General features: G+C 37.4%; 1 protein-coding gene across 1 annotated transcript; it reads right to left on the bottom strand.

Moving 5' to 3' along the window:
* Window positions 1-20,413: 20,413 nt before the first annotated feature.
* Bpnt2 (3'(2'), 5'-bisphosphate nucleotidase 2) lies at window positions 20,414-47,424 on the bottom strand. Its single transcript, XM_026408485.2, has 5 exons — window positions 46,782-47,424; window positions 38,248-38,410; window positions 36,837-36,932; window positions 27,886-28,047; window positions 20,414-26,332 (listed from the first exon to the last, which is right to left on the bottom strand). Exons 1-5 carry the CDS (start codon window positions 47,166-47,168, stop codon window positions 26,061-26,063), a joined length of 1,080 nt encoding a protein of 359 aa, XP_026264270.1. The 5' UTR covers window positions 47,169-47,424; the 3' UTR covers window positions 20,414-26,060.
* Between the last annotated feature and the right edge of the window lie 24,665 nt (window positions 47,425-72,089).

Below are 72,089 nucleotides of genomic sequence, written 5' to 3'. Positions count from 1 at the left end.
AACACCCACAGACCATAGGCTTGAGTTGCCTCAGTAGAGGTCGGATTGTGGCAGAGAATGGTACTCAGACGAGATTCCCTTCCCTAGTTACCAGGTGTCAATAGAAGTCTCTGAGAACTGGATCACCCTGGGGGAAAGATAAAAGCAGAAAGGGAAGGGGGAAACTCTGTGTGTGATACTGCATAGAGCCTGGTCCTATATCATAAGTCACAGTATTTATTACCTTCAGTTGGAAAGTGAGGGAATAAACAAAAATCCAGACAAATCTATTTATTTGGAGCTACTATAGCAAGGGAGTCGGACACCATCACATGGGTTTTGGCAAAGACTCAAACACAGGCAGGAAGAGAAAACTTTGTAGCAGAAAGAAGGAAAGATTGCAGAGGATCCCTGAGTGGAAGATGTTGGCCAGGGAAAGCTGTAGGTGTGTAATTGAAGTAGGGCCTCCTATGTAATTGGCTAGAGTTGCATATTTGGTTTTCTCTAGTTGTTCCTAAATTGCGAGAGCGAACAAAAATAAAGGAAGATATCAGTTATTATCGAGCCTGGCTATTGGAGCTGAGGGTTACAAAATTTATTGTTTAGCTTTCTATATTGTCATTAGAGACAGCAGTCTGATTTCCTGCAAGTCTGACTCACAGCATTCTGACTTTCTGGGTTGTTTATTGTAGGAAAGGGGCTGGTTTTCTGAGCAAGTTACTTCAGGTTTAGGGCCAAAGTTCGGCTTGCATATATTTTCTTGCTCTTGTATGCATATGTAATCTCTTACAAGTTTAATCTTTTTTTTTCCTCCAGAAAAGGATTAACCAGAAAAGGATGTCCTACATTGAACTCAAATAAAAGTAAATTAACTTTCTTGTACATCAGACTTATGGTTGCAAATTCTAACCCTACGTGTCCATATTATTGATATTCTCTGGCCCTAGTAAGGTTGCCTGGTATATTATGACAGAGGTTCATGAGATGGAGGCTTGGTCCCCAGAGTCGTGATGTTGAGGTAACAGCAAATATTACGGAACTATTCCCTGAGGCTGTTACCTAGATTAATTACATTGGATGAATTGCATCGTCTAAAAGACAGTGCAGTGTCATTATTAAAATGAACCTGTATTCTGAATATGCACTTGCATTCCTCGCCCACATGCTTTTACTTAACCACCATCCATTAACTTGCAGAATGTCTTACCCACTGTCATAGTATTCCACATGGCCTGGCATCTGACCAAGGAACTTGTTTCCTACAAATGAAGCACAGCAATGAGCCTATGTGCACACCACACGGAGTTCACTGCTCTTACCATATCCCCTTCCCCATGAGGCAAATGGCTGGAAGTGGCTTTTTGCAGCCTTCATTCTAGTAACCGTTAAGTGGCAGAACCTTGAGCTTTTGGGACATTTATAGAGCCAAACTGTAACAACCCCCAAGTAAATGGTAGTAAGATGTAGAGGCTATGGAAGGTGATTAGATCATAAGGATCCAATCTGTGCCTTCATGGACGGAATTAATGCCTTCATAAAAGGGCAGGAAGAAGTGTGACTCCCTTCTATCCCTTGTGTCATGTGTGGATACAACAAGAGGCAAAAAGCAAATCTTCCCCAGACCCCAACCTACTGGCTACTTGATCTTGTAATGGAAAAACTCCCTCTAGAATCTGTCTTTAACAGTATTACTCTTCCCTCCTCTTTCTAATCTTTTCCCTAATCTCCTCCCACCCCAATCTTTCAATGACCCATCCCTTTCACATAGTATTCTAGAATTTAAAGAGAGTCCTCTAGAAACTCCCCGTCCTTCTGTCCTTCTTCAGTTCACGTTGTTAGAAATACCAAGTTGTCTGCAAGAAATCTAACACGTTGAAAAGTAGATGGGCAAGGCACACTTCTACTTCTGGCAGAATGGTTAGCTACAGAACCTGGCTAGTAAGTGCACCTTGGGTGAGCAGTCAGCCTGCTTAGATCCCTAAGGCAGTGTGTCCTTCACCCTGATTGGAGGATTCAAGGGTACAGTCTAATGCAATTGGCTAATTTTAAAATGGGGGTGGGCAAAGGGAAGCACTGTAATTAAATTGGCAATTGAATCCAATTAGGGCAGAATATTATATTCTGAAAATGGACCACCAGATTTTCTATTTCTCACAATATGAATTGATTTGCAACAAAAGCAGTGTTTATGTCATGAAAGTACATGGCGGATGAGGGCCCCAGGAGGTTGAGGTCTATTTTCATGCTGGCAGTTTGGGAGGGAGAGGAGAGAAAACTGAGACAGCACCTCAAACCAATGCATGACTTTCCTGCCAACTGTCCCACTGTAAATATTTTCTTCCCCTATCAAAGCCCTTCAGGTCCCTGAGCCCCCTAAGATACAGATTTGAGAAGTTTAGTTAGTCTTCTTTAAAGACAGTTTTGAACAAAGTTATTTTCCTTCACCAATGTCTGTCTCCTGAATTTGGGGCTGAGCAGTGAGTAGCATGGATTTTTTGATCCTGATAACAATCTTGCATTTCTCAACCCCCAGAAGTGTTGACTCAGAGGACCCATCCACAGGACCAAGTGACAACTGGTGAGACCTTACCCTTGCCCAGCAGTTTTCTGTGATCTCAGAGGAAGAATCTCAAGCAAATCACACATAGCAGCAGGCAAGAGTTTATTAGAAAGATAAGAGACTACAGACATGCAGGATAGACAATGGGTAACTTCTGGGAGGTTGGTGTGTGCCTTATAGAATCCAAAATTTTTAAAGATTGAACTTGGAAGCTCCCCCCCTCTGAAATTGGAAGATACAGGTGTCAAACTCATGAAATCTTGCTCTTTTTGACAAGATTAGAAGTTAGAACCTGTAAAATTCCTGGAAGTGAAAACCTGTTTGAAACTTGTGAAACTTCATGTTTTGTTCTAATACATCTCTTTACCTTTCTAAAAGCTCTCTTCCTCCCAGAGCTTTTAGAGATGGAACTTTTGAAATCTTTTAGAGAAGGTTTTCTCCCAACTTCCCCCAAAGCTGGCTTTGGACAAAACCCACTTTCCTACCAAGCTGACCTTGAATGTATCTGGAGTAGAGAGTTATGGCTTAGCTTTCTTCCTTCCAGGGCCAGTATTTAAGCTGCCAGGCTGGGAGTAGTTTCTTTTGTTTTTGCCTGCTTTGATAAAGTTTTGTGTTGTCTCCAGTCCAGTGACCTACGGACTGTGTTTGATGCATGACTGATTTTGCCCTGTAAGTTATCACTGTAAGGGAAGAAGCCAATGAGGGAAATAGAGGAGAAGCAGCTCAACACTAACACAAGTGTGTTCTCCACAGCCCTGCCCCCCTCAAACACACCCCCAACCCCCTGTGGAGGTGGCCCAGTGGAGACTGAGACCTTACAGTGTCAAAGTTGGAGGCAGTGAGAATTATCTGATGTAACCCAGCTGTGGAAGTTCCAGTGTCTCCTTATCACTTCTAGCTCCTCCTCTAGGTCAACCAAAGACCCTTGTTTTGCATCCATTCCTCTTGTGTGACCCGGCCAGGTCTTGGCTGATATTCAGTGTCTTCCTGAACCTATCACAGATAATTTTATAGGGTCTGCTTTACTCTAATCTCTTTTAGTTAATTGTGCATAATATCAGTTTCACATTATTATCATTGAACCTTGTTTTTCTTGTTAAGAACTTTAAAAAACACATGGATGAAACATTTTTTTTACACTCTTGAAAAGTAATAAGCCAAAATAGTTTTATATGATCTAAATGATAAGTCAAAGAATGTGAAATTGACCGGCCTCCCAGGTACCAGGGATTAGGTTTGTGATTAAATTCGACTCCCTGAATGTTGAGCAAAAACTGATCGTGTTTATTATTTGTACATATGGACGACTCAAAGCCTGGCTCAAGAAAAACATGTGAAATACTGGACACTACAGCTGCTTTGCCCTTGTGTCTTTTGCCAGGGAAAAACAAAAATGACCAGCACAGACACATTAAAGGGGCACACTCACAGACCACAGGGGACATGGCATACAAGTGAAAACTGACTCAGGACACTTCAGGGGCTCCTCCCTACATTACACTGAGACCTGATAGCAAGGTGAATAGAAGATGAGGCCACAATGAATATGTCTTCGAGAAAGGAGAAGGTCTGGATATTTGGGTTCCAAGGACCTTGCTCATTTTCTCCACAGGAGCTTGCAGCGTTGGATTGAGGTCCTGGTGGCCCTGATAGATGAAACTCCATGAATTGGGTGGCAGATACACAAATGTATACAATATGAGTTTATGTGTTTAAAATATAAATAAACAAACAATATAAACAACTAATGGTAGTGGTTTCAGTAGTGGGGATAATGAAAGGAAAGGTTGTACTATTGGGAAGATCATCAAAAGTTTACTAATAATATCTAATGTTTTGCCTTTCAACAACCTAAAACCATTAAAAAGCTTCTTCACAGCAAAGGAAACAATCACAAATGTGAAGAGAGAACCTACGGAATGGGAGAAAATCTTTGTGACCTGCACCTCAGATAAAATTAACCTCCAGAGTACATAAAAAACTCAAAAAACTTAACATAAAAAAATACAAAATGAACCAATAAAAAAACCAAATAACCCAATCAATAAATGGGAAGAGGAACTGAACAGGAAGGCACTTCACAGGAGAAGAAATACAATCACTCAACAAATATATGAAAAACTGTTCAACATCTCTAGCAATTCAAGAAATGCAAATTATAACTATACTGCAATTTCATCTCACTCCACTCAGAATGGCAATTAGCAAGAATATAAGTAACAATAAATGTTGATGAGGATGTGGTGCAAAAAGCACACTCATATGTTGCTGATGGGATTGCAAATTCGTGCAATCACTATGGAAAGTAGTATGGAAATTACTCAGAAAACTTGGAATGGAACCACCTTTTGACCCGGTTATCCCACTCCTTGGTTTATACCAAAAGAGCTTAAAATCATCATACTATAGTGATGTAGCCACACAACACATGTTTATAGCAGCTCAATTGACAATAGCTGAACTATGGAACCAGCCTTGGTGCTCTTCAACAGGTTAATGGATAAAGAAATGTGATATATATATATATATATATATAATATTACTCAGTTATAAAGAAATATAAAATTATGGCATTTGCTGGTAAATGGATGAAACCAGAGACTATCGTGCTAAATGAAATAAGCCAATTCCAAAAATCAAAAGCTGAATGTTCTCTCTTATGTGTGGATGCTAACTCACAACAAGGGGTGGAGGTAAGAGAAAAATAGAAGTACTTTGAAATAGACAAAGGGGAATGAAGAGAAGGGAGGGGTGGGAATAGGAAAGACAGTAGAATGAATTGGACATTACTTTCCTGTTTTATTGGTTTCATTTTTTTAAATACATGACAGCAGAATGCATCACAATTCTTATTACACATATAGAACTATTTTTCATACCTCTGTTTGTATATAAAGTATGTTCATATCAATTCATGTCTTCATACATGTACTTTGGATAATGATGTCCATCACATCCCTCCATCATTGCTAACCCCCTGCCCCCTCCCTTCCCCTCCCACCCCTTACTTTCCTATGTTCATATGTGAATATACAACTAATACAATTTCACATCACATACAACCAGAAGAATGGGAACATTATTCTATATATGTATAATATGTCAAAAAACATTCTACTGCCAGGTATAACTAAGAGAACAAATTTAAAAAAAAACTAATTTTGAATGTATGGATTTAGAAAAAGAAATAATCATTATTAAAAATAATGGATTTTCTATTTTAAATATCTAATGACACGGATCTAAAACTGATATTGTTTAACCGTTTATAGAATTTTCCTTCTGTCCAGGGATTTGATGTGTTAAGTGAATTATTCCACAAATTATACTTGCCAAAGAAATTCTGAAATTAAGAACAAGTAAAATTAATTCAGAAGAACCATCATTTGAGTCAGTCTTCACAAACAGAAATATAAATGCACCCTCTGTGTAAATAAAAATAACTGACAATGGGAACAGACATCAAACAGATCAGCAAGCAGTCTTCCTAAAGCAGAGGGGGAAGGCACATTTTCAGGGGAGGACATGGAAACTGGTTACAAAAGGGATCTGTTTTTTATAGGTCTTAATGAGAGTTAATCACAGAAGAATGTTTAATGTCAGTTATTCATTAGAACCTTGGGATGTGTTGGCTGGGAAGCCAGGAAACTAGTTGTGCAGGTTAAAAATCTAACTCAGGAAAATAGCAGTAAAAGCTCCAAACTCCTTCTAACTCAGGAAAACAGTGGTAAGAGCTTGAAACTCTATGAGTCATGAGTTTCTATGAGTTTCAAAAAGTTCAGAGCCTGTTAGGTGCAGGACAGGCTGAATAAGTTGTCTGCAGGGCATGCCAAACAAAGTTAGCTGCAGGATGACCTGGCCACTCAAACCCTCTGTCTGGTTCTTTATCACCTGTTTGCTTCAAGCTCAAAAGCCCAAGCCCCCGCTCAAGGCTGAATGCTTCGCCCCCCTGCTCAAGGCTGAACACTCAACCCACCTTGTGCCAACGAGGCAGCTTGCAGACCCCAGAGATCCCATTAGATGTGGGCTATAAAAACTCCCTCCTGCAGGGCCTGCCCCTCTCTCTTGCTCTCTCTGTCTGTCTTGCTCTCTTGCTCTTGTTCTCTCTTTCTTCTCTTGCTTTCACTCTCCCTTGCTCTCTGTTTCTTCTCTCTCTCTCTCTTTTCTCCTCTGTTGCACTGCTTCAATAAAGGTCTCTTGGTCACTCCAAGTGTTGTGGTCACTTTCCTTTCATTGATGCCAAAACCAGGAAGAGGGTTAAAACCCACTTTTGGGTCCCTCTTCCTTCGGAAGTGCCACTCACTGGACGACCTGAACCCATTTTCTCGACCGCCAGAACTCCATCCACCACCGACCCTCGATTGGTGAGTTTCCCCTTCCTGGAGTCCTAAACCCAATGGTGGTGTCGGGAAGATTTGACCGTTGATTGTCCGGCAAACCTCTTCACCCACCTGCGGGAGGAAAACACCCCACCACAGCCTTCAAGGCCACGGTGACCCTCAGGGACTCCTTCCTTGGGCAGATTCGACTCTTGAGTTCAAAATTATTCCCCTTCCCCTTCCCCTTCCCAGCTGGTAGTTTCCCAGCAGAGGCTTTGTAGGTCTCGCTCCAAGGACTGTGTAACCTCCAGGGACACACAACAGAGAACTGAACAGCACAGTCCACCCAGACCTTCACGGTCTCGGTGGCTCTCATAGAGTCCTAGTCCTCGCACCTTTAAGACTCAGCCGCTAGAGAGACACTACCCTCCCCTTCCTCTCTCTTGCCCTGCCTCTCTCTTTCCCCTCTTTCCGGCCTTGGGAGTCTCCAGCCTCTCCAGGAGGGGTCCCTAAAAGCCTTGGCCAAGGTCTCCCACAGCTGGGGCTCTGGCCAGGACAAGAGCTTCGACTGTCAGGATCCGGTGATGACCAATCTCTGCAGCTCGATCCTGCCACTATGGCACTCCTGATTTTTGGCTCTAGTGGGGACGCCCCTTTTGCCAATAAATCAGTTTCTTCCTTCTCTCTTATATTATCTTTGCAACTCCTTCCCTCTCCCCTTACATGGCGTCTCCTTCCTTCTCCCCATACTAAGTTTGTATTCTCTTCCCTTCTCCTTATACTACGTTGGCGACATGGGTAATGTGTCCTCTCTGCCGATGTACTCTCCCCTACCATGCCTCTTGGATAACCTCAAAACCCTCTCCTTGACACCAGACAGCAAACCCCCAAAATTGATCATATATAGCACCCAGGATTGGCCAACTTATTCCCTAGACAACCAAAATAAATGGCCCCCTTTTGGGTCCCTGGATCCCTCCATTCTAAGGGATCTCTACAATTACTGTGAGCATTCGAAAAAATGGGTAGAGATCGCTTATGTCCAGGCTTTATTCTTGCTCGGATCCAATCCTGCTCTCTGCACCTCTTGCAAACCTCTACAAATTCTTCTAGCTTGCAAACCAACCTCCACAACCACCGATCCCCAATCTTCTCCTCCTCCGGACTCATCCACTACTTTTGACCCTGCTGATGAACCTCTACCCTATCACCCGGCTCCAATAGGTCCTCACCCTCAACCTTCTGCCCCAGCCTCTCCACCATCTCCCCTGCCTCAACAACCTGCTTTCTCCCCTCCAATTACTAGATCAAAAACCCACACCACCACCCTTTCTCAAACCATTGCCCCCTTGCTGAGGTAGCAGGTACTGAAGTTATTCCTCCACCCACTCACTCCCCTCTTCTCCTGTCAGCACCCACACTGGGTCCCACCAGGTCCTCTTGCCAGCTAACCCAAAGCTCAAACTAACTGAGGAGGGCCCTTGGACCCCTATCCAAAATCTGGTGAAAATGGCCTTTAAAGTTTCTTTGTCGTCACTGAAAACAAGGTTACTAAGAATTAAAGTCCCTTACAGGCTTTTTGGGATATTCACTTCCATCTTCCCCTCTGCTCTACCTGTTCTACTGCTCAAGTTTTCATTGCTAGGGAAAATCCCAAACCTCTTTCCCATTATTCTTTCACATCTCCTTCCTCCTTCTCCAAAGAGCTTTGCAACTCTGGGCCACATAACATCCTGACCAGGGAGATTAATGAGACCACTGGAGAATGAAAAGCCAATCCATGCACTTACTGTGAATAGGAGGGTCATTGGAGACAGGAGACATCCCTGATGCTTCCAAAGGAAGCCACATGGTCAACAAGACGTGGACCCATCCTAGCGCAAATGGCACCCCAAAGGTGGCCAAGCTTTTAGACACTCCCCCTGGTATTATGTCTCCCACCTTAAAAAGGCACCTGTTCCAAATGTCAAGTCCTGGACTTCCACCACGCCCACTAAACTCAAGATTGTTTGCCAACTCTCTTCTTCTTTTACTACGGATGGTGCTTTAACATCCAAGTGACTTGGCACCAGGATGACACCACCCATTTTCAATTTATGGGTCAAGGTAATTGCCTTCCACTAGCTGCAATCAAGCTGTCAACCTTAAGATTACTGGATTCCACCAAGCCACCTTCAATACTTTCTAGAGTCTCTACCACAAGACCAATGGCTGATACCAAAGATCTCCTCCGCTCAGAAATGGTTTGATGCCGTTGACAAATTGTGCCTTCAAGGAACTTTTACGAACTTTACCCCTACCAAAGTAGCTGTCTCTAGCCACTGGATGTTACTTCTGGCTGCCCTGGTGTTCTCAGACCTGTCCCCCCAACATTCCTCCACTTTCCCTTCTAGGTCCCATGTCGCCCACCATTAAGCAGGAAATAGCAAGAGGACTTTACACCGTCCCATCCCCATGTCACTTAGAAAAACAAAAAGGGAAGAATGTTAGGTGCAGGACAGACTGAAAAAGTTGTCTACAGGGCATGCCAAACAACGTTAGCTGCAGGATGACCTGGCCACTTATACCCTCTGTCTGGTTCTTTATCACCTGTTCACTTCAAGCTCAAAAGCCCAACCCCCCGCTCAAGGCTGAATGCTTTGCCCCCCTGCTCAAGGCTGAACACTCAACCTACTGCTCAAGGCTGAACACTTAACTCCCTTGTGTGCCAACAAGGCAGCTTGCAGACCCAGAGATCCCATTAGATTTGGGCTATAAAACTGCCTCCTGCCGAGCCTGCCCCTCTCTCTTGCTCTCTCTATCTCTCTCTCTTGCTCTTGCTCTCTCTTTTTTATCTTGCTTTTGCTCTCCCTTGCTCTCTGTTTCTTCTCTCTCTCTTTTTTCTCCTCTGTTGCACTGCTGCAATAAAGTTCTCTTGGTCACTCCAAGTATTGTGGTCACTTTCCTTTCAGAGCCTATTTGTTTGTCTTCTCCAACCAAAACCATCATCACTGGGAAAGGAAAAGCCCAAAGCCCATGGCCCCTTGTTTTCCTTCCCTCTGGATCACACTGTCTTCCTTTTCTCCTCCGGGGGCCTTTACTTGGAGAATGTTATTTTCCATATCCTTCACCCTGGGTCACTCATGTTGTACTATCATCTTTAGTATTTTTTTTAAATAACTACCAACTTGTGTGTGTGTGTGTGTGTGTGTGTTTCTGCATGCACTCATGCACACGACACAATGATCAAACCAAAAGCTTTGTGCATATTAAGCGTGCACTCTACTACTGAGCTACTCATGGCCGTTTACCAACTTTTGACCTAGATGATGGTATTTCTTTGACAGATTCATGTCATCTAGCTTTCTTGTTTTCTTCCACAAATAACATTGTTTATCATCAACTTTTTTAAGAAATAAAAGTTTAGTTTTAGTTCTCATTAAATATGTACTTTTTTAGTTCTTTGTTACCATCTTATAACATTTAGAAATTAAAAGTCATTAATTTTCTCCGTGTAATAAATATTAAAATCACAATGGGAAGAGCATTCAGACTACTTTATGCTCTTGATGTTAAACTGTTCAGCTGTTATTTACCATAAATATTTAAAGTCTTGTAATTTCCCACTTTTCCTACAGACCTGGCAGGGTGGCAATCTGGCTGCTTGTAGTTTAAGAGTTTATATCAAGGGCCAAGGCACAGTGGGGGTGAGGAGAGCACAGCAGGTAGGTGCAGGGACAACTTCCTCACCCTGCTCAAGATCAGGAGGGTAGTATTTCCAGCCCTCTAATCAAGAGCACTTTGTTTGTTCATCAAGTGCTCTACTTGTAGAACTTTTTCTGATAGGAAGGCATTAGTTAGTTGTGTTTTTCCTGGAGGAAAAAAGTCTGGAAAAGAGAGTGGGTTATTCCAAGGGCTAAACATTCCTGTCCCTGGCAATTCATAGGTTGAAAGCTTAATCCCAATGTGATAGTGTTTGGAGGGAAAGCATCTGAGAGGTAACTAGGTCCTGTGGGTGGAGTCCTCAGGAATGGGATTAGTGCTCTTGTAAGAGGAGCCCAGAGAGCTGGTTAGCTTTCTTTCCTCCATGAGAAGGCCCAGCTGTGTCTAAACCAGGAAGAGGACCCCACCAATGACCATGACTCTCGGAGTGACCAAGATATCTTTATTGCTGTGGCGTTTGATTAACAGGGACCCTGCTGGCACCCTGGTCTGAGACTTCCAATCTCCACAACTGTGGGAAATAAATGTCTTTTGTTTGAGACATCCAGTCTATGGTATTTCATTACAGCAGCCTGAGCTAATTAAGACAGGTGATCGCTTCTTTTTCAGACTTAATATTAGGGAATTTTATTTACTGCACATCCAACTTACATACTACAAGAAAAGACAGGCAGAAACTGTAAACACAAGTTAGAAGGCTATCAAAAACATTCTGGTTTATCTGCACACAACTCTTAAATGCCTCACTGAATTTTTAAAAGCCTAGGGCAAATACTTTACTGAATGAGATACCTAGATGGCACACAATAATTATAATTGCTCTGAGCAAATGGGGACATAGGGCATACATAATTCTACCTATAAATAAATTTTTATTATTCTCTTTAAATTTTATACTCACTGATATAGATTATGATTTTGTATAACTACTGATCACTTTTCTTACACGTTTAAATCAAATTAACTTGTATGACCTCTGAAGATGTATGTGAAATGATAACATTCCAATCCTGGAGTTAGGCTGCAGTGGATTTAACCAGATATTAAAGGGCCTTTAATCCCATTCTGTAGACCGCATAGGAACATCCATATCTCTTCCAAGTAGACAACCGGCTGGCACCAAATACAAAAGGATTGTTGTCCTTCCGGAAAGTAAGGAGATAAAGCTCTTCCTTTTTTGACAATAGGAAACTGAAAATGGATCCTAAAGAATGAAAAGTCAGAAGGGAACCTTCAAAGAGAAACAAAAGACTGAAGACTGAGCAAAGAAAAGGAAACCCATCTCAGTATCCATGAGGAGCAGTCAATGGTATTCAGTTGGAGAAAGGCAACTGTCTTTGGTATCTCATAAAAGCTCTGGGTGTCAGTTCTGGAATTTGACTACTTACGTTCTGAGATCGTATGGATGTTTTCCAGTTAAATATGAGGCACAAATTCAGGAAACCATGCATAGTAATTCTCTCCTTTGTGAGACTGGACCATGTGGGGCTCACTGATAAGGCTCATTGGAATCAGAAAACAAAAATTTAAAACTATTTACAATAGCTAATGAAAGGAAAGTGACCATGACACTCAGAGGGACCAAGAGATTTTTACTGCAGTGCTGTCTGATTAACAGGGAAGGAAGAGAAGAGAAGAGAGAGAGAGAGAGAGAGAGAGAGAGAGAGAGAGAGAGAGAGTGTTCTAACAGAAAAGAGTTTTTATAGCCAAAATCTAATGGGGTCTCTTGGTCTGCAAGCTGCCTTGTTGGTGTACAGTGATTGCATCATACAGTAGTTGCTTAGTGTGTCATCTTCTGCCCTCAGGCACACTGGGCAGGGGCCAGATATGGGTTTCCTGTGTGTTCAGTCTTGAATGGGGTTGAGTGTTCAGCTTTGAGGAAACAAGTGAAAAGGAACCAGACAGGTGGGGGTCGAGTGTTCAGCCCACCCTGCAGCTAATATTTATTCAGCCTGTCCTGCAGTTAACAGTTAACCTCGATGGACAATCTTATGCCTTTTGATTAGTCTTATGGGGAAACCAAATGATCCTCATCTTGTAGATATGTAAGGCAGGTAGGGTAAATAATATGTATAAAGTCTCTGAACTAAACGTGATTCTGTCTCATCTGACTCTGGTGTATGTGTTCACCACTGTAATACACTGCCTCAAAGAAGAAAAATCTCTCTGGGCTCTTATAGCTGCCATAAAGATTTGCTGTTATTTTAATAGTGTTCTTCAAGACATGGAATAATTAATTACAGTTAGAATCCCACCCAATAGCTCTCCTAGTAGCAGTTCATAGTCAAACCACACTACCTACAGCTTGTGAAGTTCTTTGTTTCATGAGGATGTCCTTGGAAATTTATTGTTGTCTTCATAAAGTTCTGAACGGAATCACTTCTGGTTATTGCTATGTATCAATACCTCAATGGCATCTGCCCCATGTGAACATTTGGTTGCAGATCCCATGCTCCAGGAGGAGTGGACAGCAAGCAGTTTAGCTGACAGAAGGGCAAGTGCATGACACATTGGTGGGCACAGGACACAGTTAGCATATGCCGCTCTTTGTCTCTCAGTCCAGAAGTTACCATATCTTTACTTTTTGCCAATTTTATTTCAGTAGAATTTTACTTCCCTTCAACATCCTTTCATGGGTCCAGTGCATCCCAGCCTTTGTTAATTTCTTTCTCCATTTAAATGAAGAATTGTTTCCACCAAATAGTAGACCAATAACCCCCTTGACATATGCAGAGGGGACTGTTTCGCTGACTTCAATAACTAACAAGCTGCTGGGGTCATTAAACCTGTCTCTGTGTAAACTGGAATGAAAAATTGTACTCTTCCTGGGCAAAAATAAATTGATTTTTACTTTTTTTGTGGCTGGGAATACTTTTTATTGTCTTCACAAATGACAGAGCTCAAGTTCTAACTTGACTGCTATTCTCCTATTATTACCATACAAATAGCTTTCAAATTCATTGTATAACTCAAGATTATGCAACTAATAAAAATAGAGATTCATCTTCAAGAAACAAGTGTAGGGTCTAAAATTTTTTACATTCTAATGACGGAATAGTTTAAATTATGTGCATTATAATAAACCTGACATTTTGGTTAAATGGCATATGTTTAGCCTCAAATTGCATATTACTTCTCAAAATAGTGATCATCAAGTTTTATTCATTATAACTCTTCCAATTATAAAGATCCTTAAAGGAAAAATGTAGCGGAAAAACTGCTGTATTTGAGAACCATGCTTTATTTTCTCTTTGTTTTGTGATGGTTCTTAACAAGCAAGTGACAAAGATTGTTCTCTTAACAGGATGATTAAAAATCAGTTAAATATTATGTCCTCCAGAGGATGTGTACACTGTTGAAAATTAATTAAATTTTTATTAAAGTAGATTTTCATTGTTAAACCTGCTCACTTCTTGAAACCAAAAGCTACTGTCCATGGAATGAATCCGAAAAATAATGTTTTTATTAGAAGAAAAGCATGAACCAATAGAAAAGATACAGAAGTGGCAGATTAGATAGAATTATCAGACAACACTTTAAAATGAACATTTTTAATTTATTCAAAGAGTTAAAGAAAAACATGTAAAATGAAGAAGCAAATGGAAACCAAACATTGTAACAATTTAGAGCTAAAAGTCATACCAGAATGAAGAATTCCTTGGATAAATATTACAATAGATTTGATACTGAAAGACCAAAACAAGGCAATAGAAATAAACCTCAAAACATGACAATAAAAACTATCAAAATTGAATCAATAGGAGAAAAAAAAATTAAAATCGTGAGCAGAACCACTATGGTCTTTGGGGTATTATTAAGCAATATAACTTAAAAGTATCTATAATATCAGAAAAAGAGGAGGAAGAAGGAGGGTTAAATATTATTCAAAGAAGATGAGCACACAATTTTCATATTTGTTAAAAAATATGCATACTACAGCCACATTAATGTTTATATCAGCTCAATTTACAATAGCTAAGTTATGGAACCAACATAGGTGCCCTGCAGAAGATGAATGGGTAGAAAAAAATGTGGAATATATACACAATGGAATATCACTTGGCCATAAAGAAAAATAAAATTATGGCATTTGTGGTAAATGGATGAAATTGGAGACTATCATCCTAAGCAAAATAAGCCAATCCCCCAAAACCAAAGGCTGAATGTTCTCTCTGATGTGTGGATGCTAACACACATTGGGGTGGGAGGGCAGAGAATAGAAATTTATTGGATCAGACAAATGGGAATGAAGGGAAGGGAGGGAGGATGGGACTAAGAAAGACTATAGAATGAATGGGACATATTCCAATGTTCATATGTGAACACATGACCAGTATAATTCTACACCTTGTACAACCACGAGAATGGGTAGTTATATTCCATGTATGTAATATAACAGTAATATGATAGTACATTCTACTATCATGCATAACAAAAAAAATTAAAAATTAAAAAATATGCATAGTACCACAAATTCAAGTTCAACAAGTTCCAAACAAGAGAAGAACATACAAGATCACACCGAGGGACATTGTGTTAGGTGGCTTTTTGTCACTGTGACCAAAATACCCAACAAGAACAACTTAGAGTAGGAAAGTTTTGGTTCATGGATTCAGAGGTTTAGTCCATAGTTGCTGACTCCACTGCTGTGGGCCCAAGATGAGACAGAACATCATGGTAGAAGGGTAAAGCAGAAGAAAACTACTCTCCTCTTGGGAACTGGAAAGCATCTGTGAGAGAGAAGTAGGAGACAAGGGACAAGATACAATCCCCAACGGCATGTCCCAGTGACCTTCCTCTAGTCACTCCCCACCTGCCTACAGTTACTACCCAAATAATCCATTCAAATTATTAATATATCAAAGGGATCAACTCACTGATTAGATTATGGCTGTCATAATCCAATCATTTTACATGTGAATATTCCTGCATTAACATAGTAGCTTTGGGGTAATATCTCATTTCCAAAACATAGCATTACACCTCAGTTCCCAAAAGTTCATGCTCATCTCACAATGAAAATGCATGTATTCCTCTTTCCCGGAGTCCCTATAATCTTAATAGTCATAGCATTGCCCAAAAGAACAAGTCCAAAGTCTCCTTTGAGACTCAACCCAGAGACATCCACTCTGGGTTGTGAGCTCCTGTGAAAATGGAACACAAGTTATATATATATATATATATATATATATATATATATCTCCAATATAAAATGGCAAAGTTTATACATTTCAAATCAAAAAGAGAGGAGTAGGGACAAAAAAAGAAAGGATGGGACCAAAGCCACACTGAAATCCAGGTGGAAAAACATTAGGTCCTGTAACCCCACAAACAGCATCTGGGCACACATTGGTGAGATGTGAGCTCTGAAGGACTTGGGGAGCTCCATTTCTTTGGCTTTGCTGTTTAAAAAGCTTATGGCTTCTCTCTTAACTTGGCTTTCTCCACAGGCCGTTGTTTTCCTCAGCAGACAAGTTCATGTTACTGGAGTCTCTTAATTCTGGGAGTCTCCATTTCAACTTTGGCTTCACCTTCACAGCTTCAGGTATTGTCCTCTAAGGGGAAGCCTTCAGAAATTTCAGTGCTGCTACCTTTGCCTGCTCCCAGGTCAACCTTTGAAATCTCAGCAAAGCCTTCATGAACTTCTAACTCCAACATCCTGCATTTCTGCAGAACCAGCACCATATGAACAATGCCAAGACCTGCCACCATCTTGAGTAGTAGTAGCCAGGCCTCCTGGAATGATAGCTGTAGCAGCCTCTGAGGGTCTGGGTGACTCAGCTTGGTGAAACAACTTCCTGGGCTCCACTGGCCTCTTTTCAAGGGAATTTACATCCTTGAGCCTGTGGTGGGTGTGATTTTTCAAATTCTTCAAATGTGCTCAAGGCATCTCGGTGTAAAACACCTAGTAGCTCTAGTAGCTGTGATCTCTTCACCAACCACACATTCCTTGACTCCAGTTTTTAGATGCACTTTTCTGGCCAAACTGAAAGTTTTGAAAATCATTTTGCTCCTGATTCTCATAGTAAACCTGGATGAAAACTGCCAGTTATATCCATGCCACCTCCTCAATGTTGTGCTTCCTAGAAATTTCCTCCACCAGATTAATTTGTCTGTAACCTTTAAGTTTGGCTTCTCACAACATTTCAGGACATGGACAAGAAAAATATAGACAAGTTCTTTGCTAAAATGTAACAGAATGGCTTCTAGTTCAATTCCTAGTCGTATTCTCACTCCCCTCTTAAACCTCAATAGAACAGATTTTACTGTTTGGATTCCTATCAGCACTCTGCTCTTCTAAACTCCACTCAGAATGGCCCATTAAGTTCTGCTTACAACCTTGTGAGATTTCTTCAGTCTGCATCTACAAACTTTTTCAAACTCTTCTCAAACCAGTTCAAAGGCTTCTAAACCACAAGACTAGGTCAATCACTGAAAAGACCCCACTTATTGGTAGCAATTTCTGTGTTAGTCAGCTTTTTGTTGCTGTGACCAAAATACCTGACAAGAACAATTTAGAGAAGCAAAAGATTATTTGGGGTCACAGTCTCAGAGGTTCAGTTCATGGTTTGCAGATCCCATTGCTCTGGGCCCAAGATGAAAAAGTTGCACATCTCATGGTGGCCGGAAAACAGAATAAGAAAAAGGGAGGAGCTAGGGTGACAAGATCTAATCCCCAAGGGATGACCCAGTGACCTAACTTCCTCCATCAAATTAGCTAATGGCTTTCATAATCTAATCATTTACCTCCGAGTATTCAAGCATTAACAGAGGAGCTACCTAATATCCAAACCATAACGGATATCATAATTAACTTGATGAAATTTCATGATAAACAGAGCATAGAGTAACCAGGTATGTTACATACAGGTGATTGGAGCTAAATTGCTTTATTATTGATGACTTTCTATCAGAAAAATGTGAGTCAGAAATCAGTAGGAAGGAACAAAATATAAATGAGCTAATATAAATGACACATCTGACAAAAAAGTTTGTCATGAATATATCCAGAACAGTAATATAATACATGAGGAACACACATAGTTCATAAACAAAACACAAATGAAAAGCATATAATAAATGCTAAACTTATTTATCATGTAAATACTGAAATGAAGTTATATTTCGTCCAACAAATAGTTGTCTTTTAAAAAGTACTTTTTGTGAAAATAAGTATAAGTGTGCACACACTTTCATTCGTGGTAAAAGCATAAATGTACAACATTCTGTGGTATTTGTAATGGTTTTAAATATTATATAAATATATATTTGTACGGGTTTTAAAAATATATGTATATATATATGATATACATATATACAGACATACACAAAAAGTGTTGAAAAATGTAGTAAACCTTATGTCTTTAATAATGGACATACACAGCTTATCTAGAATAATCACTAGATTATTATGGTATGCATAATAGCCAAAATAAAACTTAGAAATTCCCTTATTTATGATAGAATACTGTTCAATAATTATGATATTTATTTGTATACTCACTTATCACAGAATAGGCTAAATTAATAGAATAAGATATATTATGATAGGAAACATGAGCGTACATATGCAAAGAGTTAAATTAGAAGAGCATACACTAGTGTACAATAAAGAATTAACCTTGACCAGGAAGGACTGGCTCTTGACCAACTCTAGGAGGTAACCTCCAACCCTTAGAATGTCCTGATAGAGTATCCTTATTTACCTTGGGTCACACTGAATATTTGATTCACAATGTGAATTATGGTGAGGACTCTTGGTCTCATGATATCAACTTGACCTGCGGAAGGGCTGGAGACTAAGGTCAGTTATGTAAATGATCAGTCAACCTTATATGACTCCAGTAAAAAAATTGGACATCAAGGTTTGGGTGCACTTCCCTGGTTGGCAGTACTCCATGAATGTTGGCATACAGGGTTGATGGGAGAAGTGGTATCTCCATGCCGCCACTAGGAGAAAGTAATTGGAAGCTTGTGCCTGAATTCTTGGACTCCACCCTATAAATCTTTTCCCTTTGTTGATCTTACTCCAAATCCTTTTGCTGAAATAAATAAAAACCAGGAGTTATTGCTGAGTTCTATGAATCCTTCTAGTGAACTATTAAACATAGGGTGTTCTGTAGACTCCCCAAACTTGTGTCTAACTCTGTGATATCTGAATGTGTGACATTCTGCAATTTTGACTTATCTACAATTTGTGATGGGCATATATTACTGATTAAATAAGAATGCATGCATTGCTTACTTTACAGATATGCATTATTTGTTAAAATAGTTTAAGAAAATAATTACATGGGTGATCATTATTATGTCATTTGTAATAATTACAATGGAAAATAAACTAAATATACAACAGGATGATAAAAGTAAATCATGTGCATCTGTGAAGTTGAATATGGCAACTATGTTGGAATTTATGTTATAAAATCGATGGACATGAGAATAAGGAAAAAATATTTTGTCAATTGGAAAAAACTAAGTAAAAGTATTCATATTTCTATTGCAAAAATATGCACACAAAATCTTTATTTCCATAGGAGCATACAGGAGAAACACACATAAAAAATGTGAATCATGGTTATTTTTGAGAAGTAGAAGTAGGATGGTTTTAAATTTTTTTCCTGTTCATCTTATTTGTATTTTACTCATTTTCTTTTTGAGCATGCATTGTTTATAAATAGGAAGAAAACTTAATTAAAATGAAAACTGTTTCCACTCTTGCTTCCAAAATAAATTTTAAAATTTCTTAACTTATTAAATGATCCTAAAATTGTTCAGTGAAATGGAAAGAGACCCATTCAAGAGACATTTGGTAGGTATAATTAAATTCTTAGTAGAAGCACGGTGAAAACAGGGAGGCAGCTGATGAAAGTTGATAAAAATATCTCCGAGTTTTTTAGTCTGGGAGACTACTTTGCATACGGATTTCTGTAGCTAAGGAGATTACCAGAGGTTGGGTAGTAAAATATAATTACTTAGATTTGAACATGATGAAGTTGGGAAGAATGCAGGATAGTCACCTTAAGATACATATTTTAAAATATGGGTTTAAGGTATAGGAGAAATTTAAAGCAGGGAGATATAAACTTAGGGTCATTGGCACATATGTGATAGTTAAAAATTGCCCTGGGAAATTATGCTGAAGAGAGTATTCAGAATGGAATTCCTGGAAATACAAACACTGACTGGATAGATAGCAGAGTACCCCAAAACAAAATAAAACAAAGAAGTAGCTTCAAAGGGAGGGGAAGGTAACAAAACAGAAGAAAATGAACTCACTGAAATAGAAGGGGAAAGGCAGTTTCCAGGAAGAATTTATCAACCAGAGTGACTCAAGGGAGGTAGGGTTTGTCACTTGGCAATTTGGGAAGTCAGTTGTTCACCTATGTAAGATCTCTAAATGGGATTTTTCCTCCCCCTTCATGGCATTCAAGTAGGGTTAAAATAGGAATGTAAAAAAATTGTACCACTGTTAGCTATCCTGATGCACATAATCTGACTCCTTACCTATTTGCACACTTCACACTCTTCTCAAATTACTTATTATCCACCATGCTCTTCTCTATCCCTTTTACTGTCTTGTCTTCCTTGATCTGGACTCTCCTGCAGGTGCCACGTGCTTTTACATAATCCATGACAAAACTGTTTCAATGCAAGAGACTATATTCTTTTATTTTGGTAAGAGCAAAGCAGCAAATGATGCTGTTAACTTATGTTTGCCTTAAGGAACAGAAAATCATTTCTCCCCTACATCAGGACATATGAAAAGAACAGCAACAGAATCACCAAAAGAAAGTCATGGAGGTGATCTGTAACAGTCCATGAAATTAAAAATGTACTTTCCAAAAAGATGACTAGTAACCAGGGTAGTGGTAAGGATCTCACAATATCGTGAATGTACTTAATGACACTCAATTGCACACCTGAAAGCAGTTAAAATGGAACATTATTATGTTCTCATATAAAAAAGTAAGTAAGCAAATGCAGCACACCAATTCTTTCAGACATGACCAATTTATTCAGAGAATTCAAATTTCATTTGGCAAAGTATATCCAGGGACAGAGTTTGGGATCATTATGTCATTGGAAGCAATCACATTTTCTACAGTTAATTGACCATGGGATAGTATCTGGAGAAAATGCAAAACTTTAAAAAATAATTTAAGTGTGTGTGTAGTGATAATCATAGTATTTGTAAAGAAAACAAACCACTAACCAGCTTATACAACTGAGGCATGAAGCATGCTAATGCTAGCGGTAACCCTTTAGTTAATTTGGTTCAAAACATACTAAGCACCTATTAATTGTGCAAGCTACTGGGCTATCTGGGAGTTGAAGTAAAACCACAACACAATCCCTAAGTTTACTGTTAAATTGTTATAGGCGAGGTATAAAAAAACTGCGGTAAAGCCATGGAGGGAGGAGAGTTTTATTTCCTGTAAAGGTTGAAGCTGAAACCCACTTAAATTTGGTGGTGTGAGGCGGTCAGAGCACGCTAAGAAAATTGTTGGCCCAGCATGTCTACACATGTGTGAAAGAGGAAGGAGTTTACAAAGGTAAAGTATTTTCATTTTAATTTTTTTCATCATTGTTGACCCATTTTTAAGAAACAGAGTAACAGAAATGAGGATGACAAGAAATCAGTTTGGAAAGGCGGGGATACAGGAAACAGTCATAACTTCAGTGTAAATCCAAACCCTGGGTATGTACGTGTAGTTGCTCAAGTTAATGTCAAAAGAAAGAAGCAAGCCCAGACAGCGCTATTGTTCATCCTGAAGAAGCGGAACCCCTGAAGAACAGGGATTCTTCCATGAGACTAAAAGAATGGGCTTTGGCTACACTAGGAAAGGACAGTAAGGATATACAAAAATTAAGTCCATAAATGTTCCCTCCTTAACACTACGTGAATGGTGACAAAGGTAAGATAATTTGGGAAGATAAAATCTTTTCATGGGTTAACTGATCTCATGATGACTTATGCTTTCCTATTTAAAAAAAATTCTGAATAAAAATTCACTATGTGTATTGCACTGCAAAAAGAATTTTAATGGAACATATTAATCAAACACTAGTTTCTCCTTTTGCAATGTACACAAATTACATTAATTATAATACTTTAGAGAACTCTCACAAACAAAATATATAACATTGTGTTAGTATATTCATGATCCTTAACATCTACAAGTTTGGTCTGTTTAACTGAAAGGAAAATATTTTTCAAAAAAACTAATTCACTACTCAACTTCCAAAATAAAGAAATGCTTTGCCAATGGTAAATTCGAAAGCATATACCTGGCGGGCTTTGATGAGATAAAAATAGACAATTTACATAACCAGCATCTCATAAAACCAAAATCTACTTCTTAAGTATAGAGTTTGATTCTTCTTGCTCTCTCAATAATGGCTGATCAAAATTAGAAACCGGTCCCCCTTAGGAAGTATTTATTACGCTATAAAACATACAATATCAATTGACATTAATAAATGATGGAGAAGCTACCATGAATATATAACTATTTATTTGTTAACCAAAATGATTCTAGAGAACTAGGAGAACAGATGTATTAGCACATGGAAATGGTTTATTTAAAAGTAAATCTGTAAAAATGTGATCTACCCTGGTCTTTATTAAATTAAAAATCAAAAGATGAAATATCATTTCAGACCTATATACATCAAGATGCCAGTTCTTATAAAATGTATTTAGTTGTAAATGCTAGATTATGTAAAAATAATTTTATATCAATTTTATTTAATTTCAATGAATTTCCCCCAACTCTAATATTAAAAACATTAATTAAAAGAACTTAAATTTTAATGGCAAAAAATTCCTATTTTTCCCATCTACTAAAAAAAAAGATTTTGTTTTCCCTTATTAACATACAATGCCCTATTATTAAGGCACAACTTTTTTTAGAACAAAACTGAAATCACAGATGAGGTTTATTTTACACAACAGTTATATAAGACACACTTCTGTAATGTATATAATTAAATACAGTTTAAATTTAATCAAGATCTAAAGTTAAGTCACATTTCTATCTAGGAACAATCAATACATAATCACAATAGGCAGTTGCATCTAGAAGAATCCAAAACAGTTCCTGTTTTGACCTATCACATTGTCTCAGGGAGTCCATCTTCAAAGGTGTTACTCAAGAGAGGAAAAGCTGATTATTTTCTGTAGTGTACCCCACTTTTCTTTACTTACACTTGGACTATCAGATATAGTTTCACAGTCTGAGTGAAATCCTATTTTTGAAATTAACATAAGAGACTTGAGCAGAGTTGCTGACTGTAGCATTCAGGGCAGATGTATGCTCTGCATCTCCTTCAGCTGCCCTTCCCCTCATTTTCCATCTCTCTTCCTACCCTATTTTCAGCTATTGTTCCTGTTCCACCTCCTCTGACACAATTTGCAAAATACCCAAAGGGAGCACCCAGCAAACAGAAATAATTTACACAACTGTTACTTAAAACACACAAACCAAAATGTTGCTGTTACTTCATTAGACACCATAAATAATTCACCTGCATATACTGATTTAAAATTAGAAACAAACACTAAAATTGGGGGAACAGAAAATTATATACTAAAGACAAACATGACCATCTTGTAGGCCCTTGTAAACTCAACTGAAATGGGGAATACAAGTATGGTAACCAACAGAAAAAGCAGGTTTCCTTAAGAAGGCTTATCTATCCCATTTTCTCATATCTTTTGTTGACATTCCTGAGAGATGGGTTGGAAGAAACGCTTTGTAAAGACTTTTGTAAGACTTGACAGCATGAAAGTTTGTAGCTTTGAAAGTGATTTTCATTTACACTTTTTGTGCAGTTTGAGAAGTAATGGTTACCTAGGCCAGGATTAACTCCCTCACTGGGAACTTGACCAGAGCCTCAGTTTTACCAAATATTTTAGCAGCCAATCTGGAGAAAAAGGGGTACATAAAAGAAAATTTGGAAAATGAGCATGGGAGTATGTATCCTGGCTAAGGAAGAGAAGCAGACATAAGAACATTAATGGGCAAGGCAAACAGGTAATAAGGTAGAGATGAAGAGGGGCAGAGGAGAGGGCCAGCCAGTGAATACTAACATCACCACTTCTACTGATATGATATATAAAACTCAGCCTTAAGGGAAAACTATCCTCAATGTAAGGGCAAAGATGAAGGAAAGAGAAGACCCGGAGTTGGGCAGGTAAGAGTCACTAAAAGGAAACTACTTGTTTTGCTATGTTTTAGAAATGATATTGTATGCCTCACTCATGAAAGTAATTTATTAGTATGTCTGGGCATAATAATGCCTCATATAAATAAATATAAATACTGTTGCTTGTAATGTATATTGGCTCTTAGAAATAAAATTTAAAAAATGAATTTTCTATAAAAGTACTTAAAAATCCTTAGTAACTAGACTATATCCAACAAATTATAAAAATAATGTATTTAACTCTCAGCCAATACCTTAATTTTGCACACAACACACATCCTTCACATCCTAGCTATGTAGATTAATGGAATTAAAAATAAAACTAAAGCAATCATGCTTGCTAATGTGAACTAGTTTTCATTAAGTTATGAAGTTTCCACATAATATTTTTTAAAACCACCAATTAAATTCAATTTCCTATTTGCCAGTCATTTCCCTGACATATTAAAGAAATGCTTATACCACAGGATTCTGGTAATGGCATATGCCTTTACCATCTCTCTGGAGAACAAAGAATTTCCTTATCTTACATGAAGTAAACAGATGAGGTTTCTGATATTCCTTTGCAAGTTCTGAAGTCCTATTTAAATTCAAGTGTTCCGACCACCACAACTTTGAATTTTCACTGAACAAAAAGCCTACTTAATGGATTTGTGACTAGTAGTTATAGATACTGAATGGAAACATCACACACTAGATTCAGTTCACTTAAAAGGAATCAAAGGGCTCTGTACAGTGTACTATGCAAACCTAAAGTATGAACATTCTACCAGTTTAGAATGTACATTCTATGGTTCAATTTACCTCCAAGATAGGAAAATAAATAGGAAACTTTTTTTTTTTTAAGACTAAATTGTTAAAAAGAAGAAGAAGAAGAAAGCAAGCATGAAAAATCCCTCTCCTTATCATTGCTATGGAATATAAAGGCATTGAAGCCACATGAAATAATTGTGATTCTTTACATAAATTGTCTGGATATCACGCTGAGAGAACCCACATATCCCAATGAAAGATTGCTCATAAAGCAAGGCTGTAGTTTGGCAACAAAATAAATGTCACAACTTTTTTCCCCAACCATATTCTGCTGCCTGAATAGAAGAAAAATTTCATCAAAAGGTAACTTTAACTTTCATTACTGCAATTTGAAGGGAATATAGAGTAACTCAAAAGTTACTAGTATGAGAATTTGGTTAGGTTAGGTAATAATTTATTAATAGAAAAAGCAACCATGGCAAAATCAACTGTACTCATTCTTGACAATGAATCCCTTTACATAAACCTGGCAAAAATTTTAAAACTCACTAAAACAAAGTTCCTGAAAATAAGAAAAACTAATTTAATCCATGTAATACCAAATAACTTTCCATTATAACAGAATCATTTATATTCTTAGTGTCTTACAGCATTATTTTATCCCTAATGAGATAATGTATCAAAATAATAATGCTAACCCTAAAACCCCAAGCCAAACCTTACAAGTTAAAGACTAAATACCAGTCGGGAGGAAAAGGATGGAATCATGCATCTTTCACAGGGAAAATGAAAATCAACAGCAAGATGGCAGAAATGTTGAACCCATGGGTGTACACATACACACTTTTCTTTATAAAAAACAAAACAAACCACACACACAGAATATTACAATTAGAATGCAAACCATCATATATCTATATTTTCTACTAGCTGGTGAACCTGTTATTAAAATTTTAAAGAAAAAAATCAATTTAAGCTTTTTCTATTTTCATCATAGAAATATTCAGTAACAGATGAACAGAGCATTTGTTGCATATTAATGAATGTGTAGCTTTTGTGCTTTCCATCCAAATCAGGAGTAAAAATCCCCAGTTATTATATTTTCAGTAAGATAATAATTGTAAAGTTATATTAAACACCTACACAAAAATCAATCCTTCCTTCAACCCAATTCTGTGTGAAAGTATTAACAAATAGTGAAGATTCATGATGCTGTGTGAAAATGGTTGACTTATAACAATGTAGACTCAGCTATAGATTTTAATTCACAAATATATATATGCGCCTTGTGTATGACAACTGTACGAAAATAGTCTCAAAAATAAAGACAATACTTGAGACACGAAGCAACCCATTTTCCCTGATTCTGCATCCTATTACAGGGAAAATAAGTCCTTGATGCTTCATAAATACTTAAAAAGGTTCAAGATGGCCTTAACCATGCATAGTCTCCACCAGTCCTTTGAAGCTTCCAGCATTTCAGGCATAACCATGTCAGCTCTGGAAGAGCAGTTGCACTCTGTAATCAGTGATGCTTACTTATGTCCTGTCTTTTCAAGATCTGGGAGTTTTCTAACCAGAGCCTGGTGGTTCATTTTGATACTAGCAAGGAGTCCCCCTTCAATTCCATCTGACCCAGTGTAACTGATTTCTTCACCACTCAGAGTGGTCATATGCCCTCCAAGGGCTTTTAAGATGGCATTGCCAGCACATATATCCCACTTTTTGATGTATGTCACATGGATATATAGATCAGCTTTTTCTTGAGTCTTATCAGGCACATCCAAGAGTGCTAAAACTTTGTAACCTAAAAGATAAACACAGAATTTAAGTTATTGTTTAAAAGATTTTAAGAAAGTAGTGTATATTTTTGATTAAGTGCACTGTTGAAAAGAATAGAACAGGGTATACAGAACATGACTATACTGTGTTTTCAACTGCTCAAGTCTAAAATTATTTCCAAATAAAAAATATTTTCCCAAGTAAGAGTACAAACATTAAACTCTACAGAGGAACAAAATACTACAAAATAACTTACTAAGCTAGTCTCATGTATAACCAAAAAACATCCCTATACTTTGAAATTTTAAATCTTTATGCTTGTTTTCTATGGAATGACACATTCAATATTCCATTTTCTATGGAATGACATATTATACTATAGCTAAACACTTATACATTTCAGTTAAACATCAAGGCAGACCTGATTTCAGGGAACAAAAAGTAACATTTCTACCCTAAATCCTTTGTTTAATGAGGCCAAATTTAAAGAAGAAAAAATAAATAAAACAAATGCAGAAAAAAACACATCTAGAATCTAGTTTATCTTATTCTTACTAGGTATATTTTGGACATTACATTTCCTAATCAGCCTAAAAGAGAGGCTGAAAGTAAATTTATTAAAGAAATCAGTTACATGCATTTGGCAAATTAAAACCATTAGGCTTAATAGTTAAAAAGAATCATTTCTCTCTTTATTAATTTGCTGAAAAGGTATTCCAACACAAATATTATCTGACAACAATTTGCTATTTACCTGAATTAAAATATTTCTGATATGTTAAGTGGTACTCATAATGAAAGTCATCTAATAGTCCCTTGAGCCAAATCCAAATTGTGGTCTGGTTTTGTACACATCTCAAAACAATTTTTAAAAAATATTTTTAAAGGTGGCTTTAAAAAAATACACATGTAGCTCCTAAGTTTTGAAATGTAACTATCTGGCCCTTTTCAGAAAACGTAGGCTGACCTCTGCTCTATACTCACATAACAGTACGGAATACACTGCAAGCTGGATGGCACTCTCATCCCACACAAGCAAGTTAAAAAGTTTAGGGCTGTTAAAATTGATTCAGGGGGCCGGGATTGTGGCTCAGCGGTAGAGCGCTTGCCTAGCATGGGCGGGACCCGGGTTCGATCCTCAGCATCACATAAAAATAAAAAGGCATTGTGTTGTGTCCATCTACACCTAAAAAAAATAAATATTAAAAAAAAAAATTGACTCTGGGATTGATGTTTCTAACAATACTTAGGACGAAGCATCTGAAGACCTTGATATTTTCTCCTTTCCTGTTTAATCAACAGAATAATTATTTTGAAGTCAGATCATACAAAAAGCAACCACTGATGGCACATCACTGGTGGGAAGATGCTCATTTAGTATTTGAGGAAGAGAAGCTATTATGGGATTATTTCTTCTAGACAAGACCAATGTCACTAAAGTCTACCCTAGAGATTACCAAGTAGGAAACTGAGCCTACCCTAAAAGTATACTGTTCCTTCTCATTTTGTTTCCCAGTATAGGACATAGAATTGCCCAATCTAGGAGTAGTCTTGGGAATCACAGGAGGGGGAACATACCAGCACCACCAGCTGGGATGATTGCAGTCTGGTTTCCAAATGTCTGAAGAGCAACCTGTTTTACCATCCCTGAATGGGAGCGAGACACGATGATCTTAGGGGTCTTTTCACTGTAAGAAGAGCGGGCTTTCACATTTGAGCCACCATCTACCATTGCCCAAGCTGAAAAGCAAATACAATACCCATTAATAGTACTGAAACTTTAAAACCAAAAGATATATCCTTTGGAATTCAAAGTACCAGGTAACTGAAAAACATCCTATTCTATAAAATTACTTGTAGTCCCTCCGGCCCCCAACAGAATGCCTTCTTTTTCTAAGTACAAAAGTAATAGGTTTATTTGTCTTTTATGACAAAATAATCATGTACTAAGACAAAGTTAAAAGGGGGGGGCATGTAATCCCGCAGTCACAGATAATGGATATTAAATATCTGGCCTAAGAATCCATGTGGTCCTGTGGGATACTGGCTGATCCTCTACTGGAACTGAACTGCAACTCAACGTCCCTCTGCATGCATTCTGCTTTCTTTCCCTCCCTTTATAAATTTGATCCTAACACATTACCTATTAAATATTCTGCATGTTAATCTCCATCTTAAGTCTGATTTTTGGGAAGCCCGCCCTGTGACAAAAATACAACTTCCTTGGATAATTCAAATTTTAAAATTCAGTTTTCTCCTAAAACATCTCTACTTCTGATATATTCTTGGATTAATTTATGTGCATATTGATTCATTCTCCTAAGTAGCTTTGTAAACAAAAATGGTTGAAGAGGTAACTGAGTCAAGTTTATGTCTATTTTATCAGGGTATATAAAAAGAAAAAGGCTTTGGTAGTGCATGCCTGTAATCCCAATGGCTCAGGAGGCTGAGGCAGGAGGACCATAAGTTCAAAGCCAGCTCAGTAACTTAGCTAGGCTACAAGTAACTTAGATAGACCCTGTCTTAAGAAATAAGGGGTGAAGATGTGGCCCAGTGGTTGAGCACCGATGGGTTCAATCTCTGGTACCAAAAAAAAAAAAAAAAAAGAAAAAAAGATTTAGATTTCAAAAAAGAACAAAATTTTAAAAGAGAAAGGGGGGCCCCAGAGATTGCTTGAGATGTTTTTATTGGTTTGGAAGTTTTTTTTCACTATCAAACTATGCATGATAACAAACTTACTGATAATTATCCAAGTAGATTGTTGTTTTAGCATTTACTCCCTGTGGGACAAAATATAGTCCATTATGGCTAGTAATGTAAATAGGTGCATTACCAGCTTATTCCTAGCTACACAAAAAATAAAAGTAAAAAACATAACTAGTGGAATCTACATTTCCGAGTTTCACAATGATGATAAGCAGTCTCCTCGACTCTTCTCACACTTCCTTCAAAGAAACATACACAGGAACAAGGACAGCAAATACACCCATAATCTACAAGTACAAAGTTAAGGAAACAGAGGAGAACTACAAACATGCATGTATGAGAAAGCTGGGAAATAAAGACCAATGATCAACAGAATAAGCCCTGGAATGTGGGGATGCGTAGGAGCTTCACAGAGGTGTTAAGAGGCTGGAGAATTTTCAGTGGTAGAAGAACTCAGGTTAATATGTGCCAGAAGTCCTTCTCAGAAAGAAAAGTTCCCATTTGAAATGAGAATTAGGGGCTGGGGATGTGGCTCAAGCGGTAGCGGGCTCGCCTGGCATGCGTGAGTGAGGCCTGGGTTCGATCCTCAGCACCACATACCAACAAAGATGATGTGTCCACCGAGAACTAAAAAATAAATATTAAAAAAATTCTCTCTCTCTCTCTCTCTCTCCTCTCTCACTCTCTCTTAAAAAAAAAAAAAAAAAAAAAAAAGAAAAGAAATGGGAATTAATGAAAGCAGGCCTAAAACAATAAAGCACTAAGAAAAGCCTTGGAGAAGACACAGGACTAGGCATGTAGTCCTGAGAATACCCTGGGAGGAAGGAGAAAATGATGACATAAGGTATCTTTTGGGATTTGAAAGATGGTAGCTAAAGCTAAGGAGGGAAGGGGTTGAAGATAGGTCTTCCTGAAACAAAATCAAGCAAGAAAAAAATAAGTCTGAAAGCAATTTCAAGAGTGCCTATGAAGTCTTCTTCATGTTATCAGAAAAGAAAGCTCCTGTACTAAAAATCACCCAAATTCCTGTCCTGTCACCTTTCTTCCATCAGTACCAAGGTACCTGTCCCAAATATAAATGAGAAAGAAACTGCAATGTCCACTGAAAAATATAGAAAATGCAGATTAAAATATTTCAGATGGCTTGAAAATTTCCATAGAGGAAAGTTATACAACCATCTAAGGACATGCCAAGGACGTCTGGAGCCACCTGAAGGTAGACGAGGAAGGCAAGGAATTTCCCCTCTACTCTACCAAAAGAGAATGCTTCTGCTAATTTCTTGTTATTAAACTTCTGGCCTCCTGAACTAGGACAGATTAAGTTTCTGTCATTTCAGACCACCCTGTTTGTAATAATTTCCTACGACAGCCCTAAGACACTATGTAGGTAGTGTATACAGGGCAAACCAAAAACTGTAAAAATAGTAGAGTCTTTCAGGTATCAAGGCTATAGAGAAAGTTCTTAAAACATATTTAGTAATATTATACCCTTGAGCTAGCTCTTTAGAAGTAATCTATAAGAGGACAAGATTCAGCCAACCAAGGCATGACTAAGAAATTCTTAGCAGAAGCACTCTTGGCTGTCACTGGATAAATGTTAGCTATGGCTCTGAGGACACCAAAGATGGTTATAAGACGAAAGAGTAAAGGTCCATAAATGTCATCTCATAATTGATTGCTGACAGTTTCCCAGAGTTTAAAAGTAACTCGAAGAAAGATGGGATAGTGGGGATTGGTGGCACAAGCCTATAATCCCAGCTATTTAAGAATCGGAGGCAGGAGGATCATAAAACCCAGGCCTGGGTAACAGTAAAACCTAGACAAAAAAAAAGAAAAGAAAAGAAATGAATGACTATGACTAAAATAGGATGGCAGTCAAGATGCTCAAATAAGCCTGTTTAATTTTTGCTTACAGTTGAAAATTTATAGATAATATCTACAGAAAAAGATCATATAATAGTATATGAAGAAAAAGGGATATAAAAATGGTACCCTAATAAAAAGTGAGAAAAAAAACACACTCAGCTTAAAAATAATAACTGAAGCTGTTTGAATCATACTGACTATACGAAAATTCATGAGATAAAAAGGCTATTTTCAAAAAACAGAAAGTGTTTTCTTCCCTAAAATATATTTCTCCAAATGAAGATGGTTTCTACCCAAATTCTTTAGTTTAAAACTATAAATAAAGGAAAAAAGTTAAACATTTATCCTCCCTTTTTAGAAGAAAATACATTTCAGGAAATGGAAAAAGTTCTCAATAACACGTGTAGAAAAAACAACAGAATTAGAAAATCTCTTTGGTAACACCCTTAATAGATCTTCAAATTATTAAGAGCTCTAGTTATGACCACTTTAACCATCTGAGCATCATTAATATTGAGACAAAGGTACACTACATGTCATATACTATGATACAGAAGTAAATGAAGCAAAAACACAATATTCTTGACAAAAAATGTATAACCAATCCAATGAAGGCTTCAGGTCTAATGTGCACTTTGTATGAAAAAGATAATGTAAAAATAAAGAAGTTCAATGTACCCTTAGGAAACAATGAGATACATCTAAAAGGATATTTTATAGGAGAAATGATTTGGTCTTCTCAACAAGTCAATGTCTTTGCAGTAACAGGACCTGAAGGTTGCCTAGATTAAGAGGACTAAATAACCCAACGAGTAAAGGTAGTGTTTGTCACTTGACTAGATCTTGGTTTGAAGTAAGCAGCTATAAAATCCACTTTGGGGAACAACTAGTGAAATGTGAATACTGGAGATTCTGAAAGAATAATTGTTAATTTTATTATGGCAAAGTAGAAAAATGTCCTTAATTTTTAGAGATGCAAACTGAAATATATAGGGGTAAAATGTTATAATTCTTGTAATAGTTTTCAAAGAACACAAGTCAACCCCCCCCCCAAAAAAAACAACCCCAAAACCCAGCAAATACATGTGTTATAACTGGTGAATCTAGATGATGTATATGAGTATTTACTTTAATCTTACATTTGAAATTATTCATAATAAAAGCAAAAACTGTGGAAGGGAAAAAAATTCAAAAATCCTCTGAATTCTTTTTTATAAATATTTGAAAAGTTTTACTAAGTGAACTTACAATGAGGTATCTCTAGAGGTCAGTATTGTAAAAGAAAATAAAACAGCACATCTCAGCAGATACTATCAGAATAATTTATACAAGAATTAATAAATCAATATTTTGAAAAATGTACTTCAAATTACATAAACTCAATTGCATTCATCTGTAGTACTTATATGGACACATTTCAAAAAGATAGTAGATAAATGTAAATTACTGATAAGGAGGCAAAATTGCAGCTACAGAATGTTAATTTTATTCGTTTGGTTATGCTAAAAGACCTGGTAGGAAATAAAAAGTTGTTCATACTTTTCTACACAAACTTCTGATAACTTATTTTTAATAACTACAATTTCCACTACACTAATATACTTACACCTTCATTTAAGTATTCAAGTATTTCTCTTTTAAGAATTCCAAACTCAAGGAATTAATTATAATTAAGTCTGATAAGATTTTTGATCAACCCTACTTATAGCATAATACAGAGCTGAATTTATGTAAACATACAGTATTTTACAATTGGTATAAGTTGTAAAGTATTGCCAAAACTCTGGGTCTGAAAATAACATTCCAAAAGGAGGGCCTAGGCAAAGCAAGTTTCCATCGAGGAATGGAAGGTCAACACACACATACTTATGGGTGTTATGATTCTTTCAGAGTGTTTGCTAACTCGCAAGCACTTTCATGTTCTAGCACACTGGGTAAGTCAGCCCCATTACATTACTAACTTACAGAGACACTTTTTGAATCAACTTTAACTATGATAAACTTCTGCCTTCTTTATTTTAAACTGGGTAAGACAGTAAGGGGGATACATATTATTATAAAGATTTTTGAAAATGGACATTTTATTAACCCTAATATGAAAATCCCAGCCCTAAAAATACTAAATAATTGCAAGATCCTAATAAGGGGTATTATTTCTTACAGGAATACTCTGAACTATTCCCCTGGTATACGTAGATCTGGAAACCAAGGCCCAAGAATGTGACTCTATTTGCTTATAAATTTCCTTTGTTTACTTTATTAAGGTTCAAAATTCTCTTTGGAGTAGCAGGTTCTGTTTATAATTAATGGTACAATGTGACATTCAGTCAATGTTATGAAACACAGAGTTAATGAACAAGCCTTCAAATACATAGTATATTTGGGATATTTTTGTCCTCTTTTGCCCTTTTTTCTTGCTTAGAAAGACTATCACAGTAAATGGGAGACCCACCTTTCTGTGTATGCAAATAAAAAGCCACCTTCAAACAAAAAAAGTGAAGAGAAGAGTCAGGTCCTTGACATTAGTGAACCACCCCTATTTTTTTTAGCCTTCCTCTTTGGTGATAAATAGAAACACCCTCACTTGTTGAACCACTGTAATTAGATTTACTTCTGTGTAGCTAAATGCAATCCTAATTCAACTGAGGGACAGGTGCCAAAAGAATGAGGAGATTTCAAAGACTCAAGTTCTGTACTTAATCTTTAAATGCCTATTTCTTTTATTAATTTAAAAAGTTACTATAATTCCCATTTTATATTTCTTCCAGTTAAAAGAAGGCTGTAAGAACTTTATAAACTAAAAATACTAAATATTAATTTTTTATTTTTGTGGTACTGGGAATTCAAACCCAGTGCCTTATGCATGTTGGGAAAGCACTTTACCACTGAGCTATATCTCTAGACCTGAAAATATAATATAATTGCAAGATATTAGTAAGAAATGGTTAGCTATTACAAGAACACTTTGAACTACATGGTTTTAATGACAGGGGATACTAAAGCCCATTTTCTCATCTATAATAAAAAAGTTAATAAAACAAAATTATTCCTTATCACACAAACTTATCAAAAAGTTTAAATGAAATAACATTAAATATCCTACAAATCAGTAAACACTACATAAATTTTAAGAATTATGAGGTTGTTATTATGAAAGCACTGTAACAGAATTATTTGCAAGACTTTGCCAATAATTTAGCTGGATGACCTTGTGGAATACACTGAATTTTAAAAGTCTTATTTTCTCATCTGTAAGTGTGAGTACTAATTTAAATAATTGTGTCCCTCTCTTACATACTAGACTGAGTGTTGAGTATTACTATGTTGTACTCAGATCCACTTTCCCCATTTTCCTTGAGGTATGGAATCCCTGGATATTAGTGTGGCTGGCCACAGAAAATAAAGACAATAATTCTTAGCCCTTTTTTGCAAATGGCTCTAACTATGCTTTTGATCAATGGGACATGAACATTGTGAGTGGGATGTGGGAAGTAAGCATGAAACCTATAGGTAAAACTCTCAGTTAGAAATAACCTCCATTTTTACCCTCTCTTCTGATGGCATATCAATGAAGTAGTGAGTCATCCTCAGTCATGCTGAGAAGCACAACAAGTGTTAGGGGAGCAAAGCAGCAGGAGGGATAGGCCTGGTGCCTGCTATCTGGGAGCTACCATGGCAGCCCTGACTGTTTATGTACCAGCTGTCAGAGAACAGAAATAAACTATTTGTCCAAGCTCCTATATTTTTGTGTACATGATAACAGCCTAAATTAACAGTTTAACTTATCTTAACTAACTCAGTAAAGACGTGAAAGTAAAGCCCATTTTCTCATCTATAAAAAAAAACCATAAAGCAATTAGATAATCTTAAACTAATCTTAAACTGTCAATTTAAAGAACCATCTGAATTATGAAAAAGAGATGAAGGTCAGATGGCATAAAGCAGACAAGATTTTGAAATGCAAATATGTTTAGCCTGTTTCAGAGCAGCTAGAATTTGGGATCCATAATTATTTGACAAAGCAAATAAATAACTTTAATGAAAAATTTGACTATTTCTCCCTATTTGGCAGTCCTTTTGTGCAGTGGTGACACAGTAAGACATACTGGAAATCGCTGGAATAAATGACTACTCTATGGGACACTTAGTGAATTAGTTTTCTAGGGCCATCTTAACAAATTACCACAAATTAAGTGACTTGCAGCAAAATAAATCTATCATCTCATAGTTCTGAAGGCCCAAAGTCTGAAGTCAAGATGCTGGCAGTGTTAGCTCTTTCTGGAGGCTCAAAGGGAGAAACCAATCCATGACTCTTTCTAAGCTTTTGTTGGCTGCTGGTAAGCCTTGGCTCATTCAAAGCTTCCCTGAAATCTGTCTCCACCTTCACACTGTCATCCGAGATAATGTCTGTGTCTTTTTGTTTCTTAGGAGGAAATGACACTCATTAGTTTAAGATCCTACCCTAAGTATCTCATCTTGATACTTAACTTTTTAGGTTGTTATAGGTGGAACTGTGTCCTCCACAGAGATAGGAGGAAGCCAGAACACCAGCACTGAAGAATCTTTTAGAAAGAGAGTCAAATCTGACACAAATTAGGTAAAATGAGATCAATGAGGTATAAGGTAGGCCCTTAATCCAATACGACTGGTTTCCTTACAAGAAAAGGTAAAGGACAGACACAAAGGGAGAATGCCAGGTGATAATGGAGGCAGAATTTGGCACGATGTGTTTACACATTAAGGAACATCAAGCACTACTGGTAAGCTACCAGTAGCTAAAAGAAAAACAAGAAAAGACAGCCCCTTATAGGCATCAGGAAGAGAATGGCTCTACCAACACTTTGAGATAACAGTGAGAGATAACATTACTATTGTTTTAACACAGAGTTGGTGGTTTTTAATTGTAGCAACCCTAGGAAACTAGTACAGGGGTAGACATAAATTTGAGGAGGACATTATGTAGTCCACTATACCTGATCATTAAGACTGTTTTCAGTACTGGTAAAGTGGACATCATCATCACTAAGAACCTGTCATCTTAAAGAAGGGTGGAACCAAACAGCCATATTCTTTGCCCTATGTATTTGATGGGATCTACCAATTAAAAGAATGAAAAATCCCCTCAGGCTGTTAGTAATGCTGCTTATGCCAAGTGTTTCCCTTCCAACTATAACCACAATCTATACCATTACTGTTACCTAGAAGACTAACTAGAGTTAGCCTCTCTGGATAAGTACAATGGAATGTCTCCAGTGATACCAAAATATCATCTATGTATCCACTGGCAATGGCAAGGCTATAGATAAGTCAATCCTAGCTGAATATCAAGCTCCCTGTCAAGGCCTGCCATACCCTGACACAATCATCACTGATCTAACCTGCCATCTGTATGAAGCTAAAAGCATAAATCAAGAAGTAGGGGGAAACAAAGGAGTTATGAAGGAGTTATGAAGATGTCCAGAGCTCTTCAAGGATTGGCCTAATTCCTAATAACCTCAGAGTGACACTCCTCCATTCTGGATGCTGAGGTGCACTGCCCTTAAACCACCACAATATCAAGCTCCCAATATGTCAACAGATTTGGGTAGGGCAACTCTACAGTAGACCTCAGAATCTACAATGTAAAAGTCCTGATTCACCACTAGCAACAGTAATAGAGAAACAGAGAGGACACCACAGCTGTTGGGAAGAATCTATGTCCGATGGGATCCCTCAACCCACTAAGAATCTCTCATTTTGAGTCAACAGTGTCCATCCACTAAAGATAGTTTAGAAAACCATGTTTTTTAAATATTATCAGTGCTAACCATAAAACCCCCATGGTATCTAATGAAGGGGTATGTCAAGATAGGGGGCAGATTTCAATAATTATTGAGATACAGATGAGATGTGAATGGAATATTTACTATACATAGTCTGATTACATTAACTCTTGAAAGCTCTTGCATATTTCATACCTGTATATTCCGAAAATGGCTTATGTATAACTCCTAGCACAGGTTTGCCATTTACAGCCACACACACCATAGTAGTGACATACTTTCGAAGATCCTCTGTGAGAAAAAACACACACACAATTGTCTTAATACTGTGCATAAATTCAGGATACAAGATTACACTTTTTTTCATCAAAAATTTATGTACATGAAATGTCTTTCAAAGATAATAACCCCCTCATACAAACAGAGTTCAGGGATGAAGGCCAACTATAGAGAGCAGCTAAGAGTTCTAGTTCTAAAAGCAGATTACCTAGGTTAATCTCCCAATCCATGATTTTATTAGTTGCATGTCATGGGAAAAATTACTTAAATTTAGTTTTTTTATTTGCATAATACAGATGATAATTACCCATCTTCAGCATAAATTAAGTTTTTAAAAAGTTAAAATATACTTAAATAAATCAAAAGTTAAATAACTTAATTTTAGGATTAATTTAAAAGTCAAGTTAGGCATTTAAAAACAGTCCCTGTGCAAGAGATGTGCTCACTGTTATCATTATTATATTATTAGATCAGTTCAGTTTAGAAAAAACTGTAAACAAACTCCTCAATATTCTACATTTCTATTATGTATTCATGCAAAGTACTGTTTTATAGTTTCAGTCATTTTATTTATTTATATCTATCTATCATCTTCTTCCTGTTCTTCAAAGAGTTATCTATTAAGTGCCTCTTATGGTTCAAGTTTATTGCATAGGCACTAGAACACAAAGGTAAAAAAGTAGAAACCCCTACATTCAGGTAGCTTACCGTTTACCAAAACAAAAAGATAAATAACTAACTTTGACATATATACCAAGAAGAGAGAGGAAAAGAAGAAATTAGTATATCTAGGTAAGAAGCCCTGAGAAAAGATCCACTGCAATGAAACCTGAGCTAGGACGAGGTAAGAAAAAGGAAAACTGGGTGGAAGGGAGGATCACATATTTCAGTTTTGCTTTTTTCTTGCTTTCTGGGTACCTAGGATTAACTATTTTTAATTACAAGGTCAGATTTATATGCAATAAAACCTACATTCCAAATATCTTAAGTAACTATTATATTCTGGCTAAATAAATTTTCTCAATAATAGGTATTCAGTAGAAACTATTTTGCTGCTATTGTTTAAAATGTTCAGAATCAGTGAGTCACTAATTCTAAGTGAGGTGTCAGCTAGTGGGTACGGCTACAATATGGCATTTGGGGTAAATAAAAATAAAAAGGTTAAAAATTCAGTACAAATGTGTCATAAATGCTACATTAACCTAATTTTCTTATCTTAAAATCTAATTGTTAGTTATTGGATTTGCATATTATACATCACCTGCCTTGATTCTGATTCTATAATATAAAATGACAATCTAAAGTTTCAGGTCAATTTTAAAATCACCTGTGTATTCCTGTGTAGCATCAAGTGGGTCAATCCAGACAGTAACACTTTCTGCAGGTACCTCTTTTGGTGTAGTTATTTCCTTAAGAATATCCTCAGGAATCTTATGATCCCATAAGATAACCTCCTTATCATTTGCATCCACATGTTCCTCAGTATTTATCTGCACCAAAAATAGTTGACAATTAAAAAAATGAAAAAAATATTATTTAAAGAAACACAAGAATCTAATATTAAAATTTAGCTTGTTGGTTAATCAAAATAAAAAACTCAAATGTACACAAACATGAAACTAAACATCACACAAATAGCTACTTACAGCTTAATGATTTATAAAAACCAGTAGTTCAAAATATGAAAACAGATAATATTTTGAAACAATGAACACAAGCAACTATAGTTAGAGGCAAAGAGAGAGAAAAGTGAAATGTAGTTAAAAAAAGAATATGCCTTAAAAAATAGAGAATGGTGAATGCTAAGAGATAAAAAGTCCTAGAAAAGTGATAATCTAAAACATATCTTTAACCTATAAAAAAAGGAAACCTTGAAATTATGAAACACATAATAAACTAGTATATTACAAAACCTAAATAAGCTGAAATAAGCAATCAAAAGGGATACAAAAATCATCAGTCTTCTTTAAGCTACACATCAATAATGTACAACAAAGGATAAGGAGGTAAAGTCAAGATTTTCAACTTTTTATATATTAGGGAACAAAGTTAAAACATAAAATAAATGTGACTTACCATATAGATATATAAGGGTGTAGAGTAAGGCTGTGTGGTGGTGCGCATATATGTATACATATGTATATATAAGCACATATATATCTTTAGAGCTATTTTTCATAAATCATTGTACATATGAAATACTATATATAAGTATTCTATTAAGAAAAGAATACATTATAGATTCTATAAAGCTGAGATTTCTCAATGTTGGTACCACTGACAGCTTGGACTGGATAATTCTTTTTTGTGGGGCTATTTTTTGAATTTTAAGACGTTTAATAGCATCTCTGGCTAAACACCAGCAGAATCCACTAGATATTAGCAGCACCATCCCTCAGTTCTGAAAACAAAAAATGTTTCCAGGCACTGCCAGATTATGTCTGTGTCCTGTACTATATATAGAAGCACTGCTTTAAATGGTAAGCTTATTAATGCATATTTAAATACAATCTCATTTACAAACTATTTAAAAATGTTTTAGAACTGCATTTACTTTTGGAAATTGGGATTTTATCAATAAAGCAAATCTAATAATTATATTTTAGGAATTAAGTTAATAAAAACTGTTAGCCTTATTTGAATTACTAGCTCAATCAGTTTTCTTCTATCAAATCATATGTACACACAAGAAAAATATCCCCCAAATATGGATTTTAATTAGGAACTACCATCCTGAGCAGGACAGAAAGCTGGGTCCTTTTAAAGAGTAGGTCATCATATTTATATTGCCATGATGTCAACCTAGATCCCTTGTTACACTGACAGAGTGATTTTTAGCATAGAAAATACATGAATAAAAAGTCACCAATGGGATAAAATCCCTACAACTCTCAGTGATTTCTGGAAGACTTCGAAAGTTTCCAAACTATCACAGAAGAGATTAACATCCAGAAACATCAAGCCACTTAAATCATAAATTATTTCTTAGTACAGAACAGTTAACATCCAACTCATCCATTCAGTTCTATATTTATTAATTCAGCAAAAGTTTATTGATTGCCATCTGTATGCCTGACAGAGTTACTTAGAAATAAAATAGTAATCAATGATGGGACAAGAATCTCTGTCCTTATAAAACTCAGGTTCTAATGGAAATATACAAGACACATAAACAAAACATGTACTATAACATGTAGTATGCTAGGTGGTGAAAAGGAGGAAAAAATAAAGCAGAGAAAGGAGGTATGTTATTAGACAGTAGAAGGGGTCTAGGATTACTCATAACAATCAAAAATTGGTGTGGTAATACATGCCTATAATCCCAGTGGCTTGGGAAGCTGAGACAGGAGGATTTTGAGTTCAAAGCCAGCCTCAGCAACTTAGTGAGGCTCTGTCTCTAAATTTAAAAAAATGGGGGCCAGGGGTTAGGGATGTAGTTTAGTTGTTAAGCATCCCTGGGTTCAATCCCTAGTATTCCCACAAAAAATGTCAAAAATTGGAAGCTGCATCTTATTTATCAATTGATTAATGGATAAACACTGTGATATATTCAGAAAAAAAAGGTATTCAGCTATTAAGAGGATGAATGGGAACGAGGTATTGATTCATGCTAGAGCACAGATGAACTCCTCTGCTTTGTGAAAGAAGGCAAAAGATCATATACTATATGATTCCATTAATATAAAATGTCCAGAATAGGTACATCTGCAGACATAGAAATAAATTAGTAGTTGCCTGGATAATAAAAATTAATAGTAAAAGGGCATAGGGATACCAATAAGGTGGTAAAAATGTTCTAAAACTGTTAATAAGGATAGTTGCACAACTTGGCAAATCTACTAAAAATTAATGGATTATACACTGTATTGGCAAATTATATGATATGTAAGTTATGTTGCAATAAAGTTGTTTGGGAAAAAAAAAAAAAAAACAAGGTAGCTAGGAAAGTCCTTATTGGAAAGGCAGTATTTAAATGAAGACCTAAAAGGAGCCTGGCAAACATCTAGGGAAAGTGCATTCCGGATCAAGGAATAACAAATACAAAGACCCTAAGACTGGAGTATGTCTGGCACGTTTCCGGGACAGCAAGTAGGCAAGCATGGTTAGGGCAGAGTCAGTCAAGGAGAAAGGCACCGGATGGACATGAGGTCAGAAAGTAATGGAAGCCAGATGGTTCAAGATGTTGCAGACCACAACCAAGCCAGCTGCCTTCCACCATAACCTCTATTAACAATGTTCAGAGGGTCCCAAATAACAGTTAAGATAAAGGGGATAAGAGAAAGGAACAAACAAAACCATAATGAATTTTGTTATGACTGAGCACTGAGAAAATACAAAAGAACTTGAAGATAAACTATAGGAATAATAACAGAATATAGAAAGTTGCTAGATGTAAGACATATACCATAAACTGCCCTTAGCTATATTAGAAATAAATATTTAATCAAAAAAGAAAGCCATTTAAACTAATAACAGAAATAAAGTATGTATATAAAAAGGAATCCCATTTTGATGAATAGAAAGACTTTAAAAAAACAGTAAAGATGTCAATCTCCCATCAGTAAACTATAGATTTAATGCAACTCCAAACAAAATCCCTATAGGATTTTAACTTCTTCAAAATTGGACAAGCCATTTCTGAAATTTACCTGGCAGAGAAAAAAAAAAAAAAAAAAAAAAAAGCCAGGAAAAGTCATGTTCTAAAGAGAGGGAAAAACAAAAGAATAGTACGGTATTGTGACTTTCCCTACCAGCCATCAAGACTTACTTTATGATGGAATAATTAAGACAGTGTAGCACTGATAAAGCATTTTGCTTCAGACCCCATGGTCTTAATAATAAGGCTAGGCTAGGTGAATGAATGCAGCAATAACATCAGAAGAAAAGGAATAAACTTATAATAAACAAACAAACTTGACCACTGTAGTTTACAAAAATGTCAAGTCTGACTAGCATCTACTGAGCTTTATGATTTATGAGTAAGATTTCTATTTAGAATTTAAGTCAGCTTCTCCATATATACTCAACTGAATATGAGTTAATATATTAACAAACTTTATTTGAGGTGATCTCATTGAGAATTAAGTTAGGGATTAACAACTGCAGCGAGAAAACAAGTTTGTGAGCATAATTACCCAATCTGTTTTTGCACAACTGCTTCTAATAACATGCAGTACCACTACATGCCCCCAATTTAATAAATCCACTACCCATCATTATAAATGACCTTATATACAGTTGCTAAGGTCAAAATGTGGAAATCTTCCTTATTCCTCTTTCACATTCCACATCTGAGCAGTTAGTCCTGAAAATATTGCCTCCCAATTCTAAGAATGCGTCATCATGTCTACCAAGAAAATGCTAGTTTAAGCCACTAGGATCTTTTCCTTGGATTTCTGTTATACTCATCAATTGTTCTTGCCTCCTATAGTGTACTCATTCATCATTCATTCATTCAACAACTATTTAATGACTAACATATTTTAAAGTGTTCTGAGCATTAAAATACAATGAAAAAAACAAAATCACTACCATTATAAAGCTTCCCTTCTCAACCAAGCAATTTGCTATCTTCCCAAATCAGATCATGCCACTCCCAGTTAAAAATCTTCTAATGGTTCTCATAATGCAGAGATAAAACCCAAATTCCTTACCACCATCTACAAACTCCTACATGATCTGACTATAGCAACTACTACGCAGTATCTCCTTTCACTCTATTTAGAACACTCCAGACTTAGTAGTCTTCTTATGGTCCCTTCTTTGTACTTGCTATACTCTTTCTCAGTTCAAATGATACCAGCTCAAAGTGGCCTTCCCTGAGTACAACGACTAGAGTAGGACCCCAAGACAATCTTCAGACTCATAAAGGCAACTGCCTCCTTAGCATCTCCCTTGGCACATCAAAGGCACCTCTAATTAAACCTCTAAGACCAATCTGAAATGGCACTCATAATATGCTCCTCTTTTTACCATCAACAAAACATCAATTGTGAAAAGTACAGGAATCATTTTTAATATACCCTTAAAAATTCTTTCACATCATTTTATATTTACCTTCTCTACAACCACAACCCAATTCAAAACATATCATCTCTTACCATAAAAAGTCTAAAATCAACCTCTCTGTCCTCCTTTCACTTCCCTCCAAACTACTCTCCAAGTATCTAATCTGAGTCCTTCCATTCATTCAAAACATTGCAGTTAAGAGTACACTTTTGTTACCACCGCTCCCAATTCTGCTTATGCTCATGACTCTGGAATACCTGAACTGATTCGCAGACTATTTTATTAACCTCAGTAAACCCAAGATTATTTTCTAGCTGGGCAATCTTTGGCAAATTATTTAGCTTCTCCAAACCCCAATATCTTTAGGTACAGAAGGATGCAACCCTACTTAACTTCCTATGTTGTTCTGCAGGTAAATTAATTATGACACTAAAAAGTTTAATTAAGGGCTTGCTATTTGCTAAAGGCTAAATAAATTTTAGGTAGCATAACTTTTCCATTGGCTTAACTCTGGGCTTCATCTCTTGGACACTCTATACTAACAGTCTTATAACTAGGCTCATTCACCTCCAAATGCCCAAAGCCCACAGGATAGCATATTGTAAGCCATAAGAATAGGAGGTCTTCTTTTAGTACTATAATACTAAAGATGTGGTCTAAACTCCTTTGAGTCTAGAATATGATCTACCTAACATGCATCAAACTCATCAGATTAACTGAATTTGTAGCACTAAAACCTATTGGGCTTGATAATTTGAACTAGTTTTCTTTGCCTATAGTACCTATATCTGTATCAAATACTAGTTATTTTGATATTACAGAAGAGGAAACTATGGCCCCCAAAAGCTATATGACTAGATAAGATCACCTGTTCTAGTGGCTAGACATGATAGCAAAGCAAGTGTTCTCTGAGCACTTCTCAGACTTTTTCAGGGAGTATTTCTATTAAAAGAGACCCATTTAACTCCCATCCTATAGGTCAAGTTGAGAAAGACTGAAGACAAAAGGAAATTTAGCAGTCCTGGGCCAAACTTAAGTTTGCTGAGACAGCACATGTCTGTGGAATATGATCTGTCAACTTGGGTATCAACTGATAAATTGGGCAAGATAATTCTTTGTTATGCAGGTCTGTCTTGAGCACCTTTGGATATTTACCCTCTACTCATCTAATGCCAGTAGTATTCCACCCTGGTTGTGAAAAACCAAAGTATCTCCAGACATTGCCAAATGTCCCTTGAAAGATAAACATGCCAAGTTGAGCACTCTAGAAAAACTCCTGATATTCTTTTACTGAGGAGGGATCCTTACATAGGCAAGTTCAGGTCTCAACCCAAGGGCACTTAACACTGACTCATATTGACAGTCTTTTTAATTCTTTAAAAACAACAACAAAAACAGGGTCTTGCTAAGTTGCTTAGGTTGGCTTTGAACTTTCTATCCTTCTACTTCAACGTTCCAAGGTGCTGGAATTACAGGCATGTACCACTATGCCTCCCTAATCCACCAGGATTTTTAAAAAAGAGTACTTGTGGCTTTTCCATGGTCATTTTCCATCAGGAAGTAAACTGAAAAGGAATGTGATCTAAGTTTCTTACCAAAAAAATTTGAGGTGAGACTTTAATACCAACCAGTCATTTAAAACTGGTTGGTATTTAAGACTGCTTTGGGATAATGGGGAAGGGGAGAGACAAGAGTGGAAAAAAAATGCCAGTGCTGAGTTTATCTTCTACATGGATAGAACATTTGGCCTCTAGACTAATAAAACAGGGGTAAAAGGAGATGGCTCTACATGACACAATCCCTACTTTGGCTGTATAAATGAACACAACCTCCTCTATTCCTCCAGTTGACACACAACATGAACCCTAAAGATGTACAGGCAAACATTCAAATAGTCACAAGAAGACAAAAAGTTACTTTGTAAGGCAGAGACTTTTTAGTTTTTGTGTTTATGCCACTCACTGCCTTTAGCAGCTATTCTATTTTTTGTTAATAAGTGATAATATGAGTAAACCCAAACACACACATATAGATGTATGTTTTCAACATATAAAACACTTTTAACTATCTTTTTAAAAAATTTTCAACTGTGTTTGCTTATATTTTACTATTACCGCCTTAAAGCTTGTATAGTTGTACTTTTTTTTTTTCCCTCAGGAAGTCACACTAAGTTTTAAGTAGCCTCTTAAATGTCTGGCTACAATGAAGAGTTAAGACAGTTCATGTAGGCTGTGGAATGGAGTGTCATAAGCCTCAGATTTCCCATCTTGTAAAGTGGGCATAAAAAATTTTATTTCTCAAAGTTGCTGTGAGAACCAAATGAAGTCCTCCTGTGTGGTCAGTATCTAGGCACCTGGAATACAATGAGTAAGTGGTTATTGTTAGTAATGTTATAACTATCATATATCAACTTCTCTGAAAATCTTGTTTTAGAGAAATACAGGTGTTTTAGAGAAGACAGATACTTCACAAGCACATCTTACATCTAAATCCAAACAAAGTAAGTATTATATATGATGATAAAGCAGAATAGGGCAAAAGAAAAAGTGGAAAAATGCATTATTTTGTTTTAGTAGACATTTGAAAAAAATTCTACTAATGTCTCTTTTATATCTGGTATCCAGCAACTCATAACATGAAATCCAATGTTTCATGTGGGGAAAAAATGGAAGAAAAAGAAAGGAAGAGAGGTAGGAGAAAGAGAGGATAAAGAAAATCAAAGCACAAATATGATACCATGGAAGGAGTTACATAAGATACATAACTCTACATAACTATCTCAAGAACAACAGCAAAAGTTTAGATACCTTCCAAGACAGCCTGGGTTTAATTACAACTGTTTTATCTAATCAAACTTCACTGGAAATATTTTTTTCTTCCTAGTAATCAAAGTCAACTGTTAAATGAGACATACATTTAAAAGATATTGCTACACTACATTCAGTTCTTCTGGAATTACAATAAATTCAAAAAAGTTTTACAGTATATTCAACTCAACAGCTCCACTGAACTGATGAATTCCAAAAGTATTAATCACAAATCCAGAATGTCTGGATTTCCTGAAGAAAATGTCAACTCCTTCAGAAACCTACCTGAAGACAAGGTAAATGCTATTCAATTCTAAATTTTCTGGCATAATTAGAGATCTTTAATCAAGTGTAGGTAGGATAGAGAGCTACAGAGCTAAAATGAAGTTGCCTGGAAGCCTATTTCAAAATACTTCCTTGAAGGGCCTCTAAATTACTAGCCATTAAGAGATCCTGGGGTGTGGGGGGGGGAAGCTACGTAATTTAGGAGCATGCCCTGCCCCTTCATGCCCTGCGGAACTAACAGCTCTGCAGCAGACTTTTATAGTTTTTGAATTTTAGTTGGCTACTGGCCTGAAGGCCAGAAAACGTGTAATCTACAGCCATGACCCTTCCAATAATGAAATCAAGTGTGAATAGGGGTTTGAGGGATTCTAGTCCAATTCTTTTATGTTACAGAAGAGCTTGAAGCATCGTTGTTATTTACCTTCTCAGCCTTTTTGTATCAGAGCCTTCTCAGAACCCAAGTCTCCTGATCCCTGGTACACTTCACTACACAATCCAGGGAAGGACCAGAGGGCATGGGTTCTGAGTTAAACTACCTGGAACCTTTCCCAGCTCTTCCAAGAACTGTTTGCATGACCTTGTGCATCTTAACTTCTGCCTCTCAATTTTCCCATCTGCAAAATGGAAATCAGGGGCTCCCACGACCTGGGACTGTTGGGAGTCCACAGGCTGCAAAACGTTTCCAGGATCCCAGGCTCCCTGGCCAGGTGGCCCCGCCGCCCATGGGCTCCCACCGAGCCCAGCGCTCCAGGTAACGGACCTGCACGCTGGGGAAGGCAGTCTTGAGCAAGTAGAACATCTTGCGGTTGGAGAGCACGTCGCCGCTGGTCATCTTGTCCTCTGCTCCCTCGCGTGTCTTCCCCTTGGACTTCTCATGGAGGACGTTGCTCTCACGGACGCGCCTCACCTCGTCGCCGCCGCGGACTGCCGCCAGCACGGACACTGCCAGCATTTCGCGCAAGTCCACCGTGCCCGCATCGGCCACGGCTACGGGCCCCGCCGCGCCGCCGCCCAGCTCGCCACCGAGGCCAAAGAGGCTGAAGCGGCCGGCCAGGAAGCCGGAATAGAGGTGGTAGAGCACGCCGAGCCCCAGCAGGCAGAACACTGCCACCCCCAGCGGGGACAGGCGGATGCCCATGGGGGCCATGGCGCGGGAGGCCGGGCGCTTGGGGTGTCGGCCTTTACAGGCCTCCCCGCTCCCGACGCCGTCGTGCTCCGGGCCAAGGGCCGCTCGGGCTACACCGGCGCCCGCTCCCCGGCGCCCGCGCGCCCCATGGCTCCCTTCCCCGAAAGGCTGAGCCGCGCCGTGAAGATCACGGTGTCCGCCCCACGCGTCCCACTTTCCCGGAACCTCTACCGGCCCACAGGTCGGACTTCCACGTTCGCCAGCCGCCGATAGGTGAAAGGGGAGCGTGGGTGTGTATCCGGGTTACGCGGGGGGCGGGGCGGGGGCGAGGGGCGGGGCGAGGAAGGCCCTTCCCTCCAGGCAGGGGGTCTGCTCTCGCGCCAAAAGGCTCTAGAATGGGCCTCCTTTATGGCTCTGGTGGTGTTTGGGTTTTCGAAAAACTCCAGGAGGCGGAAAGCTGCTTTCTATGCAGGAAAGGGTGCTGAGAACCGAAAGGATGTTTAAGTGAAATCTCTCTTTGTGCCACTAACTTTGGCCGCAGTAAAGCCACACTGACATGTAATCTTCCCATCGCTGCCGGGTTTTTGAGGAAGGGAGGAAAAAACGACAAGCCATTTCAAAACAGACCTTTGTGAGCCTTTTTGGCCGGTGCGTGTGGACACAGTCTGTAGCTTGAAATAGAATCTGCAAGGATCTTCCAGGGACTGGGCGGGCGGTGGGGGAGGAATTTTACTTGGCCCTTTATTCTGCAGGCCTCCTTGTGATCTGAACTTTCTGTATGTAAAGTGTAGAGTTTTCCTTTGCCATTACCAGCCAGAATAAATCATTCTTTAAGAAGCTGAAAAATATACCTCGATCTGGGGCTTTCAGAATGAAGGAATACACAAGAGGTTTCTCTGGCTTTCAAGTATACTTCAGCTCTGCAGCCTTCCCAGAGATTGGTAACAGAGAGCAATTGATTGACAAGGTGCACTTGATTTAAAGATTGTTAGAAGATGTCAGTGGATCTAGGATACATAATCTTTGAGTCAATGAAGATCCTCCAGGTGTACTATAGAGACAAATTTAACAGAAATAACTGCCTCTACCAAGCTATTATTCTTGGCAATAAAAATAGTGGACACTTATTAAATTTTAGTGTTAGAATAAATATTAGTAAGTTTATATTTAATCTTTAATGTGCATAGTAAATGTACAGTATCCCTCTTAAATGATAGAATATTTTTATTAAATCAACTTAAAATGCAGCCCATTTTACTGTTCATAGTAAAAGGCATTGGTTTTAATATTACACACCTTAAAAACTACTAGTATACAGACCTTCTGACACATCCATTGCTAAGCAAGTATTGTAGAACCTGACCTGTACTGCTTCCTTAGAGGTCAGGGCTTCTCTAGAATTTGCATATGGTTATACAGATACAATAGACACTGATTATTAATTGCTTGATTTTCCTGCCATCTATCTGTAACTAATTTAAAAATGAGCACAGCACAAAGTCCAAATATGAATCAATGAAAGGGACCCACCGCACAATTAAACAAAATTGCTTTCCAAAGAAATCTGAAAGTGAAGACCACAGAGTAATTATGGATACCCATTCCAGGGATGAAGATAAAGATCAAAGTTGAGATATAAATGATTGAGTTCAGCAGAACCACCTCAAAACTACACTATGAGATCAACAAAACAAGTTGAGTTGAGTAGTGGTCATGGGAGTACTAAAAGTATCACTGGGAAATCTGACCAAGGATTGTCTAAACAATGTTTTCCAAAGACATTGGAAAAGAACTTAAGGCAACATTCACTGCAGCATTATGCTTAATATCATAATCTCCCTCAGACAAGTTTGGGCACATTTTCTGCTGCAGGAAAGTTGTCCAACACTTGAGAGAAAAAGTGCTAAAGCATATATATATATATATATATATATATATATATATATATATATATATATTAAAGTGCTATTAAAGATCATAGCTCTAAGAGGTACTGTAGTTCTCTGGTGATAATTGATAATAAGCAATAAATATTGGGGATCTAACATTTAATTATTAAGAGAAACTATAACAAGAATAAAGTGTTTAACTAATTACATTTAGATTTTTATTTATTCATTTTTTGTGGTGCTAGAGATCAAACTGAGGGCTTTCAGCCTTGAACATGCTAGGCAAGATTCCACCAGTGAGCTACAACCCAAGCCCAGATACTGTTTTATAATCCTCATAGGAGCTGGATACAATAGCGTAGGTCTGTAATCCCTGCTACATGGGAGACTGAGGCAGGAGGATCATAAGTTTGAGATCAGCCTGGGCAACTTATCAAGACCCTGTCTCAAAAAAAAGTAAAAGAGCTGAGGCTGTAACTCAGGGTAATACTCCAACTTCCTGGTCTAATCCCCAGTAAATTAAAAAAAAAATCTTCACAGGAATTTGATTGAACAACATATACTCTTTTAGAATGAGAAGTGTGAAAAATTAAATTAATATGTTTGTGATCTTGAGACAAACTGTTTTTATTTTAAAGAAATTTTTTCTTGTGTGTTGAGGAAGATGAATATTACCAAATATTTTCTGTATATGAATCCTAGTAGCAAGAAGAATTGGCATTTAGTAGAAACTTCTCTAATGTACTTCCACTTACCTGACTTGCCAGACCCATGCTCTTCACATTTTTATAAAGCCACTCACTGGTATTCAGAGAGTCTCTGGTCTCACATCTAGTAATGTCCCTACTACTGGAGCACTCCTACAAATTGAGCTTTATATGACTCTCAAGAATCAGTTTTGTATATTTCCAATCCCATTTGCCATGGGGTTATTATTATAAATGCATATTAAATAACACATGGAGCATAATAAAATATTCAAAATAAATATGAAGCTGAAAGCTTCAAATAACTTGCTGAAGGAATTGGAGCAAAAAGTGTGGTTGATTGGGAGGAAAGAGATCATAAAAATTGTAACAGATGCTGAAATTGCATTCTTTCTTGAGACTCTTCAACCTTTCAATTCACTTTAAAGAATGCAAAATGGGTCATCTTAAAGGATGCATTACATACTTATGCTTGATACAAAAAAGACAACTTGAAACTGCAACTAGTGATTATACTCCAAGATTAGGCAATGCCTGATATAAAATGTAGACAGGAATATATATTGACATCTTTAAAGTTCAAATGTTTAAGATCTCTAGTTTTTTATGTAGTTCCCCATTTTGAGTTATCTCAATTGACTGGCCCCAGTCTTGATTCCATCAAAGGACCTCTTCTAAATGTCTATATATTGCTGCCTTTCCTATAAATGTCACCTTTCCTTAGAGTTTCCATTATATGTAAAATTTTAAAAGATACCTATTTATAAACTATTATTAACATCTTAAAGGGCATTTTGGTTTGTCTAAATCACTTCTGACTCCAAAATTTACCCTGGAAAAAACTTTTTAAAAATTAACTTCTGGGCCAGGCCTGGTGGCTCACACCTATAATTCCAGCAGCTTGGGAGGTTGAGGCAGGAGAATCACAAGTCCAAAGCCAGCCTTAGCAACTTAGCAAGGCCCTAAGCAACTTAGCAAGTCCACATCTCGAAATAAAAAATAAATAAATAAAAAGGGTTGGTGATGTAGCTCAGTGGTAAAGTGCCCCTGGGTTCGATCCCTGGGACCAAAAAAAGAAAAAAAAAACTTCTGTCAGATGAATTGTATTTTTTGTTTTCCTTTAAACATTACATTGTAGGAAGACAATGAAAGGTGGTCAGTGGAAGGTTGAGGCTAATTGAACCCTCATTAAAGGTGGTTCTAATATGTTTTGGAAAAAGAAAACAAAAGAATAAATTGATGGCATTTTTTTCATGCTTAAATTATAGAACTTCCAAGAAGAATGCTATTTGTATCTTATTCCTTTAAGTGATTTTATCTTACTGAAATACTGATTCTGTTTTTAATAGATGCAGTGATATAGTATTTGGTTCTGCCATTGAAGTTCTCTCTTTGGCATATATTACCATCTAATTCTGAAACAGTGACTTTCATGTGTTAAGATGTGAACAGTCTGTTTCTAAAACAATCTACATCCATTGTTAAAATTGTTTTCCTACAGGATTTAGAAATACAATAAATTTAAACAGGTAACTTTTTCAATTAATGTAAAATAATTGTGTTGCCATTACAGCATTCTATTATGACCCTGATCTCAGCAATACTAGCAATGAATTCTTATTAAATAAAAATAGTGTTGTAGATATATACAAAAGAAAACCAGATATATTTTCAACCCTTTGAAATTAATCACTCTAATCCACATGCACATGAAGCCAGATAAGTATTTTACATATTGTTATATCCTTTGATCTAACTCAGATCCTTTGCATATAGAAATAACTCAGTAAATATTTATGAAACTGGGCTTTTAAAAACTTTAAAACTATTTAAAAACTTTATTAAAAACTATTTTAATGAAATTGTGTGTATGTGTAAAATGAATATGCATTTGCTTTGGAGCTATTAAGATGTCAATTTATTAACTTTTGTGCACGCTCTTCATTAAATTCTGTGCTTGGCAAAGCTGTAATTCAGTCAGTGAGGTCAATTTTCCCACATTTAAAAAAAATTTTCTGGTTGCTAAGAATTTGTGTTACATATTTTGTTCACTACCTGAAACCTGAGGTAAAATTATCTTTTTAAAATTCAATTTAGCTTTAAAAAGATAAGATTAAAATATATGCTTTATGCAATTATGCTCATGACTTATAATGCAGGAGAGCCTCAACATAATACATATTGCTATTACATAGATTTGGATAGAATGCAAGTCAAGTTTGGCATCTCAAAAGTAAGAACTCAATATAGTCTTTATACCATAGCCAATGTTTCCCAAACTTTTTGCCAATGAAAAAGATTTTTTTAAGCTTAATTTGTATAAATAGCAAAGAAAAGCTTCATTGAATATTTAAAATGCTTACTCTTACTACAATGAATGTCCCTTGTATGTTTTAAAACCCTCCAAATTGATTTCCTGATCCTGTTAACAGGTCACTGCTTGAGACAGTGCTCTGTGAGTGTATTGTGTTTCTGTGTATGCAAGAAAGACGGGCTCCCTTTCCAAGGATGTTATCTTTTCAGGGGTGTTTGTACAGCAAAAAGCTTTGAGAGACAGAGATGATGTCTCCCTCCAGAGCAAAGGGCATGTTGGATTCGCTTACATTATGAGACAGATAATGGCTCCTTGTAGGGCGAAGGGTCTCTAAGTTCAATGTTCCTCTCCTGAAATGGATCCCCATTGTAGGTGTGGGATTTGAAACCCTCTTAATGCCACCCTGTGGAAATCAAGGCTGAGAGACAAGTGCAAACACTGACCCTTTGAAAGGCACAGCTTGGCTCTGATCCTAGTCTCCTCCCTCTGTCCTCAGCCAGCACCACTAAGTCTGGCAGTCTCACTTATTAGCATCTTGGGTAAAATCTCAGACCTTCCCAGCTCTTGAAAGTCATACACCACACATTTTGGAAAATACTTCTTTAGTCTATATTCAAAGCTTTAATCTTGTCCCCGTTGAGAGTTCATTATGCGTTCAAGTTGAAAAGAAAAGAAAAAAGAACTTTCAAAATGAAGAATAATTACATGAAAGAGGACATATTTTTTTACAACAAAAATCCAGACTTTATTCAGAAATGACTTAGAATTTTTATAACTCTAACTTTGAAGAAAAAAATGAACCATAGGAAAAGACAAAATGTTCCATATATCATGTTCTCTCTCTCTCTCTCTCTCTCTCTCTCTCTCTCTCTCTCTCTCTCTCTCTCTCGTACTAAGGATTTAACCCAGGGACACTTTACCACTGAGCTAAATCCCCAACATTATTTTGAGACAGGGTCTTGCTAAGTTTCTTAAGGCCTCTCTAAATTGCTGAGGTTGCCCTCAAACTTGTGTTCCTCTTGGCTCAGCCTCCCAAGTCATTGGAATTAGGTGTGTGCCACCATGTCCCACTCAATGTTGGGATGCCCACAAATTGACCTGAAAAGGATCAATAACAAAGACAGTCCTTGCAATAGCAAAAATCCATTATTTTGCTGGCCTATGCCTATAATCTCAACAGCTAGAGAGGCTGAGGTAGGAGGATAGTGAGTACAAGGCCAGCCTCAGCAACTTAGAAGGCTGTAAGCAACTGTTTTTTAGTCAACTATTTCACTGCTGTGACTAAAGGATCCAATCAGAACAATTTTAGGGAATAAAAGTTTTTTGAGGGCTCATGGTTTCAGAGATCTTAGTCCATAGAAGGCCACTCTATTCCTTAGGGATCAAGGTGAGACTGAACATAGTGACTGAATAGTGTGGCAGAGGAAAGCAGCTCACATGATGATCCAGAAGCAGAGAGAGAGCTGTCTACTTTCCAGATACAAATATATACCCCAAAGCTACACCCTCAATTCTCACTTCCTCCAGCTACTCCTTAGCACTTCAGTTACCACTCAGTTAATCTCTATCAGAAAGTTAATTCACTGATTGGGTTAAGACTCCCACAACCCAATCATTTCTCTTCTGGACCTTCTTCATTGTCTCACACGTGAGCTCTTGGGAGACATCTCACATCCAAACTATAACAGCAACTTAGTGAGACTATGTCTCTAAATAAAATATAAAAGGTGCTAGGGATGTGGCTCAACGGTTGAGTGCCCAATTCCTGGTACCCCCCCAAAAAAAAGATTATTTTGCATTTATAATTTTAAAGAAAATTCTAATCAGAATTGAATATATTAAGGCATATCTCAAGTCAATTAAGTCCTAAAGCCAAATTTCACAATTATTTTTAATCTTAGTTCCAAAGCAAATAGAAAATACATACAGTTTTCTATTAATATCCATGGGGGAATGATTTAGGACCTCCTATGGATGCCTAACCCCACTAGTGCTTAAGTTCCTTAAATAAAATGGAATAGTATTTGTAATCACCTAACCATATCCTCCTGAATATTTTAATGACTCAAAATACTCATAATACCTATGCAGTATAATTGCTATGTAAATAGATGTTACAATACATTGTCCAGAGACTAGTGAAAGACAAAGTGTCTGTACATGTTCGGTATAGATGTGGTAAGACCTGACTTCTTAGTACACAAATGAGATGCAACGTGAATAATGTTCAGACAAGTGCTGAAAATAGACTAAAGGGCTATGAAATGGCAGTGTGCCTGCAAATGACCATATTTCTGTGGATCATCAACAGTTTCTTGAAACTTTCTGGAATATTTTTTTCTAAATATTTTCAATCCAAGGCTGGTTAAATCCCAGAATTCATGGATATAAAGGACAAACTATTGTGCTACAGCATCAACTTGTCAATATTGTGTTACGTTACAGAGTCTTACTGAATACACTATCATTTTAGCAGAACTAAGCTTCTTACACCTCTCTCTTCAAACAGGAGCCTCATTCAGACATAGAAAGCCTCCTGCCCGCCCCTGTGGTTTCTATGGTTAGAAACGACAAGGCACACCCAGATTGCTTTAGGTGTTGGACATTTTTGCAAGAATTTCTTGGGAACCCCAGGAGCACACTCAGCAATTACAGAGTCATTCTGTGTCCCAGTGCTTCTAAAACTGTAACTTTCAGCAGATCATGAATCACTTCAAGAATGACTCACAGGCGTGTAGAGTACAAAGCAGCTCCACTGATCAACTCCCCCCCCCCCGCCCCAGCCCTGGATCATGTTCACATCAGCATAAAGAGCTCTGGTTGGGTCACTCTTACAGGATGTCTTTCACACCCAGTTCTTTCAGTATTCACATACACTTATTTACACAGGTGTCTTGGGATCTGACTGAGTCGGTTCAGCCAAGGTAGCAGGATTACTTTCATTTGAATTCATGCAGGGGAAAAGCTGTAGCAACTCAAAGAAAAACAATTACCTGATGTGGTTGTCCTCTGCAGAGAGCTATGGGTGGATGAGGCCATAGTTGCCCAACTGTGTGAGTCAGCTGTCTGTCTCTGTGACAAAATACCTGAGAAAATCAACTTAAAGGAGGAAATGTTTATTTTGGTTCATGATTACTTGGCCCTGATGCTTTGGGCCTGTGGTAAGACAAATCAACATGACAAGGAGCATGTGGTGGAACAAAGCTACTCAACTCATGGCATCTGGGAAGCAAAAAGAGAGAGAGAGGGGGAAGGGGCTGTGGTGCCCTTCAAGGGCATGCCCCCATTCACCTAATTTCCTCCAATTAGGTCCCATCCCCAATAGTTTCTACTACTACCAATAGTATCATCAGTTGGAGACCAAATCTTCAATACACGAGATTTGGGAGGATATTTAAGATCCAAAACATTATGCCATCATTAAAGTCCCTTAGATAATATCTTAACATCCTTGTGAAAAAAGCCACCAACACCTGCTAAGTGAAAATCAAACTGGAAAATTTAGAGATTGGAGCACTTGAGAGAGAATTTAGTTTCAACACTTGATTTGATAGGTAGTAAACTGAGTTCTGCAAAGAGTAAACCCCATCAAGAATCCTGGTCTCCTGCTTCCTATTGGGCCTGAGTGCCACCAAATTCCCAGGTCTGGATGTTATACCCGTCCTTAGGACAGCACAAGAGTGTTAGCCCTTCCAATGAGATTCTGTTTTTTCAGCCACTGCCACAAAGTCTGCTCCATGACAACAGTGAGGTATCCTCTCTCTGGCTCTCTTTCTTTTTGTAAATTCAGTTGAATCACTTCAGATTTGAATCACTTTAGGTCATATTCAGATTGCTTTTTAAATTTTTCTCACTTCTTGAATGATATCGCTTAATTTTAAATTATTTTCCCATTTCTACTTTATCAATCACTTATTACCATGAACAACCTTGACAAACAAATTCATGCCTTATACTGTTCATGATTTTCAAGACTGGTTTTAGATATCACAATCTCCACAAAGCTTCCCTGGTCACAAGACTGGGCTTCATTCTCTTTGCACTCCTGGAATAAACATTGTTCATAGCATGGAACACCTTACATCTTCACCCGAATACCTGGATTTCTTCCCACTAGACAGTGAGCAACTTATTTTGTTTAAGTATCCCAGAATGCAATGCACGATTTGGAAGGGTGCTATGTGTGCCTTTTAATTGGTGTGTATGAGGCCAACTTCAGTGAAAAATGGTCATATCCAAGATAGGGTTCCATGGCTGAGACTAAAGAGAGAAAAAAATACAAAAGAGAAGTAGTTTGCTTTTCCTTGACTGGCCCAGGGTTTTTAATAATGTTTGTTTTAGTTGCTAAAGCTATTTTCTGCATGTGCTCTCCTTTGCCTGGTTTTGCCTAGCCAAATCTAAGTGGGCCTTCAAGCCCGGTGAATTTGGCTTCCTTTCTACTCCATCCTACTCTTAGAAGCCCCCTTTTGCCGCAGTCCGGCTGCAGCAAAATAACGGGGGGGGGGGGGGGTGGCGAATAACTTGTGCACGTTGATACAGCAGGAATCAGCAGGAATGGGAGCCGTTTATTGTAGGACAACAGAGCTATTTATACATTTTGCACAGCTTATCTTAATTAGCATAAACTAGATACATCAGTCAACCAATAAGGAATCTCCACACTTAATGGCTCACTTTTGTTACTTCTCAAACCACTCCCTCTGGCATTTTGCCAGGCACCATCCAAACTTGTTTACAAACTCTAACATTTCTCTGGCAAAATACCAGGTGTTATTTTTGACTTATTTACAGACCTTAACACCCTTTCTGGATTTCTATTATGCTCATAATCTTTATCTCTCTCATTTAGCATGGCATTATGTTCTTAATAATTTACCCTTGACATTTGAAACACTCCATCCACACCATCTAGTCTCATGCAATCAAAGGAAGGCAGTCCAGGGCTGGGTGTAGCTCAGTGGTAGAGGTCTAGCATGTTGAAGGTCCTGTATTTGATTCCCAAGATTGGAAAAACAAAACAACAACAAGAAAATTAAGCCAAACCCTGGTGTTCTCAAAGAAACACACAGTCAAGGAATCAAAAAGATTTTTTTTCCCTCAAAATTTCTTTTTTTAACTTGCCTTTCTCATACACTCTGAAAGCTACACAGTTCTCTTCTGTATACTTTCTATAGAAACTCGGTGCCTATCAGTGCCCCCACACTGTTCCTGGCTGAGAGAGTCCCTTCCCTGAGAACATGGAGATGGATCACACTGTTCTGACCCAGTGGCTGTCGGAATGGCTAAAAGGCAGAGGTCTCCTGTGTCTGTATACCCCCAGACTATCTAGCATGGTTGGACAAGCTGCCTTCTCCAGCCCTTCTCTGCACACTCTTCTCTTTCAGGACACTTGCTTTTGGCCTCTGGGCCACACTGTCTTGTGATCTGTCAAGAAATTACATATGACCAGGGGCAACATCATCTCTCACTGTCCCCCTTAAGAGCTCTAGCCTTGGATGCAACTCCCACATCCCTGTTTGCTTGTGGCTTATTTGACCAGTCTAACTATTAGACTGTGCCAGTTGGCACAGGTATTGCTGTTGACTTTATATGTCTTAAATAAAGGTCATTTATTTTATTTACCATAATAACTAGTTCTGAAAGGTGTGTAGTCTTTGTAATTTCCTTAGTACCTGGCAAAAAACTGGATAGGTGTAACTGTTGATTGATATGATTGATTATATGATGCCTTGTGTGAGAGAGGGGGGAGGGAGGAGAAGGAAGGAAGGAAGAAAGAGGTGCCTAGCTCTATTAATTGTATGAAATGGAATCTTACATTTAGTTTTCTCTTTGTGTAAGAGTTCTGACTGAGACCCCCAAGCTAAGAACAGAATTTTGAAGAGTCCACACATTCTCAAGAGAGAATATAGACATTTCGTGCCTCTAGATCATTATCAGGTCTCAAAAAAACCTGATCAATCACCCCCTCCCACCTACACAGAGTAGGCACATGATCAGAGGAGATGGGTAAATATAGGTTTCTTTAAAGGAACTTTCTGAATATTATTTTGGCCACCGCCATCCCTTCATCTCTGACTCTGACAGAATGAGAAGGGTTTGAATGGAGCCTCCAAAGGCAAAACATTTAAAAAACAACAGCAACAACAAAACTATGTGCCTTTTGGTGCAGAGGCACACACAATAGAAAAGTCTTAAGATAGGAGGTAGGGGGCTGGGGATGTGGCTCAAGCGGTAGAGCGCTCGCCTGGCATGCGTGCGGCCCGGGTTCGATCCTCAGCACCACATACCAACAAAGATGCTGTGTCTGCCGAGAACTAAAAAATAAATATTAAAAATTCTCTCTCTCTCTCTCTCTCTCTCTCTCTCCTCTCTCACTCTCTCTTTAAAAAAAAAAAAAAAAGATAGGAGGTAGGCAGATGAGATGTGGTAGAACAAAGCCAAGAACCAGGTCTCCATGGAGTGGCCTCAATTCAAATTAGTTGGGGGAGATGGTGGAACAAAAGCCAGGTTTTCTGCCCTGGACAAAGTGGCTGCGGAGAAGTAGACAGGTGAGTGCTCTCTGAAGTAGCACAGTCCACTAGGACTGCCTGCCAGACCAAGGTGAGTGCGACAGAGGGCCTCTGGAAGACAAAGCTTCCAGGGTGGGGTCTAGAGCAGACCACTCTCTCCAGAAACGTGGGATGGAAGTTCCCCAGCAAGGGGAGCAAAGGTGGAATGTCTCCAGAGAATCCACAAAAATTCCCCAAGAGAGAAAGCCAGAATTTGGGCTTCCGCTGTCCATAGGGCAGAAGAACCACCCCACAACAACACCATCTAAACCCTTCTATGTACCAGTTCTCTTCCTTTCTTTGCCTGGAGTTAATGATGAGAGAATGAAGACCCAATTCATACCTCCCCTCCTGCACTGTAGGCTTCTAGGTCTGAGGCCAGCCTGAATGATAAAATAAATGTAAGAAGTGCTACAATGGAGACACATTTTGTATTTTGTCCACATACTTAAGTAGATATTTGGCAGTATGTATTTGAAACACACTTCTCAATTTTAAAATATTGGAGAGATATTCCATGTTCATGGATAGGAAGGGACAATAAAGTCCATATGTCCCTTTTCCCCAACTTGATCTACAGATTCATTGTAATCCCCAGCGAAATCCCAGCAAGTGATTTTGTGAATATCAATAAATTAAAGCTTATAGGGAGAGGTGAAAGACCCAGAATAGTCAACACAATACTAGGGGAGAATAACCATGTGTGGGGATTGCTACAACCTGATTTAAAGACTTACTGTATAGCTAAATTAACCAAGATATTATAGTGTTGGTAAAAGAATGGAAAAGTACATCAATTGAACAGAACAGAGCACACAGAAATGGACCTACAGAAATAAAATCAAAGATCTTTGACAGAGAAGCAAAGGCAGTATAATGGATCAAAGATAGTCTTTTCAACAAATGGTGCTAGAATAACTGGATATTGGCATTTAAAAAAAAAAAAAGAAAGCAGACACAGACTCTACACTCTACAAAAATTAATTCAGAACTAGAAGTAAAAAACAAAACTATAAAACTCCTTGAAGATAACATGGGAGAAAACCTAATTGACCTTGGATTTGGAGATGAGTTTTTAAACATAAACCCAAAGGCATGATCCATGATAGAGGGATATAATTAAAATTAAACAATTCTGTTTTGTAAAAGATGGTGTTGTGAGGAAATAATACGCAAATCACAGACTGGGAAAAACATTTCCAAAAATATATCTAATGTTGGACGGTTGTCTGAAATATACAAAGAATTCTCAAAACACAGCAATAAGAATTTAAATTTAAAAACAAGCCAAAGACCTTGAAAAACACCTCACCAAAGAAGTTGTACAGGTGGCAAATAAACATGTTTCATACCACATGTCATCAGGGAAATGGAAGTTACAACAATGACTAATCATTACACAGCAAGTAGAATGGCAAAAATCCAAGACACTGACAAGCACAAAATGGTGGTGAGGATGTGAAACAGCAGAAACTCTCATTCACTATGGGTGGGGATGCAAAAATGGTACAGCCACTTTGAAAGTTTCTTACAAAATTAAATATAATTTCCCCGAAAAATCCAAAGGAGGAAAAAAAAAAGTGGAAGAATAGAGGAAGAAAGAAAACTATAGGAAGGCAAGAATCATGTTGAACACTGTGGGCTCAACTGATGGCTGGGGCCTCAATAGTTACTACAGAAATATTCTCAGTAGGCCAATTTAGCATGGTGATAATTGAAGACAGGATTTATATAATCTTTGCCAAAGTCAATTAATATTTTGAAAGTCTGGTTTTGCCATTTTTAAACATAACTGCTTCAGTGAGTCCAACTATTTCTCCTCAACATTGGATGAGACTTTGAGAAGAACTTCATGAAAGAGAGTGTGATATTGGTGGCTGTGATGAGAGAGGGCAAAGTGGGAAAAAGAGCCAGTGAACATGACAGATCTAGACCTGCAGTGAGAAGTGTGTGTATATATATATATACACACACACATATATGTAAACATATATATAAACATATATATACACACATATATGTATAGTAAATATATATACACATATTTGTATACATATATTTGTAAATATATTTATATATGTCTGTGTATATATGTATATGTATGTATATATGTATATGTAGTAATGAAGAACATTCAAGGCCTTTTTCTTTTGGGTAGTTCACTACTAATCATAAGAATAGAAAACACAAAAGGAAAATAGTGAGAATATAAGAGGAATGAAAGTAAGTAACATTCCCAGAACCACTGAAGTAAAAATCCCAACTGGCAGGTAAACTTACTGTGTCAAGACTTCAATGTCCCTGTCATCATCTTTTCACTTATTGGGACAAATAAACTTCTCCATTTTTTCAGTTGATTTTTCTATTTTCGAATGTGTCCATCCTCAGTGTAGCAACATTCACTTGGTACCATATCTGCTCTAGTAAATTGGCCTCTGGTAACACTAGTACTCACCACGCTATGGATGGGCAGATCATCCTCAGAAATCAACACTAATGAAAAGAGGGGCGGATATCAGGGGCTCCTGAGCTTGAACAATGGCTTCTTTCAGAGTCACTGAAAGAAGTGTCAGAAGTGTCCTTTAAATAAAATAGTGTCAAATCACATAAGACTTTCATGGTAGTTGATTTGTGCAGAAGCCTTCAAGGTTGTGGTGGTGGAAGTTGTTTGCATGCATTCTCTGGATAACTATAACAACTGACTTTGGAAAGTTCTAGAGCATCACACTTTTGACTTGGATCTAAGTGCTGTGTACTTCTGAGGTTCATCTTGATCTCTGCGCTAGGAATCATGTCCCTTTCCCTTTTCCTTATATTTCCCTTTTTACTCACAATGCAATTTCTTTCTTAATACTCAAGTGCATATGATCTAGGCCACCAATTCTGAAATTCAAAATTTTTAACTCTCACTACTCAATTAACATTTCGTTAAGAAATTTACTTCTAATTTGCACATCATCCATTGGGGAAAAAAAGCATATTTAAAAATATCTGATTAAGGGCTGGGATTGTGGCTCAGTGGTAGAGCACTTGCCTAGCATGTGTGAGGTACTGGGTTCAATTCTCAGCAACATATGTGGGGATAGGAAAGATAGTAGAATAAAACAGACATTATTATTACTGTGGGTATATATGTGACTGCATGACCAATATGATTCTGCAACCTGGACACTCAGAAAAATTAGAAATTATATCCCATCTGATTCAAATGTATGATATATCAAAGTCATTGTACTGTCATGTATAACTAATTAAAACAAATTTAAAAATTTAAAAAAATTGTAAAAAAATCAATAAAAATAAATTAATAAAAAATAAAGTTCCATTTACAATTTAAAAAATTAATATATTTGATTAAAATCTTTGCCCACACAATGAGACAAAAATAAGTAAATAAAGGCCTATAAGTTTAAGAGCTGAAAAGAATGTGTCAATAATAAAAGGTTAATTTAAAAAAAAAAAAAAGAATTTTTTTTTTTTTTGGTAGAAAATTTCCCAAGGCAGGAAAGAAAAGAGGCAGTGGGAGAAGACAGAATTAGGAGTAGATTCCAGTTCTGCTACTTGCTAGAACTAAGAACTTGGGACAAACTGCTCAGTCTCTTGGAGTCTCAATGTTCTAACTTGGAATTCCTAGATAACAGTTGGGTTTTCTCTAGGATTAACAAGATGGTTGATACAAAGCATTTAGCACAATGTTTGGCTGTTAAATGTTCAATGCTATTGCCCCTTATCTTGAAGTTAGTACTGTGCCTCTTATCTTAAAGTCAGTAAAACCCGCCTTATTGGTAGTTCTCCAAAAGATAAAAGGTTGTCTCTCTTGTCAGCTGACCTCACTGGACCATTGGACCTATGAGTCAGAATTCAGGTTCTACCACTGGCTGTCTGACCCCGGGTAAGATACTGAACCTTCCATGTCTAGTAATGAACACACACACACACACACACACACACACACACACACACACACATGCACACAGGCACACATGGAACATTAAACAATTTCCAAAGGGTCCTTTAGAAAGAGGGATTGTAATCCAACTCATGGAATGAATGATGGAAGGAAAATATCTACCTTGGTTAATTGTCCCCATGAACAGTCTGCACTTGGGTTTTCCCTCCTAGTGCCTCCCGGGTAGCTACCTTATTGCCCTCAGAAAGGGATCATCTTAAACCTCTTCCGCTCACCTTTTGCCTCTCTGGCCAACACTTTCGATTGGGCCTCTGTGTAACACATGCTCTCCTTCTTCCTTACTTACATATTTCTGTTTTTGTGGAAAAGAGTAGATAAATGTCTTGAATGTTATGGTGCATGAGTTATCTAAATAATTGTGATAATCCTGTTTCATATTTCCTTGGGCTTCTTTGAAGCCAGAGAATAGTCATGTAACCTAGTTTTGGCTAATGATACTGAAGAAGAGATCATTGCACAACAAACACAAGGTTGAGAGCCAACATCTTCAGGACAACAAAAAGAAAGAGAGCAATTCCTGGGACCTTTTGTTATTACTAACAATAGGAACACTGAACACAAGTTTATAATTTCATTGGAGTTTTTTTTTCTTTTTAGACTATATCACATGCAGATCACAGAGCCAAATTACTGTGTTCTAAAGTCATATTATACAAATTTTCTGTGTCATTAAATTTGACACAATTATGTCCACTTGTTTATTTTTTGTCTTTATTTTGTGTTTCCCACCCCATTGTGTCTGAAGTGTGAATGCAGAGGAAGACTAATGTTTCTGCTTAACAACAGGCAATGGGGCAGCATTCCCCTATAGGAGGGAACCATTCCTCTCCTATTTTTAGACCACCAAGAATGAATGAGGATGATCCATCCAAATTTTTGAGGACACACTACTCTGTCTACAGATTCAAATGTTGATGTCATCCAGAAACACCCTCACAGACATTTCCAGAAGTACTGTTTAAGCAAATATCTGGGCACTTCATGGCCCAGTCAAGTTGATGCATAACTTACACTATCCATAATACTGTGAAATTTGCCTTTTCCACTTAGTAGTATATCATGGAGTTTACGACATTGCATAGTCTTCCTCTTTACTTTCATGACTATTCCATTATGTAACAGTGCTCCATCCTGTGAACACACCACAGTTAATTCACTGAATTCCCATGTTAGGACGATTACTACTATTTTACAAATAGCCATCTAACAATATATTTGCACATTGTTATTCAAGTATTTTTAAGATATATTCCTAAAGGTAGGATTGTTGCATCTAAGGTAAATATATATAATTTTGCCAGATATGGCTAAATTATCATTTGGGCTTTAGTCATTTAGTTACATTCTAACCACCAAGATATAAAAATCCATTTCCCCATAATCTTGATAATAGTGTGTAGTCAAACTACTTAATTTTGGCATTTTTTAAAAGATGTCTAAATGAAGTTTGATTTTACAATAAAATATGCATTTTCAGTTTTTAGAGGAAAGTCAAACATTTTTAATACATTTAAGTGTTATTTAAAATTTTCTGCATAAACTTCCCTTTTATGTGTATATCATACTTTCCTATAAAGTTGCTAATTATTCTCAATTTTAGAAGTTCATTATATATTTGTGATATTAACCCTTCAGATGTGAAGAGACTAATATTTATTCCATTTATCACTTGTCTTTTTTGACTTGCTTATGATAGATTCTTTTTTTTTTAAAGAGAGAGTGAGAGAGGAGAGAGAGAGAGAGAGAGAGAGAGAGAGAGAGAGAGAGAATTTTTTAATATTTATTTTTTAGTTTTCGGTGGACACAACATCTTTGTTGGTATGTGGTGCTGAGGATCGAACCCAGGCCACACGCATGCCAGGCGAGTGCACTACAGCTTGAGCCACATCCCCAGCCCTTATGATAGATTCTTATGATACAAAGTTGTTACTTTCATGTGGTCATATTTATTAATATTTTCACTTATTGGTTTATATTTTGAGTCATTGTAGGAAAAAAAAATTTTACTATGAGCTAATGAAGTAGTTACCCAGGTTTTCTCTTAACACTTGTATGGTGTCTTAGTCAACTTTCCATTGCTATGACAAAAACAACTTAAAACTAGGAAAAATTCATTTTGGATTGTAACTCCAGAGGCTTCAGGCCATGATGACTTAGCCCTGTTGCCTTTGGGCTTGTGGTGAGGCTGTGCATCATCGTAGGGAGAACACTGTGGAGGTAGCTCAAAACGAAAGAGGGGGGAAAGGGGCCAGAATCCCAATATCCCCTTAAGCATGTCCCCAAAGACCTAATTTCCTTACATTAGACCCCCATCTCCTTCCTAAAGGTTTTACTACCTCCCAGTAGCACCACAGGCTGGTGACTAAGCCTTTTAGCATAAGGGCTTTGGGGAAAATTCAAGATCTAAGCTATGGCATATGGTTTTGTTTAGTTTTAATATATACTTCTCTGGATTCTGATTTAGTTCCATGTACTGAACAATGGATCTAATTTTATTTTTAATGTCACTATACAGTTACTCCAACAACTGATTAATAAGTTCATCTTTTCTCCATTGATTTGAGATGCCATCTTTCTCATACACTAAATTCCTATGTATCATTGAATTCCTATATATCATAAATCCAATATTTTAGATTTACTATTAGTTTTTAGAATATCTATTCACCTTTTAATGATACAGAATTATACTTAGAGTGCTATGATATGTTTTAATATTAGAAATACCTTTACTTAATGCTGAAAAGTGATTTCCAGCACAAACTGGCATACTGGTAACTTCTGTATTCTCATTCATTATTCCTCCTTAGAATGTGTGTGTGTGTGTGTGTGTGTGTGTGTGTGTGTGTGTGTGTATATATATATATATATATATATATATATATATATATATAATTTCTACTACTATAAATATGGTCTTTGCCTTCATTTGATTTCTCTAGATGATTTGTGTGTGTGTGTGTGTGTATTAATCTTTCTCTTCTTTCACTAAATTCTATTATTTTGGTAATGTTTTCCATGGATTCTTTGAGTTTTTTAAAGATATTTAATACTTATAGCTTTTGAAAATATAGTTCTATATCTTCCTTTCTGATTCTAATGTCGGTGCCACTTCATATTGACCAGTTACTTTTGCAAATGCCTTCAACACAGTTGTAGAGAGCAGTGGAAATAGCAGAGCTCTTTGCTTGTTTTTTGTTTACTTGGAAATCCTTTAGTACCACCGCCTCCCCCATTCCCACTTAAGAAAGTAGATCACAACTGTTTTTTTCTTGTTTGTCCGAAAAAGTACTCACATCTTTCTCAGTCTTTATCAAATATAAGCTCCTTTTGTCTCTTAGATGTCTTATAAGCCCCTTTTGTCTCTTGAAGGCAGCTATCTCCAAGTTTTTGAAGATGCCCTTCTTCACTTGGTGAGAAGTGCCCATCTTTACTAGGGGAGATTGTACCTGGAAAGTAAACCAGCCTTCCCTCCACACCCATTAGGAGAAACAGCTTATCCCAAATGCTTAATACTTCTCCACTCATTCTATCTCTTCAACCTGATCAGAAGTCAGGTCACAGGAAACCATGTATGTTAAAACAATAAAAATAAGCCTTCACCTCAGTTTCCCCATGAACATGAATATTTCAATGTAAAGAAACCCAGAGTTTTCATCATATACAGCATATGATTGGATTGCAGTAGTAGTGGTCTGAATGCTAAAGGTGAATAGGTGTGCTTCAGATGACTTGTTACTGCAGCTTCTTGCTAAGAATTTTTAGCCATGCACCAGAAAAGTATATCTTCTTCTTCATAAAAAAGAAAAAATAAAGAAAAAGAAAGATTAGATTAGAATGACTGTTTCAGTCACCTAAGAATGAATGCTTAACATTTATCTCAGTGGTACATGAGAGGCACTGGACATATTTGTTGATTGACTAAATGCATGAGTGTATACATTTGCTTATGTCCACATTGTAGTTTAAACATAATGGTGATCTCTCATATTTTCATTTGTGTACCAATTTCCATAGGATCCTTAGAGGTCACTCGGCTATCAATTACCTGGATTCTAATTTGGTGCTCCTTTTACTTTGTCTGTTTAGACAAGAGTATTTTTTTTTTCATATATTGAATTTGCTGTTTGCTTTGAGCTATCTTGGGCTGTTTGATGGTGGTGATTTGTTCTCTTGTTATCTGTTTTATTATAATTAATTTATTTTAATGAGGGGAGAGCACAATCCAATTCAGAGCTGTTATAAAATTTATCCAGTCAGAATTTTTTTAAATTGCATAAGAGAAAATATTAGTAAAGGTAGAGTTAAAAAATTGTTGGAAATAAAAAAAAGAAATATTGTAGCCTATATACAGAATTCTTCTCCCCCCTAAATCAGTGTAGAATGTTTTCTTTCCTTCATTTATGGAACAATATCTTTTTGCATGAAGTAACAGATTCCCTCAAAGAGACTCTTTTAGATCAAAGCACAAAGAAAAGCATTCAGGATGTTCCTGGGAGTCTCACGATCAGCTTGGTTTCATGGCTGTAGGGAAGTCATTAAATTACTTCATGTCCCTCCCTCCTAGAGCTTCAAATTCTAAAAATTAGAACTTTTTAGACTCCAGAGGTCTTGGTCATAAACTGCTTAGACAGGAGAGAAGATATAAAAAGTAACCATTAGGTGCACATCCAGATTTAAACACCAAAGTGTTTCCCCTACAATTACTATAAGTTTGTTCAGTTTATGAAAAGTCCAGGCAGAAACATATGGTGGTCACATTCCACTTGAAGCAGCAACAACCCTTTTGTGTGTGAGTTATAGGAGTCAGTGACCTGGCATGTTGGAAACAGAGCTCAGACTGATGTGAGATTTGGGTAAGGATACATTTGCAGCAGTAATGATTGAAGTGGAGAACTTGGGGGTTAAGTCCCCAAAGCGGTCACTGTATCCATGTCCTTTTACTTCCACTTGTCTTGAGTACACAGCTTTGGGTCAGCTCCATTGTCATGTAGTGCCAGCTGTGGAAGGCTGTGCTTTTGTGGAAATACGATCAGTGAAAACGGCAGTGATGTGGAATGGTTATCTAGGCTGCTTGAAATTTGAGACAGGATAATTTGAAGCCATTGTGCAGAATAATTGGGTTTTCTGTTATTCTACTGTATAATGCCTCATGATTATTTATACATAGTAACATAGAGACATGGAACCTCAGCAAATTACTTAACCTCCCCAAGGCTGTTTTTGCTTTGGAAAGTAAAGATACTACTCTCATAACAGAGTTGCGCTTTGGGAATTAGGTGATGAAATACATTTGAGACAATAGTGTAATATGCCACAGTTCTAAGCCACTGCCTTGAGTTACCTTTCATTGAAATTTCTCCTGCATTATGTGCACGTTAATAAATTTTGCTAGTGTTTCTCTTGTTAATCTGTCTTCTGTTATAGGGATCTGTTTCAATCTCTAATTTATGAGAGACAAGGAGAAACTATGATTTCTTCCTAACACGAGGAAGCAGTTTAGAGTCTTGGGGATGAGTGGAACAATGTGAGGGAAAACATACTGTCCTCCCAGGTGAATATAATTACCTCCCTGAACAGCAAATATCCATATCTAACTAAGATAAGAAGTCTTTAGGCCATCTTATTGTTAATTATTAAGCGATTTTGGCTTCAGATTAAATGAAGATTAAAGGTAGATATACTTATGAAGGGAGAGAGAAATTATATTTCCCTCTCCCTGACCTTTCTATCTCTCAGAACTGAGTATTGAACCCAGGGCCTTATGCATGATAGGCAGGTGCTGCACCATTGAATTGCCTCCCCAGATTAAAATCTGTCTTAAATTTGAGTGAATTAACAACTGTTCAAGTTTGGATGAGAAGAGTTTTTCAAAGAGAAGAAATAAGAGATAATTTATCTTACCATTTCCTTGGTTTATTATTAATTTATTATCATTTTAGCTTGGTGTTATTTAAGGGTCATTAGTTTGTATATCTTAATGTGATCTGAAAATATTCAAAGTAATTTTTTTTACTGAAAGCTCATTATTTACTTTCTGAAACTTAAACTCCCTTCTAAAATGAAGATATGATAAAATGTAAAATCATAAATGAGCTCCATGAATTGTCTCCCTGAACTCTTATGTGCTAAAGAATAAAAAAAGCATACTGTTACATGAAAAAGTGATATAATATAGAGAGAGGCTTCGTGCATTTCTCGTGCAGTGTAGAGCATTTGAAATATGATGTCAGTAAGGCTACGATTGTGGTTCAAATGGATTTTTAATTAAACCTAACAGAGAAAACAAGGATGTTGGACTGAGGAAGCCATCAATTAATAATGAGATTTGTTGTAGGAGTATCATAAACCCCACTTCATGCTTCAGTTGAATTGAAAACATTAACAAGTACATTATAATCAGCCTTGATGATTATGAAACTTCTCAGCAAAGAAAAAAGATTAAGAAAACCAATAAAATGTATCATTTATAATCAGATTTAAAGGAATATAATTGAGCTTAGAAAGCAGGTGTTAAAAGGCTATAGTTTTCATGGTTGATATATAGAAAACTCTTATCTTTTCTCTCTTCTGTATCCCTGCATAATCTGGTATTGCACAGAATATAAACATTGTGATCCAAGCCTAATATCACTAAATTTCACTCTCCTGTAGATGTGTCTTTCTTCAAGATTTCCCTAACTTAGAAAAGGGTTACAGCAGGAACATTTTAGTTTCATCATACTCATGGGTCCTGCCCTCCATCTCCCACTCTCCTTTGCAGACAGGTTGGTGCCATGTGACTAGTACTGGTCAGGGGATGTAAGAAGAGTGAGCTATGTCCCATCCTCCTGAGGCTGCCTCCCAGGAAGAGCCACCTCTTGGCTTGGCCACCACCTAGAAGCAAGTCTTCAGGTAAAACCAGTCTGGAAATGCATCTCACTGCTTGCAAAGCAGGTACCCTAATAGAACTAATGAGCAAAACTTTACATGTAAACCCCTGAGATTTCTGATAATGTAGTTACTGCAGCTATCTTGCTGGTCCATTCTTATCTCTGCATAGGGGAGTTGGTCCCAGATTGTGGGGTGTTTATCTCCCCGAGTATCAAAAGTAGGTTGTTTCAAAGATTTTTTTTCAGTAAACTTTAGTATGATTGCCACAAAGAAATGGCAACGGTGCAGAATGTGCTGAAGCAGGTGCAAGTACCCCTGCAAGAATTTTCCGCCACATGTTGTAGGTTCCTGCATCTCCCTGGAAAGCTTTTGTTATAGACACCACAAACAAGCAGCTGAAGCTGATTACATGGCATAGAAGAGCAGATCCAGATGGCAAGTTCATCATTATTTTTCACTTTCACATCTGTGGAATCAAGGTGGACTGGAAAGACACATCCAGAGTGCTGTATTGTTCTACTGTATCAGCCTTAGAAAAGCTCTGGAAGGGGAAACGAATTTAAGCTGGAGATGGCAGAAGAGCCCAGATGTTGAAGCATTTTTAGCCTTGATTGACAACACCAGTGGAGAACATATATTAAAAGGCCCTGAATAAGAGGATAAAACCTAACTAAAACATGGGTCATGCAAATTTTATTGGTTAGTCTAGAACAGTCTTTCTGCAACTGAAGGTCCTGAATTAACCAACCCCATTGCCTATTATGAAACTTCATTCAACTACATTGATATAAACACTTCATCATTAAAATGAACTCTTTTTAATTCCTCCTAAAATTGGGTCTATTGTTCTCTTTCTAAGAGTTGTCACACTTGTACACTTACTTATTTGTGCCTAAAAGGCATTAGATGTTGTTTGCTGAAAAGCTCCAGGTCTCAGTGATCAGACTTCTCCAGTCACTGAAAGTTGACCTGAAGATGATATGGGAACCTTTTGTCTCTTCTTGGTTATTCTTATAGCTCAAAAGGGTTTTATAGACTTACAAGGAACTTTATTCCCTGTACCTTTTCTTTAATACTGGCCTCACTATTCCAGGGCTTCAATGAGCCACACAAATCTCACAGTTGCTATAGGGCCAATGATTTCTCCATCCCCAATGAAAGATATCTCATGCCTCTTCCACCTTGGGCAGGGATGTGGTGGTGGGATAAGCAACTCCTCGTGTACTTTCCAGAAGTCCATAACCAAACCATGAAACATTTGCTTCCCGTTGGGCACCAGCTAGAGATGTCAGTGGAAGCAAAAACTACAATATCACCTGTTATAAGGGTGCTCAAATTATAAGCATACATGCAATTCCAAAAACACTCATCAAGCTGTGGAAAGGATGCAAGGGCCAAGGCACAGCTGGAGGCACATTGGGCTAGAAGGATCTGACAGCAGGACCCAGAAAATCTATAATGCAGCCCTACAATAAAATGTGCCACAATTCCTCTTCCATGTCTATGAAGTTGACTGGCCAACTTTAGTTGAATGTCTTCCCTGAGGGAGTACCTTCTATATAGGGCCATTTAAATTGAGCCTGCAAGTTAGGCTCACAAGTGAGCAATATAGTGAGCCTCTGTCTCAAAGTAAAGAAACAAAATTAAATAAATAAATTGGGAGAAAGTGAAAACAAGAATTAAGGTATTTGTACCTGCCCAATAGGCACAAACCAGGACTCTTCTCTTGGGCTAATCGAGGAATGTGCACACTGTACTTTTAACCCCAAGGTAGTGGTAGTTTTAAACAGGGCTGATGGTCATCTTATTGTATCTAAAGTTCTTTACAGCTGGAATCCACTGAGACGTTTGTAGCACACATCGTAACTGCTGTTTAATATTTTAAATATAATCACGACTTAGCATGTTCTTTCTTTTGTAAAATCCTTTGGTTCTAATTCTCTCTCCCTAAGTCATGCAAAACCAATTTATTTGATATAAGTGAAACAGTTATAGCCAGTATCAATTCGCTGAATGAACTTCTTAAGTTAATAAGTCTTAAGAGTTTTGTTTTGTGTTTTTTTTTCCCCAGGCTGAGGTTGTAGGTCACAATAATATGCACAATAATATGAGTGAGGTCCTGGGTTTGTTCCCCAGGACAGGAAAGGGGGAAAAAAGAAAAAAAAATAGACGGTTTTTTACTCTGCAACTCATCTGAAGAATATAGTCTCCTGAGCATTAATGGCAGAGATGCAGGTTAAGCAAAGGAGTTGAGTGGTCAGAAGACCTGGAGAAGAAGAATGGTGGGCAGAAGTACATGATGCTTGCTTTCAAAGATATAGAACATCTTGCGCAGAGTTTTTCATGCTCTGTCTCCTTCTGGTTGGTTTGAAGTAGACAAAACCTCCTGGGGACATCAAATCTGCACACTAAAAATGTCGAAGAGCTTCTGTTAGACTGGATTCCTGAAGAAGTATATGGAAGAGAGCTACTTTCCCAATCTAATCTCCTCTTGGATGTCGGCAATCATGTAATTTGGGATCTATTTATTAGAGCATTTAACCAATTCTAACTAATGTGATACACAGTGATGTCTTCTAGGTCACCTTAGTACTTCCTTGTGTCCCTCCCCTCATTTCTTCTGCATTAGAGAGAGAATTAA

This window comes from Urocitellus parryii, chromosome 7 (genome assembly GCF_045843805.1).
Source record: "Urocitellus parryii isolate mUroPar1 chromosome 7, mUroPar1.hap1, whole genome shotgun sequence".
Taxonomy (NCBI): domain Eukaryota; kingdom Metazoa; phylum Chordata; class Mammalia; order Rodentia; family Sciuridae; genus Urocitellus; species Urocitellus parryii.
This window is presented reverse-complemented; position numbering and strand designations above follow the sequence as displayed.

Bases quoted from the DNA above. Each gene is read 5' to 3' on its own strand.
- Bpnt2 (XM_026408485.2), bottom strand. From the start codon at position 47,168: ATGGCCCCCATGGGCATCCGCCTGTCCCCGCTGGGGGTGGCAGTGTTC. The intron at 28,048-36,836 runs GTATGAAATATG...TTTGCTTTTCAG, and splicing joins GCCATTTTCGGAATATACAG to CTTGGGCAATGGTAGATGGT. The intron at 26,333-27,885 runs GTATGTTCCCCC...TTTATCTTTTAG, and splicing joins CATCCCAGCTGGTGGTGCTG to GTTACAAAGTTTTAGCACTC.